The 72,089-nt window shown below is 38.3% G+C and overlaps 2 protein-coding genes and 1 pseudogene across 2 annotated transcripts; all 3 read right to left on the minus strand.

The window, feature by feature from the left end:
- Positions 1-2,082: 2,082 nt before the first annotated feature.
- Positions 2,083-35,407, minus strand: COX10 (cytochrome c oxidase 10). Its single transcript, XM_088951012.1, has 7 exons — positions 34,838-35,407; positions 24,287-24,416; positions 18,855-18,992; positions 18,614-18,747; positions 4,474-4,599; positions 2,836-2,939; positions 2,083-2,681 (listed from the first exon to the last, which is right to left on the minus strand). Exons 1-7 carry the CDS (start codon positions 35,191-35,193, stop codon positions 2,290-2,292), a joined length of 1,380 nt encoding a protein of 459 aa, XP_088807138.1. The 5' UTR covers positions 35,194-35,407; the 3' UTR covers positions 2,083-2,289.
- Positions 35,408-39,517: 4,110 nt separating this feature from the next.
- On the minus strand, positions 39,518-40,069 carry LOC148848477 (large ribosomal subunit protein uL10z pseudogene; annotated as a pseudogene).
- Positions 40,070-55,852: 15,783 nt separating this feature from the next.
- LOC148848478 (protein NRT1/ PTR FAMILY 7.3-like) lies at positions 55,853-60,854 on the minus strand. The gene is made up of 5 exons (XM_088948801.1): positions 60,704-60,854; positions 60,257-60,404; positions 58,520-58,737; positions 57,222-57,784; positions 55,853-57,108 (listed from the first exon to the last, which is right to left on the minus strand). The coding sequence occupies exons 1-5, from the start codon at positions 60,728-60,730 to the stop codon at positions 56,226-56,228; spliced, it is 1,839 nt and encodes a 612-aa protein (XP_088804927.1). The 5' UTR covers positions 60,731-60,854; the 3' UTR covers positions 55,853-56,225.
- Between the last annotated feature and the right edge of the window lie 11,235 nt (positions 60,855-72,089).

Raw genomic sequence — 72,089 nt, forward strand, 5'->3', positions numbered from 1 at the left:
TCAATGTCTAAGTTCCCATCGTCCTTGGGGCACCATTGGCCAACGTCCGTCCATATAGATATCAATGCTAAGAGGTTGAGCATATTATCAAAGAGTTGTTGGAAAAGGGGCATATACAAACGAGCAATAGTCTTTTGTTTTTTTTTTTTTTTTGTTTTTCACTAGTGTTGTTGGTAAAGAAGAAAGATGGCTCATGGAAGTTTTACATAGACTATAACACTCTCAACATCATCATTAAGGATCAATTTACAATATTGCTCATTGATGAGCTACTTGATGAACTAGAGGGTGCCATAGTCTTTTCAAAGCTGGATCAAAGATGCAGATATCACTATATCAAGGTTCACCATGAGGACATTCACAAAATGGCTTTTCAAACTCATGATGGACACAAAATGGCTACATGATGGGCCTGCAGCTCAATCATTAGCCAGTAACCAGCCCAAGCCCATTCCGGCTTGCCTCTCTAATCCTCGCATAAGGTGTAGTACACCAAAGAGACACGTTAGACAGTCTATTAGACTATTACAAATAGAACGTTGGAGTTAATTATAGTGTTAGGTCTTTAAGGATATAAGCCAGCTAGTGGGACTGTGGGAGGAATAAAGTCTCTTGAGTCGAGATATCATTTTCTCTGTATGAGGCAGAGCCCCCTCGGAGAGGTTGCTGGGTTAGACAGTTCCAAACACATGCATATATGCAAAATATCACTTTTTTAGTATTAAAATTCTTCAGAATTAAGAGGACATTGGAATTTAGATAAAACTTTTTTTTATATTTAACTTTGTATATTTGTGCTAACTTTTTATGGTTTATTAATATTTTAATTAAATCAGATATCCCAATCCAGATAAGTAAACAAATTGGATTCAAATAATCAAATCCATGTTTTATGTATCTATCAACTTGGACATACCCCAATCCCAGTCCTACTTCCAGGCAAGGTTTTAAATTTTGCAACGTATTGTCCGATATGATCCGAATTTATAGTGTTTCGTATTACAGGGATATACCCTTATCTAAATCCAAACCTGATATGATCCCTTTGCAGTCCTAGTCCTACTTTCAGGCAAGGTTTTAAATTTCGCAATGTATCGATTATACGGGCCGAATTTACAAGGTTTCGGCCGATACGGCCGAAGAGTTCCAATACACGGAACATGACTAATTACAGGGTTTCATATTTTTTCATCTGTATCGGGTCAAATTTAATTGCCCTCTTCTTTTTAAATTTAAATTTAATATAATTTAATTAAATGCTCATTTAAGTTACCATTGATTACAGCATTTAATAATGTCATTAAATGTTATTTAAGTGAAATAACTTATTAAAAATCACAAACCAAATGCAACAAGTTTTGAACCCAAGTCATTTGCTTATAACAAAAATTAATTAACCATTATGCCAACATTAATTACTTATTAGAAAGATGTTCTTTTATATATAAAATCATTTGCTTATAACAAATGCTATAAATTTGATTGTTAATATTTATATAATAATAAGATGAATACAAGTTATATTGATTTATTAAAAATTAAGGTATATATTAACTTGTATACATAATAAATATTATCTAATTCTATATATAACAAATATTAACTAATAAATAATTTCAAAAAAAATATTAACTAATAAATATTAGTATATATACAAACATTTTAGTTCTTCTATTATTTTTCAATGGTTACTAATTATATCCCGATACTTTATATAAATCATTAAAGAATGGTTTTTTATGTTTAAATAAATTAGTTATACTCACATAAAACTCATTTTTATTATTATTCATATTTTTAAGGATATTTTTGGATTTTCTAGTGTATGCATGCGTATCTTGATTTTTCGTCTGTATCTATACGTTTCCAAAGCATATCTCAATGCGTCTCTTAAAATTACCTTTCCGATACACCTTGTGTTTCCGATACTTTAAACCTTGCTTCCAAGTGCTACCATTTCTTTCACAAACCACAAGTTATAAATTCACAATTAGAGAATGGTTGCATGGAAAAGTGCTACCCCTTGAATAGCTGTCTATAAACAAACTCCTATATTTTACCATGGGAGAGAGAGAAAGACGATGATCAAAATCAGAATCTTGTTTTCTCTATAATGTCCACAAAAAGATGTAAAGATCCATCAACCAACAAGCACAGCTTAATCCTCTCTAGCTCTGAAGGCTTAAAGCAGAAATTCTTCAAAATTTATTTTATGCCCAAAGAAATTACAAGAGCAAACATTCTGCTATTATTTGATTATAAAAATACAAGCAATAAATATCTCGTAGCTCATGAATCAGGGTTAGCATATAGAGGCGCAGGCAAGAAAGGGAATGGAGCAACAGATGCAAATGCAACAGGTGGGCGTGGTTGTATGCCTGCATGAGACTCCCTTTTTGGCCTGTTCCAGCGGATACTATTCTCACTTTCCTCTGCCCAAGTTTCAGATGATGCTAACCCCAGTAGCACACCTGGATTCTTTTCTGTAAGGCCTTGCTTATCATCAGTTTTGCGATGAAATAGAAGCCCAGACATAAATACAGGAAGATACAGAAGACTGGCATGAAACATCTTTCTTGCATTTCCAGTTGTGCGGTCTCGGTAAAATGATACTGCCCCAGCACTAATTGCAAGGGTAAGAAGTGTTGATTCAAGACAAAACCATCCTGAAGTCATACCCCCTGCATATAGATTTGCAACTAAGAAGGTTAGATGGAAGGAATCATGTATAAATTTCTCCTGTCTGCAATCTGTTGGTGTATTTGTTAAGGAAGAAATAATTGGATTTTAATCATGTCACAGAGACAAAGCATTATGTTAGGCATTGTAACTCACAGTCATAGGCTAAGAATCCCAATGGAAGCAGATATAGGCAATTCCTTAATGCCACCAAGGCAGTTTTCTGACCAGAAGGATCGGCAAGAGAGAACATTCTGAACCTGTAAATGCAACAGATGGTAATAATCAGTGTTTTAAAAGGGATACAGGTATGGTTATTTTGTGGAGTGCGCCACACCGGATAGATGTAACGTTTATGTTGCAATCAATTGATAAATTAATCTTTCATGTGATAAGCATGCATATAAAGTGAAAATAATATTAATAATCTTTATTAAAGAAATCAAATTTCATCTAAAAACATGGCAAATCATCAATATCCGAAGACAATAGCATTTTAAATCTATCAAGTTCAATATTTCAAATACAAGATTATAATACAATAAACACTTGATATAAAGCAATTGTATGTCAAAATTATTGACACCTAAAAAAGGTTATAATTTTATTCTAAAATACAATATTTAAGAAAAAGAGAGTAATTGCCTTTAATCAAGAATAAACCACAAGCTTCTTGCTTTTGAAACACTGGGCAGAATATAAGTAGGCATAACCATCAAGTTCAGGATTTACATATCGGGATCTGCTGCTCACAAGGCTATGTACAAATGGCTAGTAACCAATCACGAGTGGACACGCTAGTCTTCCGTACACATGAGACACACACCCATTTGGGTCCCAGGTGTACAGAACACTGGCGTTTCACTTGTGATTGATATGTAGCCCATCATACATAGTTGTGCAAGCAGCAGATCCAAAGTCTCACATATCAGCTAATTATCCCCCAACCTTCACACAAGCCTACACCTACAGCCACCTATGGTAGAAAAGGGACCCTGCAGCATAGCTTTGACCACCCATTAGGACTCTTTCACATATAGGAAATATCCTATGTCAATAAACCAACCTTGTTTACAATCCTGAGCATCTAAAAGGTTTTCTGGATATTGGATATTCCACGACATTCCCCACCACAATTTCATACGAGCTCTTGCAAACATGGGGTCTGACAGGTTTGAGGAATCCTCGTTCAGCTTAATATGATTGTGTTTTGGGCATTCAGTGGATCCATCTTAGGCCATTTAAGGGGATTCCTCTAATGCTAATGGCTTCGCATAATCAAACAACAATTGAATTGGGGAGGGGGGGCAAAATGGGGAATTTGGACCTAATTCTCTATTTATCACATAGATGTGTATTTGGATACGGGTAGCTATGGCTAACTAGTGTCTTCCGGGGTTAACACCTCCTTTGTATATCTCTTGTTTCCCAATTAATAAAGCACTATTTCCAATTAAAAAAGAAAAGGAGTTATAGGGTTGATGAACCTGCAGGTTTGAGAATATGGAGGGAGTTTTCTTGTATAAGGATGTTCCTCATATCGATAGTTTTTTTTTTTAACTTTTTATGGAAGGAGGCTATCTCATTATTTATATTTCTTGTATATTAATGCGCATCCTCTCATGTACACAACATACTTTGTCTTAATACAAATATAAACCAGTACCTTCCAAACATCTGAAAAATAAGATGTAATGGATTGGAGAACCATTAAATTATTATTTGATACCTAATTTGAAGGTCCCTGATTCCATATATTATATTCAAACTAAAAATTATAGCACAAATACATACCCTCCAGCAGCATAATCATTTCGGCACAAGTATGCAAGGGCCATAAAATGAGGTATTTGCCAGAAATATAGAGCAGCTGGGAGAATCATCCCATTAATTGTGAGTTGACCAGAAGCTGCTGCCCACCTAGAATACAAATCACAAGGAAAAACACGCATCCTATGTGAAAATCAAGCAGCAAGCATGCAAAAATACATAAATAACACTTTTGAAGAATAGACTTCAAATTGAAATGTTAATACCATTCACATTCCAACAGGAATTAATGATTTCATTAATAAGATCAATCAGTACGGAATTCAACTTCCATTAAAGAACCCAAAGGAGAGAAAATATTCAAAGGATTTCATCAACAAAACCAAGAAAAGATATTGCCAACTATGCACTATGCAGACAAAAAATGAGTTAATACTTTGCCCAAAGATGTAATGACACCAAGAGAAGATTTCACGGGAAGAAAGAAAATGCCAGGTTTCCCTGCCAGTATAGTCCATTTACATCTCAGACCAGACCTAAAAATCTTGCCCCAGAATTATTGCCCAGATAATCTTTTCATCTCCTTTCCCACGAGGGAAATTTTAGAACAGCAACGAATTAAAAGATCTTGTCCATACAGGTATGGTATATAAACAGATCATGCAGTGAATTCTGCATAATTGTCACATCTGTATATGAAGATATGTGGAATTTAAGCTACCAGTCAACCATAAATTCTGCTCCATGTGATTCCCTGGATGTCATGGGAATGGCACCTTCTTGGACTCTGAAGACACAGTATATTCATGCCTAATTGACCAGAGCATCAGTCTTCTCTTAATGGTGGGAAATTCCTTTCAATCCCTTTCTTACGGTCTTTTACTACTTTTTTTTTTCTTTTCTTAAACCAGCAACACAATCAATAAGGAATTTATTAACCAAAGAAAAAAGAGAAAAAAAACAAATACAACAAATAAATCTAAAGATTTCATATAAGGAGAGCATGGGCCAAAGCACCATAAAAAATCCTAATACCTAGCACATGAGCCCTTAACCTGAGATTGCTTCCCTCCTATGACAGACTTTCCCTTCAAATTTCCCATCTATCAAGGCTATCAGCAAAGCTATTAGCCAACTTTGGAATCAAACTGAATGGGCTGTTAATTCTAGATTTCATGAGTCTTTCCTCTCTAATAGAGTGCTAAAGTTTCAATGGGCCATCAATTATAAACATCCATCCAATAATACTCCCTGGGAATCAACTTCACTACTAGTTCATCCAGACCTAGAGATGCAACCAAACTTAGCTTGTGTAACAAATGTAGGCTCTTTAAAAAAAAAAAAAAAAAAAATTAAGGGGTAGGGGATCAGAAACAGAAATCAAGGAGTTTTATTAATATAAGAAGGATAAACTCTCCATCAGTCTTCACTGCATAGATTGAGGAGAGACATTATAGACAACCTAAGGCTGACTCATCATAGACTGCTTATGGGATTGAGCATGTGATAAGACAGGATTTCTGCTCTCAGAGAATCTTCTTCACCTGTTCAAGTCCATGTATGCCAGAAGACATCCACATTAGCTCACCCGTCTCCCCTACTACTAAATCATTTTTTTAGGGATTAAGAATTTAAGACCCTAACATGGACTTATTTGGGCTTGCCTCAAGGGGCTTGGTACAATGGCAGCTTGTCTTCTAGAATTAGGAATCAAAGATGTAGCATCAAATTAACTATTTGAAATAATGCAATTGTTAAAGAAATAATGAAATAAAAAGCTTGGCATGCTTGATTATGTTTTGTATGCTATTATTTTATTTTATTTTTACATTTTTCTGTTTGAATATGTTTTATATGTTATGTTTATGTATTTAAATTTGAGTTAATAGGCTTTTTTTAAATATTTAGTTTATAATTAAAGTTTGATTTTTATTATACTATTTTTAATATTTTCTTAAATTTATTTTGAATTTTTTTACTTTTTTTGCATTTTTGCAATTTTTTATTTTTTCTTAATTTTGCACCTTACTCTTTTTTGCGCCTTACACTTTCACAGGAAGAGAATATAGTTCCCCCATATTCCTACGAAGGTGGCATTCCAACTTCAACTGCAACATCAGGGAAATGTCTCAGAAAGGATGATTATGGAATGTGTTGTGTTATCAAGAAAGGGAGACAGCAGACCACATAATCATTAGGTGTATTTTTGTTAGTAGAATTTTTAAGTACTGTAGCTAAATTGCATCCAGTGCCACTCAAGAAATGTGGAGGAGCACTTGAAGGGGTGGAATATTGTAGCAATGGGGGAAAAAGGAAAATCCTTTGGAGTAAAACACCCCTTATGGAAACATGGGTATAGAAAGAAAGAAACCAATAAATATTCGAGAATAAGACGACATCACAAGAAGGGGTCATTCATAGGGATGCAGGTACTTTACACTCTTCGCTGGCAGCCCACAACAGTTTTATAAGATTCTGCATCATGCTTTCTTCATGATAGCACACTGTTTGTATATAACCTTACTAGGGAGATCTTGGTTTGGGCATTTGTAGGAGTCCTTGTTTCTAGCATGTCTTGTGTATAGTCTTACTCACCTTCTTATGTACATGACCTATACTTGTATATACTCATTAGGGGTGATCATGGACTAGTCTTAGCACCAATGATAAGGGCTTTAAGCTAGACCCAGGGCTGGCCTGGCCTGCACCTCGGGCCAAGATTGCAAGCCCAAGCCAAGCCCTACACGGTAGGGGTGGCAACCAGCCGAGCATTTCACGAGCTGCTCGAGATCGACTCGTGAGGCTCACAAGCCGGCTCAAATATATATATAATTATAGAAAATAATATATATAATAAAAATATTATAATTATTATTATAATTCTTATTTTTTAAATATCAAATATAAAATATTTATATATATAACTTTTTATTTTTGTAAAATATTTTTTCTCAAAATCGAGCTCGAGCTGAGCCGAGCCGAGCTCGAGCTCGATCTCGAGCCTTGTAGAATAGTCTTGAGTCGAGCTCAAGCCTCATACTATTCGGCTCGGCTCGACTCGAATCCACCCCTACTACACGAGCCTAGGCCGGGGTTGGGGTTATGGGCTTTCCAGGCCTAATGAGTAATGACTTTGGGCCCATGAAATCAAATAATAAAAAATTATTTATTTAAAATTTTAAATTAAATAACATGTAAATATAATGCATGCAAAAAAAATTACACAAGGCCTATGGCACAAAAAATAAGGCATGGACCTCATTTAATTGTTAGGCTTGATTTGGCTTGGATTATCTATCCTTTTATAGATGAAGGCAAGGCTTCATTCCCATTCTTGAGCACAGTGGGACTTGGAACAACATTAATTAGTTAGTGCAACCATTGATGTTTTCCCAATTTCGACATTGCTTAGAGAGTTAGAATGAATACTTTGCCATCATCTATATAAGGCCTTCCTTAGGAGGACAATTCTCATACTTGAACTGACTCAAGTGTTGACATGTTTCAATTCAAAAATATTTATTTATATGTTAAAATAAACCTTAAAACTTTTATATTTTATATAAAATAATAAACACTTAATATAAAATTAAATATATTTGTGTGTGTGTGTATATATATATATATATTGCGGGCCAGGCTGGGCTTAAAGTATTTAGGCCCAAGCTTGCCCGAAATTTTCCAAGTTTGATGCAGGCCCGAAAACTTGCGGGCTGGACCAGGTTGGGCCAAGAATGACCACCCCTAATACTCATAGTAGAATTAGTGTAATTGCAGAGCTTTGGGTTTGGCTTCTATCTTTGTTTGGGTATAGTTGGGATATGCCAACAGAAGTAAGCACAATCTCTAACCCTTCTTTTTTCTCTTGGCCCCATAAAAGATGAAGGAAAATGTGGAGATGCACGCGAGCAGCATTGTTATGGACAGTATGGGAAGAAAGGAATGCCAGGATCTTCCAAGAAAAAGGGAGAAACAGTCAAGCCTTGAAGGACTGCATTATGTCCAGGTCAATACATTGGTTAAAGACTCTTGAATTATTTAACCATTTCTCTTTTACTGATTGTTGGAAGGATTGGAAATTCGTAGCAAGCTGTTCCTCCTACAAGGAAAGGGTATTGACTAGCTGGGTCCCCCATCCTCTTGGTTCTTTGAAGCTGAATTTTGATGGGATTAGCCAGGGTAACCCGGGTCCCTTTGGGATGGGAGGTGTACTGAGGAATGAGGCTGGAGAGGTTGTCTTACTCTACTCTGGCCCTTTAGGTGTTGGGAACTCTATCCGGGCAGAACTGTCTGCTGCAATACAAGGAATACTTCTTGCAAAAGAAGTGGGTGTGGAGCAGCTTCTTATTGAAGGGGATTCTAAGATAGTGGTGGACTTGTTAAATAATCCAGAGGATGTCACTTGGGGCTACAAAAATGAGTTAAAGAAATTCAAACGGCTGATAAGAAATATGTCTATAACAGTACAGTGGGTTGGGAGATCAGCTAATGCATTTGCAGATGTCTTGGCTAAACAAGGGATAAATAGGGAAACATTGTTCTGGGCACAACTGTAACTTTTGTTTTAACATCAACATTCATGTAATTTCTGTTACAGTTCTTGTATTTGCTGTTAGGAGAGGCGACACCTTGCGCCTCTAAAGGGATTTTCTTGTAACCAATCATTAATTTAATGAAATGAATTTATTTATTAAAAAAATAATCATAACTCACAAGTACAATGCTATATTTTACCTTTTCTCAAACCAAAAAAAACTCTGATTAGGTTTCCATTTTATGTGAGGAGAAAAACCACCTAAAGATTGTTTATAAAACTTGGCTGATTATGGTTCCATGCACATCATTAATTCATAAACTTCTAACAAAATCTTGATTCTGTGTGGGGGATGAAACCATCTACAACTTTATTCATAATAATTAAAGAAGAATCTATTTGTCTGTCCACTCCTTGTGGCTTTTCTCACACTAAAGAGGAAATATGCACCAAAATTTAGAAAATTCCACAGTAAAGATATACTTGGTTTATTCTGTTCATTTACACTTCTAAATCAGAACCAAAAGGTTATCTTTACTCATAGTAAACATGTAATTAGAAGAATGTTTATAAGATATTCTGAATGGAAACTATCCAAATACTAAAAAACCCAGTTACTAGTCTAATTGGGTAAGTTATGCTATTTGGGAAATCTAACAAATTTTTTCCCACTAAGACATTGATACAGCCATACAGGAAGTAGGGATTAGACTTTCCATTTCCTAAAAATTCTGAACACAGATATGGGTACAGGTATCCCATGTAACATGCTTATCATTTAAATGTAGTTTCTGAAGCTATATGTCATTTCCTAAGACATGTGTCTTGCCAAATTTAATTATGTTTCAAACATGTGCAAATATTTTCATAGCATAATTTGTTAAAACATACCTGATACCACTTTATATATTTTAGATGTGTTTAATGATATAGAGTACATCTTGATGTATCCATGCAGTATTTGGTATCATATCTAATAAGTATTCGATCTGATGTATTCTAGGCATGAACAGCGGGTATCATAGCTTGGCACCCATTTAATTCTTCTCTCAAGGCCCTTATCAGGCTGCTAATCTCTCTTAAAGTGACCTGTAATGCCATGTGCCTTGACAATTGTTCCTTATATCACACAACTCAATAATCACCTTCCATTGCTGTGTTCCTTAATTGTTGTCTTTACCTCAACCTTAGGACTTGTAGGACAATCATCAACTCTTGTAAAGTCCCCAAAGCCTATAGAACTTAAATATAAAAGCATCACAGCCCCATGGATGTCTTTAACCACACCTCTAATACCTGAATTGCCAGGGTCCCAAGGAACATCCATCAAAGTTGAGCTTTAAATGGTTTGCATTTGGCAAAGCACCATTCCTTTAACATTCTGGTTCTAGCCAATACGTGCTATAACCTATCAACCTCTAATAACGCCATTTTTTATAAGTAAAAAAATAATGTCATTTGTAGAAAACTGCACAATATTTCCAAAGATTTGACCCAATATACTACTCTTAAGGTGATGTTTTCTGTTATGGTTTTCTTGGATAGCGACTTCTTGCATTCCTCTCCTCTCAAACCATCCAAAGAATAGTAGCTTTGGTGCATCTCCATAGAATTTTGCCCCTTTTTTCTAGCTGGACTGAAAAAGGAGGTCAAAAAGATACTCCTTACATGTACTTATAAAAGAAAAAAAAAAAATACTCCAAACATCATCAAGATGGGACCACCTGCTACCAAAGAGAGAAATAAACTACTCCCAAATGCTAAGTTCAAAATTGTCTCCCCTCCTAAAATTCACCTACATTAAGAACTCCATGAATGTCCAAAGAGAATTCAGAATTGATAGAAGCTCAGTGTCACCCAGCTGATTCCTGTAGGACCAACAAGTGTATCTGTAGCTGCTACAGTGTTTGAAAAGAAAAAGGTGCAAAAAAAGAACAAGGGCCATTTTGTGCCCGAGGCATAAGGCGAGGCATACACCTTTTTGAAGCAAGGTGCAAAAATGCAAAAATTTAAAAATAAAATAAAAAATTACAAAACAATTCCAAAAAAAATCAAAACAATTCAAAAAATAGGGCTAAATTTTAAAAAGTGCAAATTATTAAAATATTAAACACATTACTAATTAAAAATACAAACTTAAATATTAAAATAAATGATTAAAAAAGCCTATTATCTCAAATTAAAATACATAAACATAACATGTAAAAAATATCTAAAATAAAAAATTAAATATAAAATCAAGCATAACATATAAAACATTTTGAAGCATGTAAACTCTTAATCTCTTTATTTTTTTCCAATTGCATTATTTCAAATAGCTAATGTGATGTTAAACATTATGCATTCTTGATTCTATGAGCCACCTTTTTATAACTTTAAGTGTCTCCTAAAAGTATCATTTATTAGGATAAATGAATGAGCTACATTAGCAAATATGGGGTTTTTGGAGCTTCAATGAGCAAGTGAAGTGCAAGGCACACAAGCAAGGTGCATTATTTCACCAGGCATGCACGTTTTGAAATTACTCTGCCTAGGACCTAGGCGAGGCACATACCCTAAAATGCACCTTGTCTGTGCGCCTAGGTGCACCTTTTAAATCACTAAGCTGCTACAAATAGAATCACAAGTCACAGCCTGCCAACAATCGCAGAATCCTCCTTCACCTTTGAGCTCCTTCCTTGTAAGCGCCTAGTGTGTTACCCTTGTGCTCATCAGGTCGGTAGTAATGTTTTCATCCTATCCCTCTTAAAACGTTATGGTACTTCTTTCATGCCATGTAATCCACAAAAATAACTGCTACCTCAACAGATCCTTACTATCATTGTGGAGGAGAAAGGAAATGAACCTAAAAGGACCAAAACCAAAGCTGGAGAAGCCCTTTGAGGGCCAAACAAAGGAAGTGGTTCCATATGTTGGCAATGTAGGGGAAAGAAAACATAAGCAGGTAGCATTCTCAACTTTACTCTGGCAAAGAATGCCAGACATGTGGAGATAGATGCTAGTCCTTCCTTTTACATTGGCATATCACAGAGGTATTGATAATTCTAAGTTCAGTTTGCCAATAAAAGTCTTTAGTCTACAGTACATTAGGGCATTGCCACAAGTGACAAGTTTTTAACTGGGAAAGACTTTTTTAAGTAATAAAATAATATGTATTAAGAAAAAGAAGATTACAAGGAAGATGACCAGCAGTCACCTGAGAGAAAAGAAAAAGTAACTTCCCATACCACACTCCAGACCAACAAAATCAAAACAAAACAATAAACATAAAAACTCTTCAGCCAGAGAAAAATGACCAAAACAAACCACCAATTTGTACCAATCAAAATACCACAAAAAAACTCTAAAGAGGAAAAAAGCGGGAACAGAGAACCTCTTTGCTTCTTCTATATAGCTTTCTTTGGTGACAACCCCTACCTGTCCAGCGGAGTTCGGATTTCCATGATTTTCTTCATTCCTTGAAAAAACTTCTTCTGAATCTTCACTGGCATTATTATTAACTGGAAAAGACTGTTGGGCATGGGGATCCAATAATTTCAAAAATGAAAACCAAGAAGAGGCACTTATATGGCCAGTTGTTCAAATCCTTTTATCAGACTCCCCAGGTTTAAGGAAAACACCTCTATTTTTCTGGCCAACTGGACATCAGGACATTAATGTCATTTTACATCTTCCATACATGGGGGTAGCAGTCCCAAAATGACAGGGAAGGTCAAAAACATTTATCAGAAATAGGAAGGCCAGTGAACTTTTTCCAAAAGCGTAGGGAATATGGGTGTAAATGCACCCTTCATGAATGTTGAAACTGAAGAGAGGAGAGGAGACTTGTGTGTTTTGGCAATAAGGGTTCTTAGAAGAGTTTTTGAACAGTCTCCATCTCAGCCCTCTAACACTGTTTTATTAGATATTTTTGAGTAATTACAAGGAGGCCCTTAGTTGGGCAGAATTTACAAAGAACTTAAAAAAAATAACTTAACATTGACAGGATGGACCCAAAATAACAAGAAGAATAAACAACCTATGGGCCATTCGGCCCATCTTCTCTACACTCCCCCTCAAGCTGAGCATAGATGTCAATCATGCCAAGCTTGCTGGTATCATGCTGAAGTTTTGCCTTGGGAATGCCTTTGGTAAGAAAATCTGCCAACTGTCATTCAGATGTGATGAAAGGAAGACACACTTCACCCGAAGAGACCCTTTCCCTAATGAAGTGTCGATCAACTTCAATATGCTTGGTTCTATCATGTTGCACTGGGTTGTGAGCAATGTTGATGGTAGCCTGATTATCACAGTATAACATCATTGGCTTGTCATATTCAACTCCAAGTTCTTCCATCAAAGATTTTAGCCATAATAGTTCAGAAACCCCATGTGCCATGGCCCTGTATTCTGCTTCAGCAGAAGACCGAGCAACAACCGATTGTTTCTTGCTTCTCCAAGAAACAACATTACCAGCTACCAAGCTATAATACCCAGATGTAGATCTTCTGTCATCAATGTACCCGGCCCAGTCAGCATCGATGTAAGCTTCAAGTTTCATATGACCATGCTTGGCAAACAGAATACCCTTTCTTGGGGAGCCCTTCAAATAACTTAGGATTCTCTCTGCAGCTGCCAAATGAGTGTCTCGAGGAGCATGCATGAATTGGCTAATGCAACTGACTACATATGCAATATCTGGCCGAGTCATGCATAGATACAAAAGTTTCCCAAGAAGTCTCTGAAAGATTCCTTTGTCTTCTAACAATGTCCCTTCTGAGGCTGAGAGTTTATGACTCATATCAATAAGAGTAGCAGCTGGTCTAGCACCCATCTTTCCAGTTTCAGAGAGCAATTCAAGAACATACTTTCTTTGGGAGATAAGAATCCCATCCTTGGATCGAGCCATTTCTATGCCAAGAAAGTATCTCAATTCCCCCAAATCTTTAATCTCAAACTCTGTATGGAAAAAAGATTTTAGATCTTGAATTCCTGAGGCATCATTACCCGTCACTACAATATCATCTACATACACAATGAGGTATACTGCCAGAGGTCCACTCCTCTTCACAAAAAGAGTATGATCGGACTATGTCTGCACATAACCAAAGTTAACAAGTGTTGTTCTAAATCTCTCAAACCATGCTCTAGGGGACTGTTTTAGTCCATAAAGAGATTTCTTCAGCTTGCATACCTTCCCTTTTATATCAGTTCCATACATCCCTGGAGGAAGAGACATGTAAACCTCCTCATGTAATTCACCATTCAGAAATGCATTCTTCACATCCAATTGATAAAAGGGCCAGTCAAAGTGAGCAGCTAAAGATAGAAGAACCCTCACAGATGTCATCTTGGCAACAGGTGCAAAAGTCTCTAAATAATCAATCCCATATGTCTGTGTATAGCCTTTTGCAACCAGCCTGGCCTTGTACCTTTCAATGGTACCATCAACTCTGTATTTGATAGTAAAGACCCACTTGCAACCAACGGGATCCTTCCCTTCAGGTAAATCCATCACTTCCCATGTGTCATTCTTGTGTAGGGCATCTATTTCAGATTTCATAGCATCCCTCCATTCTAGAATCTTAAGAGCTTCTGACACAGACCTGGGAATAGGATGAGAAGCAACAGAAGAGAGATAGGCAAAATATGAAGGTGAAAGCAAACTGTAAGAAAGGTGCTTGGAAATGCAGTGTGCAGTGCACTTCCATTTTCCTTTTCTAATAGCAATGGGAATATCAAGGTCAGGGAAGGATGAATCCAAAGGTGCTGAACCAGTACCTGTTGTCTCTTCTGTGACTGGAAGTGTAGGAGGCTCATGTGTTGTAGGAGAAACAACCTGCACATTTTTGGATCTTCGCCTTTGATGCACCTTGGGATTGAGGACAGGACGAGGAGGTAGGGTACCAGGACAAGGAGAATGGAACGACTGATCCAACCTTGATTCATTTGAGGGAGAGGCAGACACATCAAAGGACTCAATAGGGACAGGAAGAGGAAGAGCAAACACCTGTGTCAAATTCTCCCCCTGTGGACAATGTCCTTCTGGAGATGAACCATAAAAAGGGGAAGACTCATCAAAAGTGACATCCATTGAGACATACCGATTGCCAAACTTTGGATCAAAACAGCAATAACCCTTCTGTTTGGGGGAATAACCAAGGAAGATACATTTTTGGGCTTTGGGTTCAAATTTATGCCTTTGGACACTTGGAACATGTACATAACAGGTGCAGCCAAAGACACGAATAGGAATAGGAAAAAGATCTTTGTCCGGATGAAGAATAGTGAAGGGAGATTTAAAACCCAAAACCCTGGATGGCATGCGGTTTATGAGATAGGTAGCAGTAAGTACAACATCACCCCAAAACCTGGTAGGAACATGTGAGGCAAATAAGATACTTCTTGCAACCTCAACAATATGCCTGTTTTTCCTCTCAACAACCCCATTCTGTTCTGGGGTCCTAGCACATGAGCTTTGATGAATAACCCCCATGAGAAAGATAGCAGGATAGGTTTTTTACAAAGTATTCTTTTGCATTGTCTGATATGAATATTTTAATCCTGGTATCAAGTTGGGTTAGAACAAATTCATGGAATTGTTTTACAAGTCTTGGGACTTCATCATGGGATTTCATCAGGAATATCCAAGTGAATCGTGAAAATCATCAATAAACAGGATAAAATATTTGTAGCCACCCATGGAGGGTAAGTGGTAAAGCCCCCACACATCAAAATGCACAATATTAAAAGGAACAGAAGATCTTTTATTTCTCAAAGGATACTTGCTTCTACAATGCTTTGACAATTCACAAGACTCACAATGAAGACTGAACAGACTAATTCCCTTAAACAGTTCAGGGAATAGATGACTCAAAGTCAAAAAAGACAGATGACCAAAACGACAATGACACAACATAATCTGACTAACAAACTCTGAAGAGACAGATCCAAGAGCAACATTCCCAAGATGATCAGTGCATTGTCCCAGAGTATCAAACAGGTATATTCCGTTCGCCTCATGGCCACTCCCAATCACCTTCTGAGACTCCAGATCCTGAAAAACACAGTAGGAAGGAAAAAATGTTACACAACAGTTAAGTGACTTGGTTAAACTGCTCACAAACAACAAATTTGTATTTAGTTTAGGTACATGAAGGGCAGAAGGGAGGTATAAGGAATCTGTAGCCTTGATGGTTCCCTTACCAGAGATAGGGGCAAGTGAACCATCAGCTAAAGTGATTTTACCACGTCCAGGAAGTAAGTCATATGAAACAAACAAGGTAGACAGATTGGTCATATGGTCAAAAGCACCTGAGTCAATAATCCAAGGTATCTTGAGATTACCTGAAGAAGTAGCATGATTAGTAGAAGCCCTTAAACCTGAATGAGCAAATGCTAAAGTAGTAGATTTTCCTGAAGGGTCGGTAGCAGAGGTCACATCACTCAGCTAACTGATCATCTTCCCAAACTTTTCATATTCTGCTCTCAAGGCTGCCAACTGTGCAGAAGCAGACATCTCTTCACTATCTGGCCCGGCAGCTACATTTGCACTTCCTAATCTTTTACTATCATATTTTTTCTGAAACCTGATGGGAACAAGGTTAGGATGTAACTTCCAGCACTTGTCTTTGGTGTGCTTCGGCCTCTTGCAGTACTCACATACAACTTCTTTCTTTCCTGTGCCACTAGAAGTTCCAACATTCCCTTTAGGTTTAATCCCCATATTGGCAAAGTGATCATTAATATCAGCCCCTTGAACCTGTATAGCCCTTCTGCTCTCTTCACTACTCACCAATGCATAAGCTTGTGACAAAGATACACACTCCTTGGAAAGAATATTCTATTTTGTGATATCATATTCCGAGTTAAGTCCGGTTAAGAACTCAAATACCCTGTTTCTTTCAACTAGTTTCCTGTAGGTCTCTGCATCATTGGTGGTGTCCCAGGTTACAACTTCTATCAAGTCTATTTCTTGCCACAAAGACTTCAAAGTTGAGAAGTATACAGATAAGGGTTTCTCCCCCTGTCTCAAATTCTTCACATCACTTCTCAACTTATAGGCTCTAGCCACATTTAGTTTTTGGGAATAGGTTTCAGCAACACTATCCCATATTTCCTTTGCTGAATTCATCCATAAATAGTGTTGGCTGATCTGTGGCTGCATTGAGTTCATAAGCCACCCAATGACAGTGTAATTTTCTTGCATCCACTTCTCGTAGGATGGATCATCTTCTGGGGGAGCCTTCTTACTCCCGGAAATGAACCCCCACTTTCCTCTACTACAAACATGAATCTTTACTAATTGTGACCATGCCAGATAATTAGTTCCATCTAGCTTAACTGTGGTCACAGTCAATAAGGAATCACTTAGAGTCCCCTGACCCAATCCATATTCAGCACCACTTTTGTTTTCAAACTCTGAGGAGAATATCATGTAAACACTCCAAATATGATTTCAGATTACTTCTACAAGTATGCTGGATAAGAACAAGCAATAACTGAGTTCAGCCGACCACAAGGAGACAACACACTGAGTTCAGCCGACCACAAGGAGACAACACACTGAGTTCAGCCGACCACAAGGAGGCAACACACTGAGTTCAGGCTTCAAGAAGAAATCAGAAACTCCTAGGCACTGTGCACTTAGCCAAAGTACCTTTTCAAGGTTGTACACTCAGCCAAGAAGAGTAAGTACCAATCGGTATTACTGAATAGGCCTTTTCACAAACACAGTGTGGGCAATAGAAACAACCCCACTGTCAAAGAAGAGAAAAGACCCCAAAAATTGTTTGTACAATCCTCTAAAAACAGTCGAACAAGAGTAACAATACACAACCTTGTTACAATGATGTTTCGGCAGATTTTAACAGTCCAAGAAGAAGAGAAAAACAGCCCATAAATTTCTGGGTTAAACCAGATTTAATGGAGTTGAAGGTAGTACAGAACAGCTAGGATTTTCGAACACTTCAACAGTCCAAACACAGTCGAAGGTAATGCAAAACAGAACCAGAAAACTGAGCACAACTTACAGTTCGAGCTTCAGCAGTCCAAACACAGTCGAGCTTCAAAAACAGAACCGAGCTGTTCCCCTTCCCCTTTTTTCTTCTTCTCTGATTCTTCCTGGTCACCGAACCCCTTCTCCAAGAGATTCTAGTCTTGGGCTTGTCCAATGACCTCCAAGAATCAGACAGTACATGACTAAGCCTCCAGCCCTAGTTCAAGTTCAGATATGCTCTGATACCATGTTGAAACTGAAGAGAGGAGAGGAGACTTGTGTGTTTCGGCAATGAAGGTTCTTAGAAGAGTTTTCGAACAGTCTCTATCTCAACCCTCTAACACTGTTTTATTAGATATTTTTGAGTAATTACAAGGAGGCCCTTAGTTGGGCAGAATTTACAAAGAACTTAAAAAAAAAAAAACTTAACATTGACAGGATGGACCCAAAATAACAAGAAGAATAAAAAGATAATAAGGAAAACTAATTACAGCCTAGACCACAATGGGGAAAGGCAAAGTTCATAGTTCAAAATAAAAGATTTTACAACTAATGAATAAGCACTAATTAAAGCTTCCAGAAAAAAAAGGTATATATTTGTCCAGAAAATGGTATATAAATATATGTTTGATCTTTCAGGGATAGGGAGTTACCCAAGAAGTGGAGGAATGGCACCAACAACAGCTCCAACCCATGTATTTATTGGGTGTATTTGCTTTAAAGGGGTATAAACAAATGCATAAAGAGCAAGATTAGAAGCTGCAAGTCCTGCTGCCAAGAAATTAGTCTGCAACAACCTTGTCACATAAGTTTTGGAACCATGAGTGTCTAATCTCATCAACCTTTTGGAAAAGAGGTTTAAAACAAAGCTGGGTAAATAAAATATCCACACACCTTGCATGCCAGTAATGTTGTGCCAGCAATACCCATAGTAGATGCCCAAATGGCTGCATGAGGAATTGAGATACGTCCAGAAGGTAGTGGTCTTTGCCTTGTTCTCTTCATTTTAGCATCATTATTTATCTCAAAGACCTAACATACACCATGAGATGGTCAAACTGAAATTCAAGTTTCTCTGGGCTGATTCACAAAAAAAGAGAAGCTTTGCAATTCCAACAAAAAATATTGGCCTATTCAACAGAAAATTAAACAAGTAAATATAGCCTACTTTTTTAAGAAGCAAAAATCTTTTTCTCCCATATCCAAAAACTAAGTTCGGTTGTGCTAATGTCAGCCTATAAAAAAAGAGGGCTACAGGATCATGATGATTTTGTACAAGACAGATGAGTATGGAAGGTGGAAGCTGACTTCTAGGGCAACTGGTTTTAGATTGGTGGTTCGGAATCTGTAAATATCAGTTTCTTTTGGGGCTGTTAGTTCATCTAGTTTGGCACTATGGCTACTGTAGGGGCTTTTGGTGGTTCCTCCTTTTCTATTGTGATATGGGCTGGCCTTTTTTACACTATCTATTTGGGTTTCGAGTTTTGTCTTTTGGTGTTTGCATAGGTGAAGTTTCAGATCTTGGTTGTGAAGGTTGTTTGCCTGTAAATTGGGGTACTGATTGATGTTTTCATGGGTTGGATCTTTGTATTTAGTAAGATTAACTGTCAACCTCAACAATAATCCTCTCAAAGCTCATGGAGGGCAACCTGAAGCTTTGGAGAAAGGAAAAGGGTTATGCTATCATCAAAGCATCAACTCCCATGGACCCAAAGTGGACCAAGGGGCCGTTTGGCAAGTCTTTTTGGGAAGATCTTCTGGTAGCTCTGACGGTCAAAAGACGCATTGAGCTTTTGCATGAAGATTTGAGCAGCCCGAAGCTAGTTTAGCTACTGCACATCTTTCTGCGTGAGAATAAAGCAAGAAAGACACAAAAAGCTCCATTTGGAGCTTCCCGAAATCAGCCCAAAATGGGCTTCTCGCATTTTTTCAGCGCACCGACGTTTGGCGGCTAGATCTGTTACGAACCAAATGGAAAAAGACCGCGGCACGGTCTGCCCAGCTTGTAAAAAGACGAAAGACCGCACGGAAAGACGCACCAAACGGGGCCTAAAACAACCACATCTTTGCCATCCAAGAAAACTCCACTAATCCAAAAAGGCACATGATCCCTAATATTGTATCTGGTTGCACTACAAATAAATTTTTACTGATGCAAAACTATGGCAGTGGAAATTATGAGTGCAATTTCTTTTTTTTGATCAATAACACAATTCATTAAATAATCTCAACAATAATTACAAAGAGGAAGACAAACTTTCTTATCTTCCACCTGCAGCTTAAGCCCCAAGGAAGGAAAAAAGAAGAGAAGGAGAAATAGAAAAAATAAAATTACAACTGTGCCCAAAACATTGACTCCCTCATTATCCCTTGTTTAGCTAACCCATCCGCAAAAGAATTAGCTGATCTTTTTACCCAACTGATTTTAACTTCCATATCTCAAACCAGCCATCTGCATTTCCTCCTCACATTGCTGTAATTCCATAAGCCATTGTTGTCTTTATTCAGCCAATCTACCACCACCTCCGAGGCCCCTTCAATTATGAGTTTTCTGATATTCATCTCCCTAGATTTCTAGATTCCTTCCATAACTGCATGGATCTCGGCTCTGAGAGAGTCACCCACTCCAATTGGGCCTGAGAACATGGCAGAAATAGCCCCATCTCATCCCTGAAAACACCCCCAATCCCTGATTGTCCAGGATTCCCTCTGCAACTCCCGTCAAAGTTTAGTTTTATGAAACCCACAGGTGAGGGAGTCCAATACACACTCATCACTGTTTTGGTCTGGGTACAGTTCACAATCTCACCCCACTTCCTCAACATGTCATCCACTGTATAATCTGTGAATAGCTCTAGAGATTTCATCCACTGTACGACCCGTATATGGATCAGAGCCCTCAGTTCGCAACCTGACTCCAAATCCTTCTCAGAAGTAGGACTGTTTCTGTGGACATTCTTCTTTTTTTGTAATGAAATAAAATTTAATAAAAGAAAAAAGAAGATTACAATGGAGGTACCAGAAATCACCCAAAAGGAAAGAAAAACCAAACCTACTCCTAACAAAACTCTAAACCAAAAACTAACCATACATGAGCAAAACACTCCAGACACCAAACTCTGTGACCAAAGGACATCCAAACAAACAACCAAACAACTAAACAGCCCCCCACAAACACCAACTCCCATACAACAAGCTCAAACAAGCAAAAAACCACCCCATCTGAAAAAAATAAAGAAAACAAACCCTAACAGAAGCTAATTATCCAGCAACCTGAGAAAAAACAATCAAGAACAAGACCTCTCTACATCTTCAAAACTTTCTTTGATTTCACCACCTTCTTGCTTGGCCCAATCCCATATAAGACCCCCTTTCAATCTAGCAAAAACTTTTGAAACCAAAACACTTTAATGTTTTCTGACTTCTGAATCTTCTCACTGCAGAGAAGTCTTCCTGAAATCCTTCAGATCCTTAGAATTCACATTAATCCTTCCCAACTCCAAAACTGTGTTCTTCTCAAAAATCTGACCTGGAACCAACTCTTCATCCTCTTCATTGACAACCTCTACAAGTCCAGTTGATCTCAGACCATTGTGAGTATCTTCAGAGCCTACATCAGACTTGCTCATAGCCTTTCCATATTTCCCTTTTTTTATCAATAATACATTTCATTGATCAATCAGAAATATTAATTACAAAGGAGATAAACTTTCTTATCTCCCCCAACTTTCCAATTCCTTAAAAGTTTTCCTTGCAAATTCCTCTCCACCTATAAAGATAGCAAACCCAGAGGCTTACTCACCTCTACCTCTTTATTCACCACGGTCTCCAAATCAATAGATCTCTTCATAACATGAGTTTCATCTACCCAGACATCTTCATCACCAGAATCACTTCCAACATCTTCCTCATTATTCATCACTTGAATCACAATCTTCTTCATCTTCCTCTTCTCCAACATCACTCTCATCACTTCCCTGCAATGATTTGTTTTATAATTTCATTTTCTTTTATAAACCTTTGAGCATGATCTTGTTATGTTGGTTCATTCTTGATTTCTTTTTCTTGCTCGACTATCTTCAATCTCCACAACATCATCAACCCCCTGAAATGCCAACTCCTGTTCACCTTTGCACTCTTTTCCACTTTCATCTGAGACACCATGATCCTCATCCTAACATCACCACTCCTCACCTTTTCAGGTTCACTTTCTAACCCCTTTCCTCCTTCTGGAGTCTCCCCTGTTGGTTTTTCAAACTTCAAACCCTCTCCTTTTCTTTCTCCTTCCCCTACTCTATGTCCCCCCCCCCATCTGTATCTTCAATGCCAACCCCTCCCACTGTTTTCATGGTATGATTGCTTACCCCCGACCCTTTTTTTTTCTCAGCTGGTCTCATGCATATCAATTGTTGCTTCAACTAGAATACCACTATTTTTAGTCGCTTGAACAATTTTACCTCCTACCTCCTCATCTTCTATAACGATCACACCCCTTGACTTAGTCTCTTGGATTGTCACTTTCACACAGGATTCTTCTAATTCTCTTCTCAACCTCGCCTCAGTAATATCTTTTCTTGTCTCTTTGAATATTCTTCTCTTTTAACTTTGTTTTAATTTTATTCTTCTAGGGCTTAGTTAAAGTTTGCTGAAATCCATCTGCACTAATTTAGCTTGAAGAAGTTCATGACTACCACAGGAAGCAATTTTTAACTAACCACGAATTTAGGATGATGAAAATATCCATCCAAAAAAAAAGGATGATGGAAACCACAAGATTCTTTTTTATTTTGTCAAAGATGTATATTTAGTCCCTCCTTCAATGATATTAAGTTAAAAGAGGTTGCCCTAGACTTTACATGGATCAAGGTAAGGACAATGGATGGATGACTATTGGTTGGACTGGAGCCCTTGGTCTCTTCAAAAACATATTAAAGAGGACAGATCCTTGGTACCCAGAGTGAATGTCTCATTCAAATGAATATGGAGATCAGCCAACAATTAGATGATAACTTTTGTAGCGGTGGTATAGGGAAGAAACAAAAAACAAAAGACACCATATACATTTAATCTATCATTAATATAACCTTACTCTTTAAGTATGTTAAACAATAAATTCTAACTTGCATAAGTATGTTAAACAATGGAATTCTGCATGTCAAAAGAGGTAATGTCTAGAGTATATAAACTGGTATCTCATCATTATCCATGCCTTATCCCAACTATATGGGGTAGGCTACACGAATTTTGTTTTACCAATCTGTTCTATTTAAAGCCCGTGTCCTTTTTGGTCTACCCTGAGCTCTTCTAGCCCCTTCAATGCGTAACAAATCACTTCCACTAGCCCCTTCTATGCACGTGCTCAAACCATCTTAGTCTACTCTCTTTCATTTTATCACCTATTGGAGATACTCTTAGGTTCCTATGATAACTTCATCCCTAATCCTATCCTTTCTATTTATCTACTCATCCATCTTAGCATTTCTGGACATGTTGTTTCTTGACTGCCCAACACTCTGCTTCATACAACATAGCTGGCCTTACAACCGTTTTATAGAATTTTCCTTTCAATCTATGTGGTATTTGCCTATCACATAAAAGTCCAGATGCACCCCTCCATTTGCCCATCCTGCTCTAATTCTTTGGGTGACATCCTCCTCAATCTCTCCCTTGTTATGAATTATTGAACCAAGGTACCAGAAATGATCACATTGAATTATCTCTTGGCCTCCAATCCTAAGTGTATCTTGATTTACACTCCTATTATTACTATATCTACATGTCATATACTCTATTTTAGTCCTACTTATTTTAAAACCTCTTGTTTCTAAGGCATTTGTTCATAAGCTTAATTTTGCATATAAACTGGTATAAAAAAACGAAAATCTGAAGAATAAGAAAATGATCTTGTTATCAATGCACTACTCTAAAATTAGAAAAGATGCCCAGTCAATTGTGTAGATGCAACAGCAATGAATTGGTGCTGACACTTCTTGCAAATGTGGAATATGAGATAATGAGACCAAAGGGGTCCATAATCTGCCCACTATTCTCTATCCACATGTTATGTCATCCCAGAAAACATATATTGCATGACAACATACATTAAAAGTATGGGTTGACATGAATTAAAGAAGAGTTCAGATGGTCAATCCAGATGCCTACTCTCCCATGTATAGTTTAGATTTGCAAAAATGAAGTCATGTAACAGAAACAACTTGTAATAACAAGAAATGGATTCTGTTGTTTCCGATCAGAATGCTTACTAGATCCAGTAGATAACCATCATGGAAGAGCACAATTTGTTTTACCATGGTTAAAGTACTCACCTGATTTAAGGAGTTAGCAGATGCTGCAACCATCATAGTACCCGTACAAGTACAACAAAGTCCTGCAACATCAATAGCACTGCCACTCCCAAGAACAAAGCCAGCTCCAGAAGTTGCAACCACTAGCATGCTACAAACAGGAAAGGTTGGGGATCTAATTAGTCATTAAATGGTTGTATAAAAATGCCCAATATATGTGCATCCATGTACACATTGGGAGTGGAGGGAGGGAATTTCTAATTCTAGCAGATAAATCTCAAAAAAGAGAAAGAAAGGGAGAGGGAAGCTAACCAGAAAATATATAACAAGTTACAAGCATGCCCTTCTTGCCTATAAAACTATTTAAAAAGTTGCCCCCAGGGGAATATTAAGAAATTCATCCTAGTGATAGTCAATGTTAACAATTACAAAATATAAAAGAGAATGCCACCTGGCTTACTAAACTATATGCTTTTAAGCACTCAATATTGATGGGAAAAGATCCTTAGTACTTTATAGTTTGTAAGTTGCAATATATATGTACAAGGAAACACAATTGAAACTCAGAAAATATTAATGTCTTTTCATCATAAAGAGGTTAGTATTTACAATCTTTTTTTAGAGAGAGAAAAGTTAACTTGTTATAGAAGAAAAAAAAGAGTACATGAGATGATGTACAAAGGAGGCTACACACAGGTTACAATGGCATGATTATATCACTGTACAAGTTATCCCTGTGCATTCAGATTTAGCTAAGCTATCTGCTACAGAGTTTAAGCAGCAACAAGAAAGATCTCTCATAATACAGAGCCCGTTAAAGCCACTTTATTGTATTGCTGGAGTCTCCTTTGATTGCTAGATCAATCAAGAAAGATCTCTTGTAATACAGAGCCCGTTAAAGCAGCAACAATTTCAGCCATTGGAGTTTGTAGTCCCAATTGGTCTACTAAAAGACCACATAGGGCATCCGTCCCTCCTCTGAAACACACCACCAACTCCTGCTGTTCCCGGGTTTCCGATTGCACTTCCATTAAAGTACAGAGTCACATCATTTTCCTCTCCTAGATGGGGGAGGCTTTTCACTTTTGAAGGACTGGGTGAGGAGAATAACACTTCCACCACATTCTGCTGAAGCATTTTCGTAGTAATTCCTTTGAAACTCTCCGAATTCAGCACCCACACATTGCATAAGTTATATGAGAAAACAGGTCTCAGAAGGTTCCAGCTTTGTTGTAAAAAATGCAATTGTTTCATTCTTCCCAAACACCCCACAAAACTGCTTGACCCAGCGTGTGCCAGTAGATTCTCCTCCTTTTACCTAACCCTCTTCCTTGCCATTGTGTTAAGAAATCTTCAATATGTTCCAGGAAAACCCAGCTGTAACCAACTAGGTTAAGAAAATAAAGGCAGATCTTCTTTGTTATACTGAACAATACAAAAGGAGATCTTCAGCTGATTCACCACTACTAAGGCATAGGGTGCAGACATGGGGCAACGGCGAGAAGGCAAGCCTTCCACACAAAACAGGAAACTCTAGGGGGGGATGTCAGCTATTCAAACTCTTCTACAAGGGAACCCTGAGCTTGTATCACCCAACACCAAGGCTCTGAAAAAGGAATCAGTTGTGAACTTACAAGCAGGATGGAGCTTCCAGATTTGTTGTTCTTGGTTTGAGGGGGAAACATAGACCTCTCTTAAGGCATGTAAAAGATCTGCAAGATCATTAATCTCTACATCTCTTAAGGGTCTTCTTAGGTTTAGGTTCCAGCTTGAAACGGGGGGTTGTGCCTGAAATGCAAGAGGCTAAGGTGGCATTTGATAAATCTGAAATCTGAAGTCTGAAAAGTTAAAAAGATATTAAAAGTGTCTGAAATCTGAAAAGAAGCATAGATGCTTTTCTACTTTTTAGAAAATCTGAATAGATAATGTTGTTTGTGTTGGATCAATTCTACAACATCTGAAATTGCTTTGTTTTACTATTTTACCCCTGGAACAGGCTATTTTGTAATTGTGAATGCAGTTAGCACTATTTCATATAAAATAACTTATCAAATTCAAAATAATATCGAAATTATACATAAAATTAATAAAAATAATTAATCACTAATAAAAATATTAAAATGATTAATATTTAATAAAAATTAATCAAATTAATAAACAATTAATTATTAATAATATTGAAATAACACGAATAAAAATAATAATTGATAATAATTACTAAAAATAATTAATAATTATAAATACCACAATTAAAATTAATAAAACTAATTAATCACTAATAAAAAATAATTAATGTTTAATAAAAAATATTAAGATAATTAGTAAAAATAATTTATAATTAATTATTATTATTATTACTCAACCGCTACATAGGAGAGGGAGAGAGTGAGAGAGAGAGAGAGAGAAAGGTTGAATGGATTCACGAGAGAGCGAAAACATAAGTGGCATTGTTCCTTCCCGTCCCTGAGAGCGAAAACACGAATGACCTAGGTTTTTTGGGTTGGGGTTACACAGGGGTAAAGTGTGTCATTTTAGGAAAAGTTGAAGGGTAATTTCGACCATGCACTGGCTCTGAAATGTGTCGAGCGCGTTAAGAGTCGGCCCCGCACACTATGATTTTCAGATCTGAAAACAAAATTCAGATCAGTTTTAAGAGGAGACACCAAATGGATCCAAGGTCTAGAAAGCAACGTTTTCAAACCTCAGACGTATGAAAAGTGCAATCAAACGCCACCTAAGGTAGCTTCTTTGTTTTGGGAGAGGTTAAATAAGCGAGGGAAGTTGATAGCTAATGTGTTTTCCCCCCACCAAAGGTCAGTCCAGAACTTGATTTTAGCCCCATTCCATAGTTGTCAAGGCATCGCCTAGGCAACTAGGTGCCCGCCTAGGCAACAAAAATGACAAGGCGGGTGCCTTTTATAATATCATTTATATTGTTGTATCCTATTAATGTATGTGTTAATACATTTTATTATATGCAATATATATCAATATACTTTGTTTTAATGTTTTACTATTGAAATTTAAAAGATCAAAGGGTTTTGAGGAGAGAAAAAGAAAGAAAAATATGAAGAGGAAAGAAAGAATAGAATTATAAAGATATTCTTCTTTTTTCTATTCTCTCTCTCTCTGAAACTAAATAAAATAGAAACTCCATCCTTGTTTTTTTTTTTATTTTACTTTCCATCTTGAATATTTATCATATAAGTTAACCTTCTTTAGCTGCTAATTGATATGAAATTTCTCTATTAAGTCCTAATTATAGAAGTATTATTTTTTAAAATAATGAAATTAATATATGCAAAAGATTTTTATCTTTTAGATGTGATGATTTGCCACATTTTTAGAGGAAATTTAATGTTCTTATTAAAGAGAATTGCTATTTTTTCAATTAATATGCATGGTGAATGGTATATAAAACTAGGGAACTAGCCAAAAGTTAGATTTTATATTATAAAATTTTATCACCTAGGCAACTAGGCAACTAGGTGCCCCAATGTCACCCAGAATCACCTAGATATCTAATAAAAGAAATAAAGATACCATAAATTGAGCAAATACCATTCCAAGGATTAGTGGATTTTGTTCGATTCAAGTAGACCGTGCTATCCCAACCGTTGGCATTCTTTCTATACTTGCTATTGATGACCAAGGCCCAAAGAGTATTTGATTCGAGAGGATAATGCCACAGCCATTTCCCCAAAAGAGCAACACTTCTTTCCTTGATCTTTCCTATTTCAAGACCCCTAGCTTCCTTTGGTCTACAAACTAAGTCCCAACTGACTAAACAATTTGTCTTCTCACCACCTCTATCCCACCACTATAGCTTTTCAATTCTGTTTTTGATCTTGGTCAGAATCTAGAACACCGAGAGATAGTAAATGGGTATATTAGCCAAAGAGGTCTTGATTAAGGTGAGCCTTCCTCCTTTTGAAAGATAACCCTTCTTCCACGTAGCCAACCTTTTTTCACACTTTTTTTGATAAATGAATAATAATTTTATTAATAATAAGAAAGGAAGTGTACAATGCGATTCTTAAGCCTTTCCCCCTTCTTCATCGTCACCATCCTCATTCCATGTCTCTCCTCCTCCTACAATGTGATTCTTAAGCCTTTCCCCCTTCTTACTCCTATTGGAGGCTTCAAAAGCACGTTTAGCAAGCTCCTCACCATCCCAAAAGAGCAATCCTAAACTTTTGCCAAAATTGACATGTCTTGTAGCTACACTCCCACTCTCCACCGGGCCTCCTTTTCCCCTGGTGATTGGAGAAACCTCATCAGATTTCTTGTCTTCCAAACCTCCACCCTCCTTCTCAATGTTCTTTGATCCAATGGACAACCCCGCCCTTTTCTCAGGAACCCCAATCGAAAGATGCACCCCCCAGCTAACACCTTTGAGACCTTCCTCCTGACTGTCTCCATGGTCAAAATTGACTCCTTGACCAGACCCTAGAGAATCGAAGATCCCACATTCCGTTTCCCTTCCCTTTTTCTTATGAACTTTTTTTTGAACTTATTTGTTGGACAAGCCCCAACCAAACCTTCTTTCAGCCTTGAAAAGATTTTCATAACATGCACTATTTGGAAACTATTTGCAGCTTGAACTTTCTTCAGTGCTTCCTTCACTTCCGAGAAGCCATCTAAAATTGCGTTTTTCCTCTTCCATCCCAGATCAACTCCCACCCTGCCAACAATCACCTCAATTTTTTACAAGGCCTCCAGGTCCCCAACGAACTGCTTTCTTTAACTATGCCTTTCTTCTCTTGATCGTGTACATACACCAAACTTCCTTCTTCCAACCTTTCGACAACACCCTTAGCTCCTTCTCCTTCTTTTAATGCACTTCCTCCCCTTGTGCCATTTTCCTCTTCTTCTTCCATCTCCTCCTCCACCGTCTCTTTCCACTCTTTAGTCCTTGTATCACCCAGAGGAAACAGAGCCCTCCGCGACACGCTCTCATGAAGCTCAACCCAAAAATAACCAAAAGTTAAGCTGAGAACCCACTCTGCATCTTCTCTAGAATGAAACATAAATAGCAACAAGCCTCCGTTCAACTTTCAAACACCCGAAACTCTCTCTTCCCCCATTCAAACCCCGCCCACGATTCCACCTCTTCTTCTTCCATCTCCATCCCAACGAACCTTCCCACTAGACTTGCATTAAGGACCTTCAATCTCTCACCCAAACCTTCCGTCTATCTTGCCACATCCTGCATTACTCCATTTGATTCCACTTTTTCTTCTCTTCTTTCTACAACCTATCTTCCCCTCAGCACTGAGAACCAAGCAGAGTTGAGGCACCCTTTCATCCAATGCATCCATCTTCTTCCAAAGCCTCTTAACTCCAACATATTTTGAATGCAGTCCCAATCAACTTTGTCATACACTTACTCCAAGTCAAGTTTTATGACCACTCCAAACTTGCCTCTCTGTCTTCTGTCTTCAACACATTCAATGGATACTAAGATACTATGAATAATTTGCCTTCCTTTTACAAAAGCATATTGATTATTGGAAATCAAATCTCCCAACACCTCCTTCAGTCTGCCTACCAGCATTCAGCCACAATTTTATAAATGTTACCTTCTTTCTTTGGGATTAAGGTGATAAATGTTGAGTTGCTACCTTTATTTATAATGGCTGAATTGAAGAAATCCTTGAACACTTCTAGTAAGTCCAACTTAATTATATCCCAACACAATTGATAGAAAAACAAAGGAAAGTCGTCCGGACTAGGAGCCCCGTCTCCATCCATACTGAACACCGCCTCCTTAGCTCCCTACTCATTAAATCGATTTATAGACAACCCTTGAACAAGTTGAAATGGAAGGGGTAGATTGGCCAAGATTTGATGAGGAGAACATTGGGTGGCTGGAAAGGAACTTTGAGGAAGAAGAGATTAAACAGGCAATGTTCTTGATGGATATACCGAAAGCTCCAGGCCCAGTTGGTTTTACAATAGCATTTTACGAAGATTGTTGGGAGGTAATAAAAGATGATCTTTGTGATTTTAACGAGTTTGCATATAAGCATGTAGTTAGCCGAGGTATCAATGCTACTTTCTTAGCTTTAATCCCAAAGAAATCTGATGCTATCCACCCCAAGGACTTCAAGCAAATTAGTTTGGTGACAAGTATCTATAAAATATTGGCCAAGGTTCTTTCTTTGGGGATTAAAGAAGCCCTCTCTTCCATCATTAGTCAGGCCCAAGGGGCCTCCATTCGAAGACGCCAGATAATCAATTAGATCCTAGTTGCAAATGAGTGTGTGGAGGAGATGAAGAGATTCAAGCAAAGAGGATTCATTTGTAAGCTAGACCTAGAGAAAGCCTATGACCTGGTGGATTGGAAATTCCTTTTAGAGGTGTTGAGGAAATGTGGGTTGGGGAAAAGGTGGTGTAGGTGGATAATGGGTTGTGTCAATTGTTGTCACTATGTCATCCTAGTAGACGGAGTGGTAGGGGATTTCTTTCCAACCTATAGGGGTATTAGACAAGGGGATCCCCTTTCACCTTTCCTCTTTACCTAGGTAGCCGATGTATACAGTCAAATCATCACTAGGACTGATAGGGAATATTGTCATAAGGGGATGGAGAATAGGCAGAAACCAAGTTCCAGTTACCCATCTTTAGTTTGCAGATGATTTAATGATCTTTAGTGGTGGAGGCTATAGTGAGAGGGTGGGAAATTTAAAGAAGTTGATTAAAGCCTTCGAAGAAATTTTCAATTTAAAAATCAACTTAGAAAAGAGTTGCATAGCAGGGATCAATTTGGAGAATGAGGAGATTGAAGCTATTGCACGTTGTCTTGAATGTTCTACTTCCTCTTGGCCTATGTCCTATTTAGGGCTTCCGTTAGGGGCAAATCCTAGAGAGAGTAGGTTCTGGATTCTAGTCATAGAGAAGTTTGAAAAGAGGTTAGCAGTGTGGAAGAAAATTATATCTCATTGGGTGGAAGGATTACATTGATAACAGCTACCCTCACAAATCTACCTACGTACTACCTCTTTGTCATTAGGATACCACCTAGGGAAGCGAAGAAGCTAGAAAAGTTGATGAGAGACTTTCTTTGGGAACTGGGAAAAGGAAAAAAAAAATATCATTTAATCAAATGGGAGATTATGGGTAGAAGCAAAGAGGAAGGGGGATTAGGTCTAGGAAATGTGATAAAAAAGAATTTAGCTCTGCTAGGAAGTGGTTGTAGAGGTGGCCCTTGGAGAGAGAGGGACTTTGGCATGAAGTAGTGAAGAGTATTCATGGACGCTCAGAGAATGGATGGGATGTTGGTGCATCAAGGAGGGCTAACATGGCAATACCTTGGAAGGCATTCTCCCACAATTCCTCAGTTGTGTGTGTCAAGTATGACATTTCTTTTGGTACTTTTGTTCATTTTCTGGAAGACATTTGGGTCGAGGATCTCCCTCTTAAAGATCTTTTTCCTTCCTTGTTTTCTGTTTTTGTAAAAAAATGAGGTGATCTCAAATTTCCTTCCTTCTTTAAATCTGTTGGCTTTGTCTTGGGACTTTGGTTTTCATAGAGGGTTAAGGGATGAGGAAGTTGATTGTTTGTCTAACTTGCTTTGCCTCCTTGAAAAAGTGTGGTTGGATCCTCACCCCAAAGGTTTCTTTTCTTGTGGTTCCTTTTCTAAGTCACTATGCAGCACCTCCTGTCAATAGGCTTTCCCTTCCAAAGAAGTCCGGTGTGGGCCAGTTCCCCCAAAGGTAATGGCTTTTTGTTGGGAAGTGTGCCATGGGAAAGTTAACACCATGGATAACCTACAAAAGAGAAGACCCTTTCTTTGTATCTCTCCAAACTAGTGTACTCTTTGCAGATCTCATGGTGAGGACTGTTATCATTTATTCCTATCTTGCAATGTCACTGCAAAGATTTGGGTTCGGCTTTTTTCCTTATTTGGATGCAGGTGGGAGATGTCATTAGAAACAAGCATGTTGTTTAACTCATCTACCTTCTCATGGCCCCATAAAAGAGGAAGAAGCAAATAGAGGTGTGTAAGAGCAGCTTTGATCTAGCGGTTTGGGAAGAAAGGAATACTAGAATTTATCGAAAAAAGAAAAGAAAGGAATACTAGAACATTCCACCAGAAGGAAAGGAGCAGCCAGGCCTTGAAGGATTGCATCATGAATAGAGCAATACATCGGTTAAAGTTTATGGAACTGTTTCATCCATTCTCCTTTAATGATTTATGGAGGAACTGGACAACAGTAACAAGCTGCTCATCCTTAAAGGACAGGGTTTCTACAAACTGCCCCCCCACCCTCCACAATGTTTTCTGAAACTGAATTTTGATAGGAGCAGCCAGGGCAACCCAGGGGCCTCTGGATTGGGAGGAGTCCTGAGAAATGAGGATAGAGAGGTTATCCTTCTCTACTCTGGCCCATTGGGAGTTGGGAATTCTGTTAGAGCAGAATTGTTAGCTGCCATACAAGGAGTTCTTCTTGCAAAAGAATTGGGCATGGAGCAGTTTCTGTTGAAGGGGATTCCAAGATAGTACTGGAGTGGCTAAATAATTCAGAGAGGTCGCTTGGATCTACAAGAATGAGCTCAAGAAATATATATGGCTGACAAGAAACATGACTGTTACAGTACGGTGGGTGGGGAGATCAGAAAATGCCCTTGCGGATACTTTGGCAAAACAAGGGACAAATAGGGAAACACTGTTTTGGGCTAAACTGTAATTTTGTAGTAGCATTCATGTACCCTTTGCTATAGTGCTATAGTTCTTATGGTTTTTGTCTTTTTTGGGTTCCATGTCTTGGAGAAGCGGCACCTTGCACCTTACCAAGGGTCTGTAATTTCCTCTTGATTTTAATGAAATGTGATATATTATTTATCAAAAAAAGACTTCCTACTCATTAAGTCGCTTCCCCTCCAACAAGTGACTTCCTTCCCAGCTAGTCAAAGAAAAAGACCTGTTGTTGCTCTTTGTATACAACTCCTTAAAGAAAGTTAAGAAATGCTCCACAGTCTCCTCTTGACCCTCCACCTCTCTTTGATCCACCTTCAATTTTGAGATGTAATTTTTCCTTTGTCTTCCTATAGCATAACTGTGAAAAAATCTTGAACTGTTATCCCCCTCCTTCAGCCATTTTACTCTAGATCTTTGCCTCCAGTACACTTCTTCCCTCCTAACTACCTTTTCCCAGTCTTTCCTTAAAGCCTCTCTTTTTCGTCTCCCTTGGCCAATCTAAATTTCCATTTTGTTCCTTGCAGTCTAACTCATCCAGTTCACAAATTAACTTGTTTTTTCTTCAGCAAATGCTTTGAGTTCATCCTTTCCACAGATTTTTAACTTCCTCTTTAGGTACTTCAGCTTCTGAAGAAAACAAAACCCAGCCCACCCCATCTACCTTACACTCCTCCCACCATGAAGCCACGTTAAACTTGAAATCTTTATGTAGAGCCCAGACCTTCTCCAACCGAAAGGGGCGCTTCCCTCTTCTCCAACCGAAAGGGGCACTTCCCTCTTCTTAAAATGTCACAAATATTCTTAGCATCTGTTATAGAAGGAAGACAAAGGAAAAATTACATACAGCTAGATGTAATTTTTCCTTTGTGACATTTCCTAGTGGCCACAATCTAAAAACCAACATACCAAGACAAAACCCACAAGCTTCAAAAATGGAAAAGCATCACTCAAGAACTTACAGCAAAGACTCATCTTATTAGGTCAGGAAAAGCTACCAGTACCCCCCCCCCAGTACATTCACAAAGGTTGGAAAGTGTGCAGTTATGTGTTGATACAACAAAAGGAATCTTAAGAAATCATTAAATAAAAATATTGTTAATGTTCTAGCCATCCACCATTAATAATGCACCTAAAGGTAGCAAGATTAAGAATCCACATGGATTAAGGCAGAGGATTTCTATCTGCAGTGGCACTCCACAACCCTTACTAAAGTAATAAAATGGGAAGAAGCACTTTGGCTCCAGTTATTTGGGGCATAAATGGAATGCCAGGATTCTCTCTACTGTGGCAGAATGATTTAATGAGTGACTGAGTTGCTAAGTTGATTTTGATTTTGAATATGTATAAAATGCTTGTCTGTGGATTTAGTAAACAGAGAGTGACATTCAAAATCATCCACCAGCAGGAGGGAGGTTCCTCAGACATCACCCCCCGCCCTCCCAGAATTGTTAAGCGTTAAGATCATTTTGAAAGCTGTTCTATTGGAAACTCAGTGACTCCTGGGATTGAAGATGTCTTCGGAAACGAAACAGAAGTTGTTCTGTTTATCTGGCGCAATTGGTGCAGGCGAGAAGTAGACCAAATTGAGAAAAGTGCAGAATCTGCATATTGCACCCCCCAGGAACCAAGCAAATAAATTCCTAATTCACCGGTCGGATGTTTGTATGGTAATTACGCAAATGAAGTATGAACTTGCATATATTTGTCCTTTCAGTTTCCTTAAACTAAAAGGCATTTGTACAGATGGAGACACCAAAGAATGGAAATCAATTGAACTATATGTAAGCCTAAACCTATTAAATTCAATTAGTTAGATCTCGCTGTGTTAAAAAGAAAATAAAAGTAGAATCAATTTGGTCAAATCTAACCTGAGCCTCGCTTTGGACAACTCCCAATAACACCGCCCGTAATGCCGAAAAGATTCAACGGCATCTCTAACCTTCGACACGGATGCAGAGGCCAACGTCGACGGATTAATGACAGTCGCCGGAGAGACGAATCGGAATGCTCTTTCTCCCTCAGGTTTCTCGAGCCCAGGCTTCAACGATTCAACTGATGAAGAAATTCCCGCGCTCGTTGAACAGAGATGGGTCGCAAAGACTCCTCTTTGGACGCCACGGGCTGCAGAACGAAGAGGGTTTGAGGAGGAGATGATGGAGTGGTTAGGGCTAGTGTTTGATAGATAGAAAAGTTTGGAAGAGAAACTCGCTGAGTTTCTCAACATGGCTGTCACAGAAAAGTCAGTGGGTGAGGAGTCTCAGAGTCTCAGAGAGGAGGGAGGCATCGAGAGACGGAGAGAGCCAACAAAACACGTTCCGACTTCCGTGTGAGCTGTGAATTGTTAATTGTTGTCTTTCGGGACACGCCGGGTCTGACCTGGATACGGTCACGGGTCAGCTGAACCGAGCTCCCATTCTGCTAGCGACCTCCGCTAAACACGGCTCGTTACCAACATGATCTTACACTACACATTTTAAACATGACGGGTCCCACTTTTGTAGTGGATCCCGATCTTATGGTGCCATGTGCGCTGTTAGATCAAATTGGGGTAGAGGATTGAAAGGTGTTTCGTTGGCAGAAAATCTGGGTTGCTATTATCTCGTCTTCGCGTTTTATTGGGCTGCTTAGGATTTTGGCTGTGTAATAATAAGAGTTCAGATCTGCTCCCTACAGCGCATCCCCGCCGTGTATTGGGCTGGGCGTGGGAGATGTTCCCAATACACAGCGGGGATGCGCTGTAGGACATCATGGGGCGCAGATGTGAATTCCTATAATAATTGAGTCAGAAATTCAATTAAGGGTGATCATTGGCTGGGCCTGATTCTGGGCGGCTGGCGTATAATTTTCATGTATAAAATATTAAATGTATAATATTTTATGTTTTATATGCATAAAATTTATTTTATATGTTATATATAACAAATGTAAGGGCATGTGCGCCTCGTGTCAATTGGATGGATTTGGTCCAACCCAATCCAGTCCAATGTGAGCCCATTTATAAATGGATTGGACCCAATCCAGTCCCAATCCAATCCAATCCATTAAAATGTAAATGGATTGGATTAGATCCAATCCAAACCAAATGAAATATCAAAAATTATATAAAAGCATTTTTTGTATTGAAAAAGCACTTTTGTAAAAGTACTTTGATAAAAATATTTTCATAAAAGTGCTTTCACAAAAGCACCTTATTGAAAGTACTTCGAAAAAATGTTTTTATAAATGTGCTTTTATAAAAGTACTTTTCGTAAAAGTACTTTTGTAGAAGTGTTTTTATAAAAGAACTTTCATAGAAGTGTTTTTATAAAAGTACTTCGGGCAAGTGCTTTTGTAAAAGCACTTTTCAAAAAGTACTTCCATAGACTTTTATAAAAGTACTTTTGTAGAAGTTCTTTTGTAAAAGTACTTCCGTAGAAGTGTTTTTACAAAAGTACTTTTGTAAGTTTTTCCGTAAAAGTTCTTTCATAAAAGTGCTTCTATCAAAGTGCTTTCGTAAAAGTGCTTTTATAAAAGTGCTTCATAAAAGTACTTACGTAAAAGTTTTTTTTGTAAAAGTGATTTCATATAAATGCTTTCATGTAAAAGTACTTTTATAAAAGTGCTTTTATAAAAATATTTTCGTAAAAGTGGTTTCATAAAAGTACTTTCATAGAAGTGATTTTATGTTGTTTTCAGTTTTGATTGATTTCAAATTGGACAAGGGTTTGGCCTCATGATCGGATTATTGGAAATTTGGTTTAGTTTTAATTCAAACCAATAAGAATATGGACCAATTTATTTTGGATTGGCCCAATCCAATAATTACAATTGATTGTCCAAATCCGATTTAATAAGGTTTGGATTGAATTGGATCCAAACCAAAACCGGTCGATTGACACCCTATGTACCGAGGGTAAATATAAGTTTACATTATATAATGACAAGTGGTCCCAAGCATGGCTCAACCTCTTGTGTCGGGCTAGGCTAAGGATTCGTGGCACACAGTCGTGCCGCCCTGCATGAGGGTTCATATCAACATGGCCCAACCTAATGGATCAGTGGCCTAGTGATAGTTACCAATGGTTATAGTCATTTTTAGGGGGTTAAATGCCAAAAAAAAAAGAAACTCCTACAACTATAAAATAGCTACTTTGGAGGAGTATTTGTGTATTTTGCCAAAAATATGGTACACAAAATAACTTAAATGCCCCCTAACAACCGGAAACAACTAGTTTAGGGGGCATTTTAAGTAAAGTGATAAATTCCCATAAAAGCTTCTCTCTTTTAGAACCTAATGATAAGATGTGCATTCCTTGTGGTCAATCTAAAGAAACTACTGGTCATCTTTTTCTTAATTGCTCTTTTGCTCGAGCAGTCTTATTTGGTAATCCTTGGAATCTTAACTTAATCATTACTTCTCGGCATTCTTGGACTACCTACTTTATAAATCTTTATAATCAAATTGCTGATAATCAACACTTCCTCCAAGTTTTAAATTAGATTGCAATTGCCTGTTATTATGTTTGGTATGCAAGGAATGGAAAGATTTTTGAAAATAAAAAAAAAAATTCTTCCCTTGCAAATCCTTTCTATAGTCAATAGATTTTTTTCAAAATTTCTTACAGAATTCATAACTGAAAATCTGTTGCACTCTCCCTCTCACAATAATATTTTAAATCCGTCTATCAATTGTACTACTGAAATAATCATTTTTATTGATGCAGGAAAAATTTCTTATTCTTCCTTTACTTTCGGCATTGTGATTTTAAATGCAAATCTTCAATGTTTTAAAAATTATCATACGACGAACATCTCATCCTTTTGCTATTGATCAAGCAGAACTATTTGCTATCTTGCAGTTCTTTTTGGAATTACAAGTTTGGAAGCAAAAAGGAAATTGCATTTGCTTTGATAATCTACAAGTTATACAGGCTCTACACAAGGACTCTCCTCTACCTTGGTTCTGCCACTGGCTTTGGCTAAGAACCAAGAATTTAATTTCCTTTTAAACCTCCATGTTGCTTTCAAATATGTAAACAAAACTTTTGATATACCTACTTACAAGGTATCCATATAGGCAAAATCTCATCCTTTGTCTTATTTTGAATATAGCGACTATCCTGATGGGATGGTAAGAGTTGAGCAATTTGTACATATTTCTATGCTTTAATATATATTTTGTTTATCTTTCAAAAAAAAGTAAAGTGATAAATAACCTTTAATGATCAAGGTACAACTCCTAACAACAATAAATAGCTAGAGGACATTTTGGCTAGTTTAATCATTTCCAACCATTATAAATACCCTAACTCCTACCCATTTTGATCACAACAATAGTCAATCTCTCTCATGCTCTCAGACTATCATATTCTTAATTTTTTTTTTATTTAAATTTCAACAGGAAAAAAGCTTGCAACTTGCTTAATTGTCTTAAGTTAACGACTTGAGTTTGGCAATTTGAGAAGCTTAAAGGCTTTGCATTCAAGTTAAAATATCGAACCAGTGGACTAGACTCAAGAGGCAAACTTTGAAGTGTAATTACCAGGTTAGTTGTTGTTTTATAAATTTTAGATTGTAATATTGATTAAAATAGTTAGTTTCTCTCAAACCCTTATTACACTCTACCTATGAATGATTAGGGGTGGATTTCAAACGAGCCGAGCCGAATACTTAGCTATTTGAGCTCAGATCGCTAAAACTGTGTTAGGCTCGAGCTCGAGCTAGGCTCGATTCAAAGCTTGTAAGCTCGAGCTCGACTACAAGCCAAGTTTTTTTCTAAAAAATAAAAAGTATACATATAAAATGTTTTTACTTTACATACAAAAAAAATAAGAATTATAAAAATGATTTACTATTACACATAAATATATATATATATATATATATATGTATATGTATATAATAAAAAATTATTTATTTATTATACTAAGCTTGCGAGCCTCATTGACTTTGGGTTGGGCTGGGTTAGCGTTGAAGGAATTTAGTTAGGGTTAGGGTTAAGGTTGGGTTGGTCATAGGAGTGAGCATTATTCGGTTAAAACCGAAATATCGAACCGAAAATTTTGGTTTCGGTTTTTGGGTAATTCGGTTTTCAAATTTAGAAATTTGGTTAACTAAAAAAACCAAATTAACTAAAATTTATTATATAAAATGTAATATATAATATATAATATATAACACTTAATGTATAATATGCTATATTTATATATTAATATATTATATATAATGTATTATAATGAAATTCAATTTCATAATATATTATAATATTATATATATTAATTAAATTCGTTTTTAACCAAAATAACCGAAAACCGAACCGAAAATTTTGGTTTGGTTATTTTGGCTTTGGTTCAATTTTCATTTTTTTTTATTTTGGTTTATTCGGTTCGTTTTTAACCAAATAAAGCGAATGATCACCCCTAGTTGGTCAGGTTAAAGATCAGGTTGGGTTAGGATTAGGGTTGGGGGTTTAGAACTTAGGGTTGGGCCCTAATTGACTCTTTCGAAGGAGATGAAGCAATAGTGCCAGCCTCAACTGCAAACTTTGAAGGTTCCTCTTAAGTATTCTTTCACTTATTTTGCCCAGAAACATTTCTGTGAGCATTAATGAACATGTGTGGTGTTGCTACAAGGTTTTGAGTATGAAACTGCCAATGTCAATGCTATCACCATAGATACTCCTGATACAAAGTTTTCCATGAGGTTTGTGAGATCTAGATCCAACACTACTTCTTGACTAAAAATGGACCCATTGCCATATACAAACAAAACGTTTAATCCACATGAGAATGTTCTGACCCCTAACTTTTTCAAAAGAGCAGCCTCGAAGGATCCAATTTGTCTCCCTTCTTTACCAGCTCAACAAGTGTGACAACCTCAATAGTACTAATCTTGGTGGGAAAGGTTGAGAACCTAGAAGAAGGAAATCTGACATGGATCCAAAAATTCTTGTTGTTGGTCTTCTCGGTATGAAGCCAAACCGACCTCTTCATCATGGTATTCGTTCCCATAAAGACAATGGAATCACCACGAAGTCCCTTACAGATGTACATATCAAGAAGCTGGCAGAGCTTCTGATTGTATGAGGTCTTATTGTCAGTCTTTGAAGGCTTAACCGCCATTGCACAATCTTTTGAGTTTTGGACTTAGTTTGGAATTACTACAAATGCAAATGCAAAGATGTAGAGTACAAAACCTTATATTTTGTATTATTTTTCATGTATTTGCACTGTATATATTTGTATTTGTACTCTTTCTAAATTGAGCCTTAGAGACAAATAGAAGAAAACCCTAGAATTGATGGAGGACCAAGACGATGCTAGAGCTCACCAACGCATACGAACAAAAAGGGATATAAAAAGTCTAGCATAACAACCAAAGAGAAAATAGAAATTAGAAAAAAAATCTAGGATAGGGAAATAAAAAAGCAAAGTTCAAAGAAGACACAAACCTGAGAATTGTATTTGAGCCGTAGGTGGACTTCAATATTGAAAACGAAATAATCTCCCAAGGAAGCCCTAGATTTTTCAATCAATAGTGTTGGGAGGGAGAAGGAGAGAGGTGAAAGAGTTTTGGAGACGAATAATGGTGGTACGTATTTATTTTTATATTTATAAATAAAATATACAATTTAAATATGCCTGTAGTGGTGTAATATGAACAGATGCTAATTGAGAAGGGAAAATGTTGAATATTGTGGCGGTTCTTGCAATGGTTCTCAACAACCACTGTTGGAAATGACTATATTGTAATAGTTATATGAAACAATATTATAAAAATGCCACTATAAACGTAATAGTTATATGAATTTCAAGTTATCTATTTGGTCATAATAGTTAACTACTTCATGAAGAAAAATCAACTTTTAACCATTTGAAGGCTTAATGGTTCTTTCTTTTTCCAATAAGCCTTTAACATCATTGGAATCAAGCCTTGAATGTTTCTTAAAGTAGATTGATCTTCTCCCAATGACTCAAACGGTCATATGCTTTATAGCTTCGATTCATATTATTTATGTATGAGCTTGAGCAAAAGATTGTGAGGAATTGCATTGAAAGTAAATTTCTAAATAAAAAGAGAGTAAAAAATAGTGAAGAGATTTTGAGTTAAAAGAGCTTCATCTTTGTGAGAAAAGTGGAATAGTTATTTGTGCTATATTGAATTTCACTAAGAAACTTGTTCAAGTGTAATAGCCCATATCGTGTTGTGCATTCTCTTACATCTAGACTGTTTAATTTGTATTTTGCATATCAGCCTTGTAAAGGCATTATTGTAATTATCATTTGTATTCTACATCGATATACTTGTTGTACTAGTAAATATGCATGTGCATTGCACGTGGTAATTTATAAACATTAATAATTTCAATATTTACCCTTATTAAAACTACTTAAAAAGGATAAGTAATAAAATCATGGCATGTTGGTGTATTTTGATTTTATATTTCATATTCACCATTAATAAAAATACTTCTTATTTATCATATTTATTTTTTTAATATGATAAATATATGACATTAGAGATGTCCATAAATTTTTGTATTTTGTATATTTTTTATTTTTATCTAGTTTTTGAGTTTTTATTATATAATATGAGACAACGTGTTGGACTATTTGACTTGAAAAAAAAACTATCTCATTTTTGGGTAACTTTAAAATTTTCACATTTACTTAATTAATTCTAGAAATAATTCTTGTTTATCACACTTGTTTTTGTTTCATATGATAGTTTATAATGTCTTAGATATCTAAACAATTTCTATAAATTTTATGTATTTTTTTTATTTTTTTGTATCTCTACCTATTTTTTTTTTAATTTTATTATTTAATTATGATATCATTGGTTAATCACTTACCCAAACAATTGGACCATTATGATGCAAGTCAAGTAGGTTGTTGAATTTAAGCTAAACTCAGGCCCAACCCTATGCATTGGACCTTAGGCTTCAAACCAAAGTCAAGCCTAATTTATTTATCTTGGGCCCAACCTCCAACCTGCATTGAAATTGTATATGCATGCATGTATGCAAAATTTGACATAAAATGTATGTGTATAATTGTATATACATGCATGTATGCAAATATGTGCTATATATGTATATATGATTATATGTATATAATCAGGCTTAACTTTAGTTACCTAAGGGATGGGGTTGGGCCAAACTCAAAAAATAAAAAAGCCCAAACTTTTGAACTTAATCCTAGGCCCAAGTCGAGGATCGAAAATCGAAGCTAGCCTATTTAAAATTATGAGTTATGTTGATTCGAGCTTGAGTTAAGCCCACTTAATTTGTCTCCCTTAGGACCGTTGACCATTAATTAGATGCAAAAACAATTTTATTATTAATAAAATTAACTCTTATCTATCACACTTATTTCTATTTAATATGCTGAATACATAATATTAAAGATACACTCAAATGTTTTTTCTTACAAAATTTCTATTTTTTAATAATTTTTGTACTTCTATATTTTTAAATTTTTATTATGTATTTATGATATCATGGGTTAATCCATTTGACCTAAAATATTGAACCATTAACCACCACTTGAATAGGAAATAGTTTCATTTTTGGCTTTGTTTTAAATCTTGTGTTTCGTTTCCATCAAATAAAAGTACTTTTATTTAGTATGCTTAATGTTGTTTGATATGATAAATAGATAATACTAGAGATATGCTTAAATTTTTTCATATTTTTTATAATTATTCTAATATTTATATTTATATTTTAAATTTTTATTATTTATTTGTGAGAACATTGGTTAACCCATTTGACGCTAATAGTTGAACTATTTACTTGCCACTCAGACAAAATGGTGGTTTATTTAATTATTTTTCTTGTTGGTTTTGAACATAGGTTTTACATTATTAAGAATATTAGATATAGATTTACTTTGTAGAATTTATTTGTGAGAAACAAAAATACTTTAAATGAAGTATCTAAGGAGAGAGGATGAGAGTTAATACCTTAATTAGAGGAAATTTAATGATGTGAAAAATAATAGTAATTTACTTGCCACTACAAAGTAATTTTTTAATAATTTTTGTAATATTTATATTTATATTTTAAATTTTTATTATTTAATTGAGAAAACATTGGTTAACCCATTTGACGCCAATAGTTGAACTATTTACTTGCCACTCAGACAAAAGGGTGGTTTATTTAATTATTTTTCTTGTTGGTTTTGAATATAGGTTTTACATTATTAAGAATATTAGATATAGATTTACTTTATAGAATTTATTGGTGAGAAACAAAAATACTTCAAATGAAGTATCTAAGGAGAGAGGATGAGAGTTAATACCTTAATGACAGAAAATTTAATGATGTGGAAAGTAATAGTAATTAACATTACATTTTCTGCATACATAGTTAAGGAGGGATTAAATTCATAAATAGAGGTGTTTTAGTCAAGAAATTTACAAAATGCTCATTTATTTAATGTGCCTTAAATATAAGATTTAATGAAAGTAAATGGGTGTTAATACCTTAAATATAGGACTTAATGATGATGAATATAATGAATTTAATAAAAGTAGTAGTTCAAATTATATTTTTGTCCTCATAAATATGTTGGAAGGGTTAGAAATCAGGTTTGACATGGCCAAATCTGGTTTGTGGCTGGCCGAATTTTTAAAAATTTTCTAAGTCGACCCGGGATTAGATTTCCCAATGATTTTGAAATTTGAAATTTTGGTATTGATCTTGCACTGAACCGGAGCAAATTTGAAACCCAAATTAAAACTGATCATACTTGATACGAAGACCACAATGTGCAGCTCCTAGAGTACTAGTTCATGCCCAATATTAGTCCCGAAATCAGTCTCCAACTGAAGATGGTGCAGTGTGTATGTGAAGTCAATTTAGCCACACCGTTTCATCAAAACTGGTCTCCAACTTGCTTGTATCGATGTGGCTTAGGTATGTGAACCTGATATGCTCTGGTGTTTTTCTTGCAAAATCATAATAGGGGACTGGTAGAAATTAGCCCCTATCAAAGCTAAGTCAAACTAGGATTTCTAGAAGGCAAGGGAGAAGAGAAGAGAACAATAGAGTAGAGAGAATTAGCTGAATTGAACTCTCCCCTCATTCTCCTTTATATAGAGCACTCTCCTGATCTAATTGGGAGTTGATCCAAATCAAAGTTGGATAGGGAGTTTATCTTTAATTGATAGGCATTATCTTCCTAAGGGGATAAGTGTTTCATACCAAGATCTACGCTCATTTTCAACTCAAGTCACATGACAAGATCACTTAACTAATCATATTAGTAAAGGGCCTTAGGCCCATTTTCTCTAATGGTTCACGTCCCAAGGTGTTGCATAGTCACCTTGGGCATGAATATTATATGGCATGAGACCCACAAAGGTCTTACACAAGTCCATAAGAGTTTGGCCCTACCTCTGGAAGAGGTTAGAACGAATTCACTGTTTAGGACAATGAACCCCTAACCCAATCATCTTGGGCTCAATTTGGGCATAACATTTACACCTAAATGATCATTGGATTCAGCCACCCTATGAAAACCCAAGGATAATGGGCTTATGCAAGATAAATCCCATCAGGTAATCAACCTTATAATGGTCTCTTACTCCTAGCCCCTTTGCCCATAATCATTAGAACACTACCCACAATGAATAACCTCTTCCCTAACTAGAAAATATAGTGTACGTTACACCCTCTATGGGATTAAAAACTTTTGCAATTTTTTTTTCCATAAAATAGCAATACAGCATATAAATATATTTTACAAATCAGATTTCAAATGTAGTTGAAATCCATTGCCGACAGGTTAAATTTCCATCAGAGAGAGTCTAAACCCTAATATTCACTTTGTCTAACAAAGTGATTTCTCAAAGGGTCTCATCAAAGAGTCTTATACCTGGATAGACTTAGTGTTAAACCTCACCAAGAATTCTAATAGGGTCTTATCCCTCTTCTGCTTCACCACCATTAAAGTGGTGGTTGTCCTCTGAAGTGTCGTGTAGAATCATGAGAGCCTTGAATTGGGTTGTTTTGAAACTAGTCAAGGCAACCTTGTCCATTTTTTCCTTGGTGAAGACTGGTTCCATAGTCAGCCAAGCCTCGGGAGGGGTGGCTCCTCTCGATGGTGTTGAGCCATTGACACATATCCTAGAGGTGGGACCCAACCCCATCATTAATTCTTGTGGCTCAATTTTGGGGACTAGTTGCCTCTCATGCCCCTAGTTGAGATTGATTCTACACGAGAACACTAAGGCTTGACTTGGGCTTTGACACGGTCCTTGGTAGGGATCCGAGATTGGAGTGCTGAGGGTTTTGGCCTTTTGGGTGTTTTGTGCTTGATTCTGCTAAGAATCCATAGTGTAATGAGGAAAAGGAGGTTGGTCATTCTTGTTCTAGACAATGACCTGTGTGCTTTGTCATCTTATCCCTTTTGTTCTAGCACGAGTCGATTAACTGGTTAAGGTTTTGATGGTGCGTGATCTGGATGCTCCTAGTTGTAAGGAAGATCGAACGTCTATCGTCGAGTAGGTCACTCGAACTACAAAGAAAAGGAGGAATTAGAGAATCCAGGGTGGCTAACCCGATGGGGTCGTTCCGATGCTTAAGTCAGTAATAGTAATATGCGAGCTGAGAGTTTGAGAAGTAGGAGAGCTAGAATGCACTTAATCGTGCGAACCTGGGTCTTGGGGGGGTTGATATCCTTATATAGTTGAGCTGCCGTGGAAATCACGAAACGGCTTTGGGATCCTCGGCTCATGTGGATGGGATCCGTTCCGCTTTAGAAGGAGAGCAATGTACTAGTCAATGAAGTCTATCATTACCGCCCGATCGGGGTAGGGAGAGGATAAGGCCTACTGGTACACGGTGTGATCCCGAGAGATTCGAAGTCCACTAAGAAGCTTTTAGAGTCAATTATGTGTCACTTCTGAAGTGACCTTGGTGCCGAGGTGCCCGAACACCCCGGCTCCTGAACTACTGACAAGGCTCTCCTTGCTGAGTTGTCATCCCGCTGGTAGGTCATGTCCACGTGTCCTTTACTTACTAGGTTGGGCCAAATCACCCCTCATCAATTTGCCCACTCCTCATGCCAGGGGTCCTAACCCGGTACGGGGAGTTCATAACGAGGCCAGTTGGATTTGGCACGATGTCTAGGTGGTGTCGAGGTTCTTTGGTCGGACCTGCACGACCACTTGGCTTGACCAGGAGATGACCCAGATCACGTATCAGGTACGTGTGAACATCACATTGTTTATAAACTCCACGGATGTCACAGCGTGCGCTCAACTAATTTCAACCTCGAGTGGCATGCAACTGGTTTTCATAGAAGCCATTGGATCATGCAGATCTTGGCCATTGAACCTTGGATATGGTGGCTATAAATAAGGGCCGAAGGGCCCATTTTCCTTGCCACAAACCGCGTGATTGAATTTCTTGAGATCGTCGTCCAAGTCTCCTAGCTCGGTGTCCACTATCCCCGTGTCTGAGGTCGTCTTGCTTTCTTCGGTCTTCTTGGTGAGTTCAATTTCCTTTGTTTCCAATTTCGTTGTCCTATTCCATTAGCTTAACATGTCTAGTGTTAGTTTAGATAGCCTTTTAGATGGGAGTGGCGAGTCCGCTAGGGCCGAGGTAGGCACCTTGGTGCAAGTTGCGGAGTCTCATCCTACGGAGGTGGGTACCTCAGTGCAGGATGTGGACTCCAACCCATCCGAGGCGAACCCACCTCATCAAGAACGTGAGGCTTCTAACAGGTTGGCCTCCACTTCGTGTTGGGGTCGGTTGCTGGACAGCTTCAGCCCGTCTTCAATGACAGCGGAGGGGCTCTTATCCCTGGTAGCTTGGTATAGGCTGCCAAATAACCTAGTGTATAGCATTCCCTTGGGCAATTTTCCTTGGGATCACAGCCATGATGAGACCGTGGTCTTCGAGGAGCAGATCATAGCTGGACTGCGTTTCCCACTTCATCCCTTCATAGTCGAGATCGTCAAATTCTTCGATATCGCCATAGACCAACTCTATCCCAACTCGATTCATAATATTGTAGGTACCATCTCCTTTTTCCATGATTATAACTGACCCTTAGACCTCAACACCTTTTCCTTGATCTTATCCATAAAGAAAAGTTTAGCATGTGTTCTCCCTGAGCATAGGTGAAGCTATTATATGTCTCCTTGCCCCAAGTACAAACTATTGCATGAGCTCCCAAACAAAGTCTCAGCCTAGAAGAGTTGCTTTTTTGTAGTTCATAACACTACGAAATGGTCGTTTCCAACTCATTGGAGGCATGCCATCCAGGACCCCAGCGTTAGATTGGACCAAAAGACATGGGAGGAAGTCTGATCTTGGGCGAAGCTTGGGCTGAAGTTCGAGAACTTCGTGACTGAAGAAAAGCTCATACAAGCCGGGCTAAATCCTCCTGGTAGTTTGTCATCATAATTGTTGTACTTGCTTTCTTCGTCTTGTTTTATTTCAATCTTGTGAATTACCCTATTCGTCACCTTTTGCAGATTCCATGGCTGACATCCCTGCTGATGAGCTTTTTGGGAGCATGAAGAAGGGGAAAAAGAAGAGGGCCTCCAAAAAGGCTTGCCTCCACGAAGCACCACTACTCTAGCATCAGCACCGCCGTCCCCGACCATCCTTCGGTTGCCAAGTAGCCACCCGTCATCGACTTGGTCAAGGAGGACCAACGTAAAACTTCTCCACCCACTTGCCCAAGGAGACCATGTCTTTTGACCCTCAGCACACTCAGGTGGCCACCCCCTTGAGTGGTGACATCTCATCTCGGAGTATCTTGACTCTGAAGTTCAGTCTCCTCAAGAGCAAGGACGCGCTCTTTGCCGAGAAGGTTAATCATTGGGCTAATCTACTGGTAGCTCAGCTTAGGGCCAGAGCAGCAACTCATTGCATGGTGGTACGTACCTGACCTTTGGACTATATTCTTCATAACTTTTTCTCCGTACTTAGATTTTGTTTCTTCTCTTGGCAGGTGAACTCTACGATCCATGCCTTGGCCTACTAGTCTGAGGTGAACCTGAAGTGAGCTCTGGAAGCCGAGGAGTCCTCACAAAATGCTCACTCCAAACTGAACCTAGCTCGCAACGAAATCAATAAGCAGCAAAAGAACGCGTGAGCTAAGAAGGAATTGTTGATTCTGCTGATGGTGGAGAAGGAGTTGGAGGAGCGCAAAGAGACTCTCAAAAGAGAGAACGAAAACCTCGAGGCACTGGTGAAGGAGCAGACTAACATTCTGCTCGGGGCAATAGAGGAGGCCAAGGTCAAGGCCGTTGAGGAGTACAAGTCTTCGGTGGAGCAGCATGATTTGTTGGTCAAAGTCAGAACAATGGGCTACCGTAAAGGCTTCAAGTTCAACAAATGGTTGACCCGACGTGAATTCCCCCATCTCGACCTTAGTGTCGTCATGACGTCAAAGATCACAAAGGAGATGGCTGCTGAGGTTGCTAATGACCTGGGCTCCGAAGAGGAGACCGACGATGACCTTCTCGTGACGGGACAGCGAAGGAGAGAAATGGAGGTGGTGCTGCCGAGGATCATTTAGAGACCGACCAGCTTGCTGATGCTTCCGTTGGGGATGAGGAACCCCGAGTTGACTGATGTAACTTGTCTCTTTTCTTGGACCCCCCTGTATATACTCAATTTCCCAAGCCTCCGAGCTCGGTCATATAGTTGTAGTTTCTTGTTCTTGTTCTTTTTTTTTGCTATGTACTCGAAGTGCCTCATTAATGAAATAAAATAGTTCAAAAATTTCTTGCATGCAAAATATTTCTAAGTATAGATTACTCCCATGCTGACGAGCTAGACTCGAATAGGAATAATCCAACGTCGTTGTACGTCGGGGTGAACAGACACTAGAGGCTATATACCCAACCTATCTGTGCCCGGGCTACTTTTGCCCTTACCTATGCCAAAGCAACTAGGGTTTTCGGTTGCCCATGCCTTAGTGGCTAGGTCTTAGTAAGCTCATGCCGAAGAGGCGACTGGGTCTTAGGTTGCCTATGCCGAAAAGGCGACTAGGACTTCTCTGCCCATGCCGAAGAGGCGACTGAGTCTTATATTATGCCGTGGTCTCCTATCAGCTCGGCACCATAATCCTTAGGCATCTGGGAGTGACTCAGGGTCCTCTCTTTAGTTCATCGTCCTTAAGATCAGCTCGGTGATCTTGTGGACTTGGTAATTTTTCAGTTGCATTAGAGTTTTACAGATAGCATCTCCTTAGGTTGTCAACGTTCTAAGCTTGGGGTATTTATTTTTCTTCCATGGTCTCGAGCTCGTAAGTCCGTTCTCCAAACACCCATCTCACCCGATATGGACCTTCCCAATTCGGACCGCGGTTACCCATGCTGGGCTCAGGTACCATTATCTTACGGAGGACCAGGTGGCTGACTCGGAATAGTCCTTTCCAAATCTGGGCATTATAATACCGAGCTACTTGCTGTTGGCAAGCCGTAGTTCAAATGTAGGCCAAGTCGAATACTTCTTCAACCAGGTATAAGTTGGTCCGTAGCTCATCATTGTTCGGAGCAACGTCGGTACTTCAATCTCTGCTAGAATCATAGCTTCCATCCTAAATGTGAGGTTGAAGGGTGTTTTGTCGGTCAGAATCTTGATGGTAGTTTAGTAGGCCCAAATGATACTGGGCAACTTGCCCACCCACAACCCTTTAGCCGGCGCAAGGCAAGCTTTCAGTCTGCGGAGAATAGCCTCGTTCATCACTTCGGCCTATCCGTTAGCTTGTGGGTGTGCTACCGAAGTGAAATTTTGCTAAATCCCCATCTCGACACACTATTTCTAGAATTTAATGTCCACAAATTGCTTCCCATTATCCAATATCAAAACTCTGGGCAATCCGAAATGACACACAATGTTTTTCCAAAAGAAATTTTGCACATTCTGGGTCGTTATACTTACCAACGGTTCGCCCTCCACCCACTTCGTGAAGTAGTCCACTGCCACGACCCGGAACTTCCTTTGCCCAGTTATTGGAGAAAATGGACCAAGGATATCAATTTCCCACTATGCGAAGGGCCATGTGCTAGTCAGGTACTTCAGGTCGGCGTCAGGCTGATGGAGGATGTTGGCATGCCTCTGACATCTATCACATTTCTTGATGAGCTCGAGTGCGTCTGCCTTCATAGTAGGTCAATAGTAGCCCTGCCTTAATGCCTTTTGGGTGAAAGCTTTGCCTCACAAGTGTCCTCTACATAATCTTTCATGGATGTCACGAAGTATGAACTTGGCTTCTGAGGGTCACAAGCAACGTAGGTAGGGGAGTGTGAAGGACCTCATGTACAACTGTCTATCTATAAGGACGTACCGAGTTGATTGACGCTCTACCCTTCGAGCTGTATTGCATTCTGCAGGTAGGGTCCCGTGGAGCAGATAATCGATGAGCTGGTCAATCCAGTTCGGTTCTGCTTCCATTGGACTGACCTGCCTTAAAAAAGGGTAGGCACTGACCTGCCGATTTAGACATGAATCGGATTAGGGCAGCTACCCGGTCAGTTAGCCGTTGGACTTCCTTGATTTTTTGGGGTGGTCGCATATCTAAAATAGCCTTAATTTTATCGGGATTAGCTTCGGTGCCACATCGGTTCACTATGTAACTGAGGAACTTGTCCAACGTGACTCCGAAGACACATTTGTTTGGTTTAACTTCATATTATACCTCCTTAAAATTTGAAAAATAGCATTTAAATCATCAATTAAAGATCTAGAAAACTGGGTCTTCACGACCATGCCATCAATGTAACACTCCACTTTATTGCCAATCAAAGGCTCAAAAAATTTTGTTTACAAGTTGCTGGAAAGTTGCTCCAGCGTTTTTCAAAATAAAGGGCATGACTTTATAACAATACAACCCAAGTTCGGTTACAAAAGCAGTCTTATCCTGGTCGGCTAAGTCCATCATAATCTGGTTGTAGCCGGAGTAGGCGTCCATGACACTCAGCAACTCATGCCCTAAGGTCGCGTCTACTAGGCGGTCTATTCTGGGCAAGGGAAGCAATCCTTTGGGTAGGCTCTGCTAGGTCAGTGTAGTCAACGCACATGTGCCACTTGTCGTTGGCCTTCTTCACCAGCTCGGGGTTGGCGACCCAACTCGGGTAATGGACCTCCTTGATGAAGTTTGTGGTGAGCAGCTTCCCGACCTCCACATTGACTACCTTCAACCGCTCCGGGGTGAGGTTGCATTTTCTTTGTCTAACTAGCCTCACTAAAGGGTCCATATCTAATTTGTGAGTTATCACGCTAGGGTTGATTCCAGGCATTTTTGCCATGGACCAGGCGAAAACATCTAAATTATTAAGTAATAAACTTACTAGTTGTGTTTAGAGCTGTTAGGCATCGATATGGAGAGTCTTGGTTGGCTCGGTCTCGGAGACCGATATGGGGACTGTCTCCTCCATTGGGGTTGCTCTCTCCCCGGTGCAGTCTGTTGGTTGCTCCAGTTCGATGTCTTCCGCCAATTTTTCTTTTCCCTTGACGGTAGCCACGTTACACTTACGGGACTCAAGTTGATTGCCTTGTATGACCCCTACTTCGTAATCTGTTGGAAACTTCATCGCTAGATAGTAGGTTGATACTAGTGCACGTAAAGCGTGCATGATGGGCCGACCTATGATCGCGTTGTAGGGGGATAGAGTCGCGACCACAAGGAAGGTATGTTCGAACCGCATGATGTTTGGCCACATGCCCACCTCCACTGGTACCGTGATCCGATCGATAGGCTTGACTTCTTCTCCGTTGAACCCTATTGGGGGGGTATCCATTGGTTTCAAGTCAGTTTGCTACAGTTGTAACTTGTCGAAGGTCCCTTTGAAGAGGATGTCAACCGAACTGCCTGAGTCCACAAAGATCCGCTTCACTTTGAAATCATTGATGATGAGCTATACGACAAGGGCATTGTCGTGAGGGTACTAAATCCCACGAGCATCGTTCTCGATGAAGTAAATGGGTTCTTCTATCCGAGGTTGCTTTGGTGGGTTCTCTGCCTTATGCTCCGGTTCTTGGATTGAAGTCTTCCCTGCTACTGCTATGCACCCTTCTACAACGGATCCACCAGTGATCATGTTGATCACCCCGTGGATCGGTCTTTCTTCTGGTAGTGGCCGAGGTGGCTATTCATTATGTCTGCTAGTCTCTGGGGCATCTTTCTTCCGATCTCCCTGTTGGTCCCCTGCCCTTTCTCCTCGCGCAGAGTATAGGTTTTCAAATACCCACGGTGGATGAGTTCCTCGATCTCGTCATGGAGGTTTCTACAATTCTTCGTGCTGTGACCATGGTCCCGATGAAAGTGGCATAAACATTTGGGTTCTTGGTTGCTGGGTCTCCCCGTAGCTTGGGTTGCCATCTGACAATGGAGGAGTCCTTGATGGCCATTAAGATCTCTCCTTGCTTCAAGTTAAGGGGAGTGTAGCTGGTTCTCTCTACAAGAGGGGTCTTGGAATGCCGACCCGACCTGTAGCTTCGGGAGGGGGACTTACTCCTTGAGCATGACGATTTGCTTCTTCTCCTCGGGGACTTGCTCTTTTTTTTTTTTTTGCTTACTGTTGCCCATTCCTTCTTCTCTCTTCCTCTTTTCACCTTATTGGATTTTCGTCTTCTGATTGATCTCTTCTTCAGTGCTTATGAACTGATCAGCCAGCCTGAGGAACTCGGTGATGTTCTTTGGCTTTTTTTCTAGAACATACCACTTGAATTCCTTGTGGGTAATTCCCTTATGGGTTGCGAAAGGGCATACTACTGAATCAAGGTCTGGTATCTGCAAACAGGTCTCACTGAAGTGCTTGATATAGCTCCGAATTGATTCTTCGTCCCTCTACACCACATTCAGAAGACTCTCCTATGACTTTAGGCACTTCTTACTAGTGATGAAGTGATCCGTGAACATGTTTGCGAACTGTGCCTAGCTTTTGACAGAGCCTAGTGTGAGGTTCTTGTACCAGGTTCAAACTGCGCCCCTGAATGTGGTGGAGAAACCCACGCACATACAAGCTTCGCTGGCACCAGCAAGATGCATCTGGGATGGGTCAAAAGACCCATCATACTTGTCCAATGGTGGTACTTTGAAATCCTTCGGCATCAGGGCCGCTAGAAGCTCGGGTGATAGGGGGATGGCTGGCTCAACAGAGCAAGCGCCGTTCTTGTGGCCACTGAGCTTATCTCTTCTCTTTCTCTGCTTCGTTGTACTGGTTGGTTGGGCTTCATTGGCGGGCTGTTCTTGGCTAAGGAACGACAAGTCTTGCGACGTCGCCACTACTGCTTCTTTTCTGGCCTGGCATTTGTGCTGCTGGCTCCGGTGTTGTCAGGTATTTCTGTTTTGCTCCAAATGACAGGGCGAGGTGGACCGGGGGTCCTCGCCACTTCTTCTTCGTCGAAGACCGGTGTTGGCTATCGCGGGGTGCTGAGGGGTCTCCTCTTGAGCCCGCGCCTCGGGCCTCGAGCTGACGATCTACGTTCTCCTGCTTGGGCTGGCTTAGCTCGGACCTATCCTTTGAGAGGCTGGGGGAGTACGCCGTTCGCCTACTTTGTCCCGAGGTGGTGTTCATCCCCTGGGAGGGACCAGTACCTATGAGGTTCTCTCGCCCTGGGGGAGACTGACGGACGCTCGGATGGGCCCATTGCTGATTTTGGTTCTAGGTCTGTCCTTGATATTGACCTATTGACTGGTTTGGTTGCAATGGTGGGAACTGCTACTAGTATTGCTGTTAGAAATAATACTGTTAGAACTGCTAGAACTGGTGAATCTGTTGCATCTGGATTTGCATCATCCAAACGCTCTGAACGAGATCGTTAAACTGTGAATGCCCGACCCCAGGGGGGATCACGGAGGGCTTTGAGAATGTGGTGTTCACTTGGGGGAACGTGACATTCACCTGTTGGGTGGTCTGCGACAAAGAAAGTGATGGGACCCTCGAAGCTGTCAGGGGGATAGTGAACTGACTGATGGTCACCGAGGAACCTTGAGGGATGGTTGTTTGTTGCTCTTGCCCCCCGGTGACGCTCATGTTGAAACCCTTTCCGGTATTGCTGGAAGATGCCATTGAGAGTGAAATTGAGGTTGAGGTTGAGACTGGGATTGAAATGACCTTTTGATCGCATCCCACAGACGATGTCAGTTGATGGTGCGTGATCTAGATGCTCCTACCTGTAGGGCATCTTGGACGTCTCTCGCCAAGTAGGTCACTCAAATTGCAAAGAAAAGGAGGAATCAAAGAACCCAGGGTGGCTAACCTGGTGGGGTCACTCCGATGCTTAAGTCAATAATAGTAATATGTGAGCTGAGAGTTTGAGAAGTAGGAGAGCTAGAACACACTTAATCGCGCATACCTGGGTTCGGGGGGGTTGATGTTCTTATATAGTTGATCTGTCGTGGGTATCACGAAACAGCTCCGGGATTCTCGGCCCATATGGATGGGATCCGCTCCGCTTTAGAAGGAGAGTAACGTACCAGTCAATGAAGTCTATCGTTACTGCCCGATCTGGATGGGGAGAGGATAAGGCCTATCGTTACACGGCGTGGTCCCGGGAGAATCGGAGTCCACTGAGAAGTTTCTGGAGTCGATTGTGTGTCACTTCGGACTGAAGTGACCTTGGTGTTGAGATGCCCGAACATCTTGGCTCCCAAACTTCTGACAAGGCTCTCCTTGTTGAGTTGTCATCTCACTAGCAGGTCATATCCACGTGTCCTTTACTTACTAGGTTGGGCCAAATCACCTCTCATCAAGTTCTCTAGTGTGGAGGGTGGCAATGAGGTCTTTGACCCAATGTTAGAGTGGGTGGAACTACTTTAAGTGTCAGGTTCATTTGCCGGTTCACAGGGTGGGGATGCATTGTTGCTAGTGTGAAAGCCCTTTGTGGAGTTGTTTCTAGAGTGGTTGGAGTGGCTAGTGGAGTAGTTCATTGGAGGCATTGTCACTGGAAGAGGTTGGACATGTGGATCTAGAGACTTTTTTCCATGCTTCCTATCGACGACACCAATCTGATGCTTTTCGACAAGTAGCAGATGATTTGTTTCTAAATTGAATGAACTATGATGGTTTAGAAGTCAGAAACCCCAAGGTAATTCTTTGGAGAGGTGCACTTCAACGCTCAAGTTAGTAAAGAGAAAGTGGTGATTGACTAGGCCGAGTTGGTCATATATAATTGTATGAGGTGAAAAGCAAGTGAGCAAGTTTGGGAGCTAGAGAGTGCAAGGTTTGAGGGGTGAGTCCCACACATTCCCCGTGAGAAGCTCGGGGACATTAGTGCCGACCTTGGTGAGATGGTGGACTTCGTCTTGTCATTCACCTTGTGTGTCCCCACTTCGTCAGAGGTTGCGCCATTGAACTCGAGTCCGATTTCTGATCAACCCCATGAAACTTGAAGATTGCACTAAAATATGCATGAATCATTTAAATTTGATGTTTCAAAATTTCTATCTCAATGCTTCAAAATCTTATAGGCGGATTGATTTCAGTTGGTGAGATAGATCAGTCAACTACTACCATCCCAAGAGAATGACTCGGGTTATCAAATCACTAGAATTGGTTAACCCCAGAAAGATGGGTGTGCATGATGGAAAGGATCTAAACTATTGCAATTATATCCATTGAAATACATGATTCACAACATACATTTAATCTTCTTGAGTATGTCCCAAGGGCTCTCCTCATCAAAAGAGCTTGACCTTGGAAAGAGTGTTAAATTTGAGTAATCCTTTTCTATCCATGAATCTTGAGAATGAAAATTAGAGTTCATTGTTAAGGAATAATCTTTAATTCTTGGTATTGACATGCTACTTGAAATTGTTAGGGGGAAGAGGACTATGAAAGAAAGATCATTATTTTTCATGGGTTGGGGGTCATTTCCATGCTTTGGAGCTGTAGTTTTAGAAGTAGCAATTTACAATGGGACATTAATGTTGACAAATTAAGCTGCTCTACATACATTTGAACTCTTTTACATTAAAAATCCACACAAACATATACCCATTAGGCTTAGCAAGGGAAACATGTGTACAATGGGGAGGAAAAAAGAAGAACCTTAATCACTGCTGCTCATATCTCCCATTCCTAATCACTTTAGCCACCGAGGTCATCTTTATTCTCAATTAGATTGCTTGGGCTAAGTAGGGTTGGGGTGAAAATGTGTGTACAAGGAGCCGGGTGAACATGTTTTTTTTTTTTTGGGTAATTACAGTTCCTAAAATTAAGTACAAAGTCTCCAACTCCCTTTTATTTAATCAGTCAAGTAATTTGTCTTTGACAGTGAAATAATATTTGGAATCCTTGAAACTAGACACTGCAGATTTGGTCATTCTCATCTTCATCACCCATATTAAAACACTTATCCTCCAGCTTCATATACTTGTACCACTTAGCACATGCCACATATACAAGAAAGTCCAGAGTGGTCAAAACTGCTAAGAGGAAGTAAAACCTGTCTAGATGACCCTTGTTAAGATTTCCTGGAATCCATCCTGGCATATTATCTTCAGTAGAGATCTTCATGACCATGGTCACAAGTAAGCTACTCACATAGTTCCCAAGTGAAATAGATGTCATACAGAGTGCACTGCCAAAACTTTTCAATCCATCAGGTGCCTGCCCATTGAAGAACTCTAATTGGCCCACATACATGAACACCTCAGAGGCTCCTATAAGCACATACTGGGGAATTTGCCAGAAGATGCTCAAAGAACTTGAGCCTTCACAGTGTTTGCAATCTTGCTTTGCATACTTTAGCCTATAACACTCCACAATTCCTGCAGAAACCATTGCAGTTATTGCTATAATTAGCCCAACACCCATCCTCTGCAGCTGTGTAAGCCCTTTACCAGACGCCTTTTTTAGTGTGCTAACAAATGGATCAAGAATTCGCCTGTAAATGAATATGAAAGCTGCAACACTTAAAATGTCAAAGCTAGACATGCTTGCGGGAGGGATCCGGAAATTTGAAATGGTAGTCTTCATAGCTGCGCCTTGTTCGACAAAGAGAGAAGCCATTTGAGTGAAGACCACTGAGTAAAGTATTGTGCATAGCCAAATGGGGAGAAGTCTCAGTATGCATTTCACTTCTTCAACTTGAGTTATTGTGCATAGATTCCATGGACTGTGACAGCCTTGGTTATGTGGGGTAGTATCCTTTGATGTAATAACTGCTGCTCTGTCCAAAAATCTGGTGCCCCATGAATTAGAGAAATATTAGTTAATATGGTCTACAGATTTAAGATGCCAAAGTCCTGCTATCAAAAGCAAAACCATATAAATTAATAATATCTGTCAAGTTACCTGAATCCTTCAGTATGGAGCATCTTTCTACCCCCGGTGATTGCACATTCCTTCCCATCTACTTCATATAGATTATCTCCACTTGATGGAAACTCAGCCCTCAATTTCTTTGTTGCTGCAACAACCACTTGGCAGAACCTAGAGAGAGGGTTTCCACTTGGCTTGAAGTGCCTATACCCTGGGGTCCCAACCAGAAACAAGACTAGAGCTACAAAGGCAGAGCCAGTTGAAGCCCAAAACCCCAAGGCCCACATTCCTTCATCCTCAAAATACCCCAGTATGGTATTTGAGAAAAGGGAGCCAAGGTTCAAGGCCAAGTAGAAATAACTAAAGAATGCAACCTTAGAGTGTCCTTCCTTGGGATCTCCTTCATCAAATTGATCTGCCCCAAAGGTGGCAATATTAGGTTGATACCCTCCATTTCCTAGAGCAATCAGGTAGATGGATAGATAAAATAAGTCAATTTGGAAGTTGGAGTGGGATCCACATGGCTTCTGCTCATTTCCACAACCACTTGGCTTTACCAAGAAGAGATATGATGACAATGATAATGATGCCAAGCCCTGTCATCAGAAAACAGTCACTTTAACAACTAGTTATCAAGATAAACTAATTTGTGAGCAATTTCGTAGTAGATAAACAAATAAGCAATCAGTTGGTGCTCTAAAACTTCATAATAAAGGAGGTGATGAAACTTTATTTCTAGCTTTAATTAGACAGTACCCACTAGAGAGACTGACAGTATGAATATAACTGTATATAGACCTGTAAGTTCCAAGGCAACTCATGAATCATGATATATGTAAACAACTAACTATCTAGTTGACGAGTTTGCTTGTTCTGAGCCGACTTGAAATTGAATAACGTCGGACATGATGAACTTGATAGCCAAGTGATTAACAGAGGCACTTAGAGCAAAAGCATGGGTACTTTCTCTGCTAATTGATCTGAGTTGTATAATTAACAGATCAACTCAAGTGTTGCAACCAGGTTGCTAAGTTGGTCCTTGATTTTTTTTTCCCCTTTTGATCTTTAAGAAAAGCTATTAATATAGATGATTCAGCCAAGTCTCTACAGGTCCAGTTTGAACCAGGGTCAAGTAAAAAGGCTTGGGAAAACAGAGAGGTCTTCTTCTTCTTTTATTTCTTTCCTTTTCCTTCCTCCTGTAAGTTCAACTAAGCCAAAGAAATGAGTTGGCTGAACTGAGTCATGAGTTGCCTTGCATTCAACTCAATCATCATTTGTCTTTGTCAATCTCTTTAGTGAAAAAGAAACCAGCTCTTAATGGTTTTACTTACTATGACAAAGATAAGTTGGAAGATGGCACAGGTCTTATATCTTCCCCAGTAGGAGTCACTAAGGAATGCACCCACGAGAGAGAAGATGTAAACGGTTCCAGTCCATTTGCTAACGTTGTTTGCTGCATCTGCGTTGTCCTGTTGCAACACTCTGGTCAAGAACAACACCAAGTTCACCCCAACTCCGAAGAAAGCCAGTGTAGCCAGCCCTTGATTCACTGTTGCAGATCGTCAAACAGAGAGATATTCAGAAACTTAATTCGTTAGTCTTTAGTGTTAAAAGGAAAACTCTCTCTGGTTCAAGAATTATAGAGCAGCATGTAGAATCAAAGACCTAGGAAGCAGGTTGGAGCTGCAGTCGACTCAGAAGGTTGATTCCATTTTTGATGAATCAAACATGGGTGGACGAATAATAAGATATAGATGCATATATAGAAGAAGGCTTTATTCATTGTAGGTGGTTGATATGCATATGGGCTACAGTGAGCTCTTAGTCTATATGGGCATTTTGGTCAATATGTATTAAAATAGGGTTTCCTGAGTGAATAAGAGCCTGTGAGCTCTTGCATCGTGTTTGGATGGATGATCGAAAGATCAAGACCATCCATTGGGTACGACTTTTAACCATATGATTTTTATGAATTAATATTTGGGAGCTCTCCGGAGTCCAGATATTTGGGAGCTCTCCGTAATCTTAAGTGCCTGTTTGGGAGGTCTTTCATGAAGCGGTTTGGTAGATTTCACATGGAAAGCTGTCGAGCTATATGTAATAATAAACCTAAAAAGAGCTTTTGAGGGGAGAAATTAATCAACTTCCAGTAAAACTAATTTTGGTAGCCCTCTCAAACGGGCCCTAAGTTAAATATTTGGTGTGGTGAGCTTTTCAATGCAAGGCATGCATGAAATTAGGCGTTCCAGACAATTCTGTGGGTCCATGCAACAGTACCCAGTCTGTGTTCCACGAAACCCTAGATAGACGAGTTCCCTTAGGAGCTATCCTTCAGGTGGGGCCTATTGGGGATAATCTAATGGTAGGAATCGTTCAATCTGCAGGTCGATCGTTTTCAATCAAACTTATGACAACTTTAAATGGGACCCATCTTGATGTGTTTGTTGTCTTACCCCCCTCCCCTCTCTCCCTTGAATGTTTTCATCACGTGACATCCATGTGATTCCATCACCACCGTACCTTTTGATGTCTAGTGCAAAAAAGGTGGTCTGTTATGAATTAAAGTAGGTTGAATCATATATCTCTTGTGGTTGATGGGTCACGATACAGGTGACCCATACATTAACGACCAAATTATAAGCTTAATTTGTTGAATCTCTCTGTCTCTCTCTCGTGGCGTAGGCCCAGAAGCACGAAGTAGCAGAGCAACACATTTGATTTACCAAACAATCCCTTCATTTCTGTTGTCTCTTTCTCAGATATAGCAATACAGAGTACATGAAGGATGGAAGAAGCTGCTATTTTATGCAAATTAAAAGCACAGAAGAGAGAGAGAGAAATGAGAACATGTTCATCATGCACTGTGGACTTCTTCTGGGGGAAGAAGGTGAACCAGACTTTTTTCCCTTTAAAGAACTATTAGTGGAATATCTTAAAAAGATTGGTTTAGGAAAGCTACTTACGAGGAAAAAAAAATTTAAGCAATAGAAATGATAAAGAAACTGAAAAGGAGACATTTAATATATTGATCTTGTTATTAAATTATTCTCTTCAGTTCAGAATAGTACCGAGTAAGAGGATTCCTGCAGCCCATCGTCCTGTTCTTGCTCGGATTGCAGGTCGGCCGTGTAGATCCACAGTTCCGTCAAGAGTGTAATCTTCTTTTCCTGCTTTCATCTCTCTATCCTCTACCTCTCCCAGTTCATTGATCTTAGCCTGCAATATTTCGTTTGAATAAGAATTAATATTAGGAACTGATGAGCATACTAACTGCATTGCATGTCTCCAGAATGTAAAGTAATGCGTGCATCAACCAGATTGATCAGTTCATGAACTTTAAGAAAATAAATCAAAGACACAAGCTTGTCACCTCCCATTAATGAAAAGCTTGACCCAACAATATACAGAAAACACAGTGAGGAGAAGGAGAGCTAAAGAAACGCAGAAGGTATGACTGGTTTTTTATAGTAGAAAGAAGAAGATAGAATCACATCAGCCATGGCTAAGTAGCTAACCTTCTTGGATGCCTTAAAGCAAGCCATTGATGACCTCTGGGAGAGACTGTATATTTTGAGATTCTAAGCAAATCTGAGAGAGGGAGAGGGGGTGGGTGGAGGTGGTGAGCGGGAGAAGAGAACAAGTTTGAGAAAGAAGAGAGATGATATGGGTGTATATATAGAGGCTGAGGGGGTTGAGTGGACGGTGTAGACAAGGAAGAAAGAAGATCCACATGGCCAATTTATCCAAAATTTTATATTAGATGCTGTTTTTGGGGAGCGGAGGGGGGAAGGAACGTGGGGTTTTTGTTGTATATATGGATGAAAGCTAAGATGGGGTCACTTTCAAATATCACATTGTCTCTCATTGGGTTGGTTAGATATAGATGGATTTAATTAGAGAACTCTGTATTTCTCAGTGTCAAGTTTTTTGACTCATAAATGATAAATAAACCCATGAATGACAAGCTCAATCCCTAGCCAAGCTCTATCATATTGGCGCGTATCGGTAAATATATATTAATTTTTAGTAACTTTCATACAAGAATTTAGGACAAGTGGTCATATTCAATGGTTAATACCTTTTCCCACTTTAAATTGTACAATATATATGCAATTTTTGCACATCACACGTATGTATCATTGTATTGTATGAATACCTTTTCAGTTTATTAAATAATAATAATAATAATAATAATAATAATAATAATAATAATAGAAAAGTGTAATAAGATATAACTTATTTATATAATTTGGAAAGAGCTAGAGTGGTAGTTAAAGGGGAAGTTATCCTAGGGAATAATTATTAAATTAATTATTTTTAATTTTGCATCTTTTTACCTTTATCTTTTCCTCAAGTATTTCGTACCACAAGATTCCACTGTTACACTATATCTCTGAAAAAATGGGTTTTCTAGATCCTTCTTTAAATTTAATGGTTGGAGTTTCTAATAGAGCAAATGCGTCACATTTCTTTTGATCAGCTTTAATTTTGCTAAGACATCTCCCACTCGTGCAAGCTAGTATGCCATTTCACTTTTTTTCCAACACTTAGATATATTCCTAGTGTCTTTTAGAAGGTATATATATATATATATATATATATATATATATATATTGTCTACATTTTCTTTAATATCTAGCTAATAGGAGAGTCCATCAGTTTTCAGATGTAACAGCAATTGATCTAAACTTGGAGACATCATTTTCTAGAGTTGCCTGAGCTAGATCTTGACACTGTTAAGAATTGCATCAATGACCTCACATAATAAGATACCTAAAACATCAACAAGGAGGCAAATTGAACCAGGATTATGCTTCCTGTCTTGTTTTATTAATTACACCATTTATTGCAGTATCCTTCCTGAAATAGTTTTTCTTTCTTTTTTGTTTGTTTGTTTTTTTTTTTTTTTTTTTTCGAATGTTCTCTCTGAACAGTATTGAGGACAAACAAAGCAATGAAGCATATCTTCCATTCGTCTAGAACAACATTATGCAAAGGATAGAGTTGATTGTACTTTTAGATACCCTAGTTGGATGCCACTACCCCAGTGTTTAGTCTTCTAATCTCTTCTTAATATGTGATAATCTAGTCCTAATCAGTATTGGAGAAAAAACTAAAATCACAACTGATTCAAGTGCCCAAATGGGTTCTTAATTTAAAGATTACCTAGGTGTTGTTCGGCAAGTCCTTTTAAAAAGATCTTCCAACAGCTCAAATGACCAAAGTACGTATTGAGCTTTTGGGGTCCTGCCTTTAAAGACAAAGACCATTTGATAAGTGACTTGGTTTATTAGGCTTTTAAAGATCAAAAAGCTTCATTTGAAGTTTCCCAAAATTAGGCGCTTTTAGTCTTTTTGGGTCTTTCCACATATGTCTTCTCATCTTTTTAGATTTTGATTACCAAACAGAAAAAGATCGACTTTTGATCTTTTGAATTTGCCAAAGCCTTACTGCATGGGATAAATACCTCCATATATTCTCTCTGTACAGGAAGATACCTGGTTAATTGCTAATTAGGCTGCCAGTTTTGTTTATGGAGGAAAGTAATTAATTGCCCACTAGCTAGGTAGCTCTCTCCTTAGTAATATATAACTAAGAGAAAATCAGCAAAATCTAAAATGCTTTTCACCTTGGTATTCAGTAATATAGACTATTATTAAAGTATTATGCAGCTTTTTCCAGAAAAAGAACATGCGGGCACATCCATTTTTTATATGAAGGGGGCACACCACTAATAAGTCCAAATACATGTTTCAATAGACAAAGTACTCCTGTATAACATTTTTTTTTAATGAACTCAGAGGAATACTTCTTATTCTTTGTCTTTCCACTTTGGACGTACGTGTTCAGCTGATCAACAAATGGAACGTGCCCAAATCAATATTCCCCTTAAAAAGTTAAAAACAACAAGAAATTACTGTTAAAATATAACAGCTGTTAGAATGATCAGTATAAGTATCCAATGACCATACCTATATTTGTTAATGCATTGTTTGATAATGGCTCAAGTTACAACGATGAATAGCTTGTTGGTTTGTCTTAATTTCAGTGATAAAATCAATAAGTAGGTTGTGAGCTCCTAATTTAATGGCTTAATGATTTAGTCTTTCCACTAAATCCTGGGGATAAACCACTAACTACATAGTCTATACACTCTTTATACATATAGACTTAGTGGTGTTTGGAACTGTGGTCATCTCGTGGATTTGTCATTTCGATCCATGTCATAGGATGATTATGATGTTCGGCTGGTTGTAAACGGGACTGGTCCACAATATATCGTGGACCGTCCCCATCCACAATACAAAATCTTGGAAACACATATCTCACGGATGTCGTCGGTTAATAACATTTTCACATTCTAATTATTTTGATACAATACATCTCTTTTATATACTTTTCTTTATTTTTAATTTTTAAATGTTAAAATATTAAAATTTTAATGTTAATTATTTAATATTTATATCAATAAAATAATTTTAATATTAATTCTAGCATAAGCCCAATGATGCTCCCTTCACTCTTTTTTTTCAAATATTGAGTTTTTAATGTTTTTATCAATAAAATAATAATTTTTATTTTTTAATTATTTTATTATATTTTTATTAAAATTAATGTTTATTGGTTAATATTAAGTTATCGATGCCTTTTTCAATTTATTTATCATATAAAATGCAAAATTTGAACATTTATGATTTATTGTATAGAAGTTTGCCCATAATGAGTGATGTGCACCGCTCCACACCACCCAGTTTCTCATCTACACCATGAAACACCCTCTTAGGCGCCAATCCCCACATATCATGAGGATGTTTGCTCTTTAGATGCTGCGTAAACCCTAATGATGCCTGCATTGGCGGGCAATCAGAGATCAAATGGCATTTGGATCACCTACCAATAAAATATATATATGACCCAGTTTTATAGTGAGATGTGTGATATTAGATCAAGTTGGCAGGATGTTGGAACGGGTTTTGTTGGCAGGAAATCCCAACTCGATAAAATGTTCCAAACTTACCTTTACAAAGAACAGCAAGTGATGGGACTACAGTCGGCAGACTGGATTTATAGAAACTTTCTTATCTGGGGCTGGGGCTTCTCTTTCTCTCTCTCTAAGAAAGAGTTATGAGATGGTGGCTGGCTGAAAGGAATTAATTCTATCGGTCCGGCCCCATTTGTTATACATGCAATTAAGGGTGACGATGATGATAAAAGCATGGCAGACTGAATATAATTCAAAATGAAATTCTATTCTGTATGACTTTGGAATGGAGTTGAGCACTTGGAACCCTGAGAACTCTTTGTTGCTGGAAGAGAGAAGAAAGGAAATATTCGTCGGAGATATTGAAAATTGACCCATCACTAGTTGATGCCAACGTTATCTGGTCTGCAATTTGGTTGATGTACATGAGGGGGGTAGCTGATTCTTTTCTTTCTGAGTCTGACACCAAGTAAGAAGCAGACTAATTTGACTGCATTCCTATGTCGCTAAAAACCTTCCTCAGTTCTCACGATCGGCGGCTAAAGGGAATTAGTTGCCGGATGTTTACAGGTTCAGAGCTCAGACACCATGGGTCCTGAAATCGATAGAGTTAAGTCATGCTTCTCTTGTCTTACATTAACATGAGGTCCTACACTTACAGGTTCTATATTTCTTTATTTATTCATCTATGGTGGATGATATAGACCTAAACACCCAATTTTACTGAATTTACCATGAGTTTTTGTCATTTTTTTCCATGTTGAAGGAGATAGAGAGAGAGAGAGAGAGAGGTCTGTCTGCATCAAACATATTTTACCAAAATTTGGTGTGTTCAACTGGCATATACAACATTTTAATCTTTCTTATCATGTGGGTAGGAATAAATTTCAAACAAGTAGGTGAGACATTAAATCAAACACTCTAGCTACCAAGTGGAACACTGAAAAGCAACTGCTCGTATTCAGCTGATTCTCGACTTATCAGCAGCTGGCAGACCATGTATCCAATTTGGATTCTCACAGCAATATATTATATCCATTAATATAACCAGAAAACAAGATCTTAATTTTCTATCAAAAAGCAGCTTATCATCGGCAGCCATGGCTCCTGTGTGACCAACTTTATCAGATTTTATTTAGTCAAATCGTTGTGTGTCAATGTGTCAGATTCCACTTCGGCCACAAAAAGAAAAAAAATAATAATAAAGAAATTGTCACTTTCGTTAACATCAGAGTCTGGAGACGACCTAATTATCGTCATCCATAGAAGAAGCTACTTAGATTAATGGTCTTCTGGAGCTTGATACATCATTGATTGATTAAGGCACACAAAGACTACTTCTCTGGTCCTCCCCGTCATTAGCACGTTTTAACATCTCAATTGGTTGAGACTCCTCCATGGTGCCACAACTTTAATTAGCACCCTTGTTTGATAGGTCATTTCTATTAGTTTCAACATCATCACTATTCCTAAATTAGGTATTTCATTCTAGCATCAACTTTAGTACCCTTAATTTGATTAGTCATTTCATGGATTCAACATGATTCATTCTTTCATACTCATTGTCGCCATCATCGGTGTCATTATTATCATCATTATCATCTAAATCTACCTAAGTCTTTTCCCGACCATATTAAATCTGCTACACTACATGAATCCTGTTTTGCCATTCCATTCTGTTCAGTGCCATATCCATTGAACTCGACATCTTTACTTTTCTTAAATTAGGTATTTCATTCTTGCATGCATCATAACAATCCAATGAAAGATGCATTTATTAACTTATTATAACCCTTCGATTCAAATTAACAACTCAGTCCGATCCATAAAATAAGGTATTTTATTCCTCAAGGCCCCTTAGAACAGAAGCATGAAAAGAAACAACCAATACAAAGACTAATCAACAGTCACTTAGAGTTAGTAGAAATCACATACCAATCATCACTGTATCCAAGACACAAAGAGTACTCGGCATTCAATATCCACTATCGAATTATTGCTTCATTTGCTAATGGTGGATTATGTCACAACACAACACAAGGCGAAGGCGAAGTATAGCCAAGTGGCAAATCATGAACTTAATTAGTAAAAAATGGTCGTGTACGTTATCCAGATGAAGGGAAGAACATTATGACATAAAGCACTATAAACAGGGTCTTACCAAAAATCGAACCACTATATACAGTGATCAAACAGTCCACGATTCCATTTTGTTTCCTCCCAGATTAACAGGCACCACAGGTTCACGAGGGGTGAATGTCAAAATTCATCTAAAGTTTCATCATCTCTAACTATAGCTAGCGAATGCGCATGCATACATGTTTGATAAGCAATTCTTCTATTATATATTATATTCCATATAATGTTTGAACCATAAAGGGAGATGTATCATGGTTTTCCATTTGTGTGTAATATTCGTGCATGGATATTCTCTCAATTGAGCCAGACAGCTGTAGTTAGTTCATCGATCATTGTCAACTCTGAACATTGGATTTTAATAAGCTCGAACTCAACTCAAGTCAAACCCGACTCGAACTCGATTATTGCGAGTTGAGTTCGAGTATTTAGCAAGCTGAGCCCAAACAGCTCGTACTCGACTCACTTACACCCCTAAAGCTGGTTTGGAATTAATTGAGTTAATTATGAGATAGAGATAAATAATGAAACTAATTATTATTATAAGTAGTGCGTTAAATAAGGTGGGTTATGGAGTCAATTATGGAGTTGATGCTCCACCTCACAAGTACCCCACATGCACATCTCAGCATGCATTAGAAACATCTCCTATACTTGTCATGGGGAGATGTTCTGAATACACTATGGGGCATCCATGAGAATTCTTAACTATGGTAAATTGAGTGTCAAATGGAGTCAATTAATTATAGTGAGGTTAATGGACATTAATTAAGGTAATTGAATATTTTTTAGAAAAATAAGAGTAATAAAAGGATATGTCAAATGATAACCAAATGAGATGGGTCAGGACAGGTTTAACAGGTTTGGGATCAAAGGTTATAGGTTTAGGAAAGGACATACAAGTTTTGCAGGTACCCTATCCGTTGCCACCCTTACCTTCACGATTTGTTCTTTTGAAGCTCAAATGCATGAAGCCCCAATTTTAAGCTTTGTGCATTGGGGCATAAGTGTTTTGACTTCAGATTGTTATGTTTTTAAAAGTCAGTCTTACCAAACAATAAGAAAGTTAAAGTTTATCCAAACAGATTGCAACAGATTTTGATCTTTTAAGCATGGTTTAAAGTATCGATACGATACGCATACGATAATATCGTATTAATACTTAGAAACACTCGAAACACCACTTTTTTTATTATTATTTTTTAATTTTGATTTTTAAAAAACTAAAAATAAGTTTTTTTTATTAAAAAAAGGTGGGATTCCAAAATCGAGACTTATCTTTTTCAAAGGATACGATACGATACGTCCGATACTTTAAACCACGTTCCCAAATTGGCAATATGCTTTTTATACAGCTAACATAGCCATTGTTCCTTTTGGAGTAACCACCCAACTACAAAACAAGTTCAAAATGGAATAAAGATGAGCATTGGATTCAAGTGGTACTATATATGGCACAAATGTCACATTATCTTGATTATCAAGATTTCAGTAAAGCAAAAGTGCTTTACTGAAATATACTGCAAAATATATATCACCATAAACTTTAATTTGTGGGTGGCGCTTGCTACACATCCAAGATCCTTGTACCAAACATCTTCACTACCAAAATCCAGCAAAGAAATAAGACAAGAAAGAAAAATAGAAGGATCATATGATATTCATCAACTCTCTTCATTATCCATTTTATATGGAAGAGAGTCTAATTTTAAATATGTAGGTAGGTAGAAAACTTGGATTCTGGGTCTGTAATAAGCTTAAATTTTAAATGTTATCTTTTCATATTAATTACAATATTCTAATAATGAAAATATAAGTTTCTGTGGAGATTGTGTTAGCCTATATACAATGTGTGCATCTGTAGGACACCTCAATAAGCTCACCCATCTATAGTTTCTTTTCTTCTTATTCTTTTTGTTATATTAGTCGGGTCGCGTGGAATGTCGAGATGTTGTTAAAAGAAATTGCGGAAGGAGCCTTATGACAATATCGATTGGGCTAAGTGGAACCAAATCCATCCCAAATTATTTTTGGGTTACATGGTGTTAGATAAATGTGTTATTAGATAGATTTACTTGTTGTTTGATAAATTTGTATTATTTTTATTATTATCTTAATTTTTACTATTTTTACTACTCTTAAATGTGATGCACAAGTTTTGTTAACAGGAGCTTAGGACTTCTAAATAGGCCAAGTTGAACCTTATCCATCTTAGTATTATTCTTGGGTTATGTATTGTCTAATAATTAAAAAAAAAACAAAAATTTATAAGGGACTAGGGAGAGGGAGAATTACTTTTTTGTTATTTAAATTTAGAGAATAATTTTTATTGATTTTAATTAAATTGTGTTTTATTAATTTCTATCAATGTTAACTAATAAAATAATTTTTGTAAAGTTTGTTAACATTTTTATTGTTTTCATTTTAAACTTTAATTTTTATAAAATTAATTTAACTAAGTTTACACTAAGTTAATAAAACTAAGTAAGTTACTGGTTTTTAATTTCCCTTATTTTATTTTTATGTTATTTTTTATTTTTAATATTTTCTTAATAAAATTAATTTTTATAGTAAAAAAATTCTATAATTTTTATTGAAAATTTCTCTTATTTTATCAGATAATTAAAAATAATAATTTTCTAATTTATTTTGTTATCTTTTGAGTTTTTAGAAAATTTCCCCTATTTTATCATTTTTTGTTAAGCAACAAACTTTTTAATAATTGTTTTTATTGAAAATTTCCCTTATTTATTTATTTTTTGATTTTTTATAATTAATAAAATTATTTTTATTGAAGCTTTCTCTTATCTGCTCTTTTTATTTTTCAAAATTGCATGAATGGGTTGAACTGATCAAACTAGATGAGTTTAGTTTAGTATGAATTGGTAATTGAAGCTAGAGGATCGAATAGTTTTTAGGTATTAAAGTCTGTGGCTCTTTCAATGGGTGCATCATGACAAGTTCGGCTTCGGTCAGGGAAAAGCCCGTTCAAGCAACTTTTATAGCCTTGCATTGAGAATATCTCCCTGCTTATGTGCCTTATTTCATGGGAAGATATTCCCAATGCAAGGTTGCAAAAGGCGATTCGAATAGTGTGGGCACAGGATTGCCCTGACGGAAGCCGATCTCCATCATGACCTCTAGTTTCTTCTCAGCCTTCATTGGGTCTTGCCTCATTGACTCCTACAGTGGTTGCTATTGAACTAATAAACTCTATTGATTCACATCCCTCACTAAGTTTCCATCTCGTCCCACCAACACTCATGTTGTGCACACCTTGGCCAAGTCATGGCATCTATAAATCCACCCTCAAGGTACATAAGTCTCCCAATAAAGCATATGTGGCAACCAAGTACCTTTTGAACCATCTTGTTTCATTCGTATAAAGCCATGGCAGCAGAAATCAATGCTCGTATGTCTAATGGCATGTGGGGATTGTGTTCTTAACCTTCTAACAATCATGTCATTGGTTGCAAATGGGTGTTTCGCATCAAAATATACCTCAAGGGATCCATTGGTCATTTTAAGGATCCTATGGCCAAGGGATACAATTAAAAGGAGGGTGTAGATTTTACAGAGGCATTGAATTTTGTTGTCAAACCGGTCACCATTTGCACTATGTTAGTTTTATATGGTTATTCACCAAATTAATGTATAAAATGCTTTCTTGCATAGTGATCTTGATGAAACTTTTTATATGTGCCAACCAACAAGATTCATTGATATTTCTCTTCTCAATAAATTGCTCTATAGGCTCATAAGCCCCTAATATAGAGTGTTGTTACCACAAGCTGAGCTCATTCTATTACTCTCTAATGGTTTCATTACTTCTTAATCTGATTCTTCTCTATTCATCAAACATGATGTAATTTTAACATTATTTGTACTCATATATGTTGATGATAATATCATCATTGGGTCATCCTTTATAGTTCATGATGAAGGAAGATTTGGCCCGACCTCACTGTTACGTGACATGTGGCAGAAACAACAGCTCGGAAAAAAGGGGGCCAAGCCTAAGGCGGGAACAAGGGGACACCAGCGGACCGAACTCCCTACGGGGGCCCGAACTCACCCTTTACCCAAAACCAGAGTAATCCGAATTGGCCAACCTTGTAACAGCTCGGGATACACCTCGCCGAACTGACCTTGTAACAACTCGGGATACACTTCGCTGAACTGACCCACCTTGTAACAGCTCGGGATACACCTCGCCGAACTGGCCACCTTGTAACAGTTCGGGATACACCTCGCCGAACTGACCTGCCCTATAGATACCTCCGAGCTCAAGACTTCGCCTCGCTCAGCACTCCGCATCACCTTCTGGGCACCAAACCAAACAAGTCGTACCATGCCTGACACTGAGGAAGTCCGTGCCCGAGGGTGCCTCGCCTGACTGACTTGGGATCTGATGTTTGGCGGCCGCACTCTAAACGGCCACCTGCCACCGCCACTGACACCGCCATCTCCAGTTAGAAAGACGGTTAGGCAGTGACGGTTCTGTCCCAGCAGAAAGGACGACGGCCAAATTGACAAGCACAAGGGTAATCATACCCGACCTGACAAGGGCCTCGGGGCGAGTGCACGAAGTGATTATAAGAGCCCCCTACCCCCAACAAACATGGTAGGCAAACTTTGCGGTATCTGGTATTATATTGCTTTTGAAGGATTCTAACTTGAGCTTCGGAGCCTCTACACCGGGTTCCCCCCGGAACTTTCCCATCTCCTCCGTTTCAGGTTCCCTGCTACCCCGTTCAGAAGCAAGGTCATTGACAGCTAAGACCGGTCGGATCGCGCTCCATCAGTTCATGATCTTATTTAAGCCAAGAATCTTGGTCCTCTTAGTTGCTTTTTGGGTATTAAAGTAGTTAGAACTTCATCTATGCTATTCCTTACCCTAAGGAAATACATCTATGATTTGCTATCAAAAAATTGAGCTAGATGGTATCAAACCTAGTTCCACTCTTGCGAACCATAGTCTCTCGCTCTAGCATTGAAGTTGAATATCATGGCGCTACATTAGTTACATGTATTCAAAGGTAGTATTATTATCCTGTGTAGACTACATGTATTCAAAAGTAGGGGTGTAATTGAACCAAATCAAAGTTTAGCATGTCTTGGCTTAGCTTGACTAGAATACTACTAGCTTTGGGCTTGATTCAATTAAATATTTAATGATTTTGAGTTTGACTCAAAAACCTAAAAAATGAATGAGTCAAAACTTTTATTAATCAAGTTTGAGTTCGAATAACTAATCGAACTTAACTCAAGATTTGAATTCGACTAAAATCGAACTTGAATCAACTCATCCTCTTATTAATGTTCTCTTTTTGATCGAAATAGACTTATCATATGTAACTCATACTATGAGAAACATAAACATTATTCAACTTGACTCCACTATTTGTTAGAATCTTCCCAATCGCGTTCTGACTCCATTAGTTTGGAATACAAAGAAAAGACTGGTTGCTTTCGACAGTTTTAGGAATGAAAAGCCCCATACGCATGAAATTCTTCTAATTAACTCTTCTTTCACATTCGTTTGAATCCAAATGATGTAAACGTTGCTCAAAGTTTGAATGATAGTTGGTCTAATTTATAAATTTTTTGAAGTAACAAAACTTCTATCACAAGTAGCAACTAATTTATGCCCTGCATGACGATACCAATTTGTTGATGACTGTAATGGGGGTACAAGAAAGTCTTTATTAGGTAAGATCAGGCTTTCTCACGTGGTAAGTGCATTTCAGCCCTATAAAGCCAAGGGAGAGTACAAGAGAGTC

The sequence above is a fragment of the Nelumbo lutea genome, chromosome 6 (genome assembly GCF_056320005.1).
Source record: "Nelumbo lutea isolate HS-2025 chromosome 6, American lotus-T2T, whole genome shotgun sequence".
Taxonomy (NCBI): domain Eukaryota; kingdom Viridiplantae; phylum Streptophyta; class Magnoliopsida; order Proteales; family Nelumbonaceae; genus Nelumbo; species Nelumbo lutea.

Excerpts from the sequence above, each read along its gene's own strand:
- COX10 (XM_088951012.1), bottom strand. The coding sequence starts at position 35,193 with ATGTTGAGAAACTCAGCGAGTTTCTCTTCCAAACTTTTCTATCTATCA. Across the intron at positions 18,993-24,286 it reads CTGCTAACTCCTTAAATCAG|GTCTTTGAGATAAATAATGA; the intron begins GTGAGTACTTTA and ends GGTGTATGTTAG. Across the intron at positions 2,682-2,835 it reads GGGATTCTTAGCCTATGACT|GGGGTATGACTTCAGGATGG; the intron begins GTGAGTTACAAT and ends ATCTATATGCAG.
- LOC148848478 (XM_088948801.1), bottom strand. The coding sequence starts at position 60,730 with ATGGCTTGCTTTAAGGCATCCAAGAAG. Across the intron at positions 57,785-58,519 it reads TCCAACTTATCTTTGTCATA|GGCTTGGCATCATTATCATT; the intron begins GTAAGTAAAACC and ends TTCTGATGACAG. Across the intron at positions 57,109-57,221 it reads CTCCATACTGAAGGATTCAG|ATTTTTGGACAGAGCAGCAG; the intron begins GTAACTTGACAG and ends ATGGGGCACCAG.